The sequence below is a fragment of the Phaethon aethereus genome, assembly GCF_964289735.1.
Source record: "Phaethon aethereus genome assembly, chromosome: 14".
NCBI classification, from domain to species: Eukaryota; Metazoa; Chordata; class Aves; order Phaethontiformes; family Phaethontidae; genus Phaethon; species Phaethon aethereus.
Genome location: NC_138590.1, coordinates 20,877,833 through 20,938,780, shown reverse-complemented (window position 1 = coordinate 20,938,780; position 60,948 = coordinate 20,877,833). Strand labels below are relative to the sequence as shown.

General features: G+C 49.8%; 2 protein-coding genes across 2 annotated transcripts; both read left to right on the top strand.

Moving 5' to 3' along the window:
- Positions 1 to 11,681: 11,681 nt before the first annotated feature.
- On the top strand, positions 11,682 to 16,890 carry GRXCR2 (glutaredoxin and cysteine rich domain containing 2; the record flags this gene model as incomplete). The annotated part of the gene is made up of 3 exons (XM_082006094.1): positions 11,682 to 12,041; positions 14,650 to 14,865; positions 16,711 to 16,890. The coding sequence occupies exons 1-3, from the start codon at positions 11,697 to 11,699 to the stop codon at positions 16,888 to 16,890; spliced, it is 741 nt and encodes a 246-aa protein (XP_081862220.1). The 5' UTR covers positions 11,682 to 11,696.
- A 2,476-nt stretch (positions 16,891 to 19,366) lies between these two features.
- Positions 19,367 to 41,452, top strand: PRELID2 (PRELI domain containing 2; the record flags this gene model as incomplete). Its single annotated transcript, XM_082005974.1, has 6 exons — positions 19,367 to 19,522; positions 27,175 to 27,232; positions 29,294 to 29,367; positions 30,913 to 31,073; positions 35,847 to 35,952; positions 41,408 to 41,452. The coding sequence occupies exons 1-6, from the start codon at positions 19,448 to 19,450 to the stop codon at positions 41,450 to 41,452; spliced, it is 519 nt and encodes a 172-aa protein (XP_081862100.1). The 5' UTR covers positions 19,367 to 19,447.
- Positions 41,453 to 60,948: the final 19,496 nt, after the last annotated feature.

Sequence of the window (60,948 nt, the reverse complement as noted above, 5' to 3'; positions counted from 1 at the left end):
CCAGCCGTGCAGGAACTCGTCCACCCGCTCCTCCGAGGAGAAGGCTTGCTCTTACCAGCACACAGCACACGATGCGAAATGAACTCTGTCACTCCTGAGAGCATGGGGGGTTTGTGGCCGAGTTTCTTGCTGCCGACTCTCGAGGCTTGGCAAGACGTGCCGTGGCGAGAAGCGTTAGGTTTGTTTTCTCAGGGCTGTCACGGCCCGTGCCTCGTGAGAGCCTTGGTCTCTCCCACCACCTCGCACCTTCTCCGCTTGGTTTCTCTGGGAGAAAATCGGACAGATTTCTGTGTTTACCTGAGTGCGTGCAGCTCCTCCTCCCGCTTTAACCACCAGCTCGTGGCTGTGAGTTTCCAAAGCATACAGACACTGGTAAAAAAAGCATTGCCTTTTACCAGCTTTGGATTTCACATATTTTAACATTGTTGGCTATTGCCAGTTCAGGTCGTTACGAGACACTAACATACAAACAAGCTTTGCATTTAATACGTTCAGATCACAAAGAACTCCATGGAATTGGATATAATTACTCCCATTTAAAGAGGGGGAAAAACAGAGGTGGGGTGACTCTTCAAGCTCATAAAAGCAATCTGGCAGAGTGGGGAAGGGAGCTTGCATCAAATAACCTCTGCCATCAGCTCTGCCTCCCTCATGGCCTGACATACTGGGCTGCAGCCTTACAATACGAACACCAATTTCCTCGCTCTTCCTATGGCTGCCTGGGCAGTTACTAGAAGACAGCGCATCGTTACCAGAAACGGAAAACTCATTTCACACATATCATACAGTTTTTATATTGAAGGGCAATGAAAGATGGGAAAACTGCTTGTGAAAACCCTGCTGTTGCAAAGCAAACAAACACTTGGTCCATGCAGCCAAAGTCATTTTTAAGCACCTGCTCCATCAAAGCAAACAGGTTTTCTTTGGCCCACCAGAAGGACGACTCTCACGGAGCTCTGCGACCTTCAGTCTCCTGGATGAAACGATGGAGACGTTCGCGCATCTGCGTCTCCGCTCTTTCTAGGGAGGCATCTGGTGGGACTATTGCACCTGCGGGACGCCGCATCCTCCAGGCTGGCGGCCCTTACGGAGGCTGCGCAAGATGGCTCTCCAGCAGGACCGACATCCTGCATGGGTATGGCGATGGGCTCCTGAGAAGCCACCTCTGGCAGTGGTGCTGGGGCGGCTCTTGTTTCTGGGTCCCTCTGGGCTATCTTTTCGAAATAACAACGGGGAATAGCATGAGCAAGTGAGAGGAGCTTCCCTCCGTTACCCCTCGCCTCACGTTGCTCTGGAGCCATCCTCCTCACCCCATCCTTCATCTCACCACGCAAGCCAGTGCCCGGGTGGCCAACACTGTGGGCATCGGGGACCCCCCGCCCCCCGCGAGCGCCGCAGGGGCACCGGGCTGCGGTTAAACGAACGCTACAGCATGGTCATGGACGGGGAGGGTGTGTGCTGGGAGAGGGCGTGGGCGTGCAGCGCGTCTGGGGGGGCTGCCAAACGCCCCTGCTCCTCTGCATCTGGCGAGTGGATGCCACACGCCTCCTCCTCCGGGGAAGAGGGACCTTTCAGGCTATGTTTAGCTCCTGGAGGGCAGGCAGAGGGGGTGCCGCTTACAAGCTGCTACAAATTATAGATGGGAAGCTAGCAGCTTGTCCTCCCACCCACCCACAAACGCAACGCCCGCTGCTGCCGCTGAAGGGGGGCGAGCGGCAGGTTCTGCCTGTGCCTCCGGACCCCAAGGGCCAGGAGCCGCAGCGGTGCCCCCCCGGCTCGGGGCCTCTCGCTCTGCCACTCAGCTCCCCCGCGGACAGCACGCCATCGGCCGCAGCAAGCGGCTGCGCACGGTGGCGGCGGTGGGCTTTGTACCCGTGTCTAATGCTAATTTAGAGAAGCCTGCGCATTTAGTAAACACGCTGCATTTGCTTAAAGACATAATTAGGCCAGTGTGACTCTGCAGGGATGTGCACAGCATGGGGGGGACCTGCAGCCCGCGGAACAAAAGCCTCCCTAAAATTTTCCATCTCTCAACCCAACTACTGCTCCCCTCAGCTACGTCCCGCTTGGGCGGGCAGCCCGCGGCCGCTGCTCCCTGCTCCCGCCACCCTGCTCCGGAGGGGCACACCGCAGGGACCAACCCACCGGCAGCTGGGGAGTAAGTCTTTCTTTCACCTTTTTCCCTTTTGTGAGGTATGCATCAGCTGGTGGATACAAGCCACACACTGAGAAGCCATCTACGCTTATGTAAGGAGAGTGGCTTAGAGAGCTGTTTATTAATCTTACAGAGAGTCAAATGCTGCATTTTGCCCGTAACAACCTTGTACAGTCTTCCTGTTGGGTAACATGAAGGCTTCAGCCAATTCTGAAGTACCTGGAGCAGAGTGGTGCCTATCCAGAAATAGAGAAGCATTTTAAAATGAAATTTATTCACCGATTTTCCTAAGACAGATTGTTGTGTGTTTGTTGATGTGTCATTAGAAGCAGCCAGCGGTGGAGCCAGGCCGTGCAGCAGCGAGCGGACGGGCACCATCCTCGCTGTGCCCAGGGAGGTCACCCAGGCCTCCTCCTCCTCCTCTTCCTCCTCCTCCTCCTCCTGCTGCCGCCTGGTCTCTGCACTGAGGGCTGCGGCGGCAGCAGCAGCCAAAGAGGGGAATGGAGGCGAAAAGCGGCATCAGGCTCATGAGACTTCGGGCCAGGCGCAGAACAGGCCTTAGCACCTCCACGTTAGTGGCTGCGAGGCCGGAGCCTGGGCACCGGGCCCCGAGCGGGCGCAGCTGGTGGGCGGCGGGGCGGCACCGCCCCCCCTCCCGGGGACGGGCGCGCTGAACGCCGTCTGCGTGGGTGACGGGGCTCCGGCAGGAGGGACAAGAGCCACCGGGCAGGCTGCTGCGCGGCCTGGTGTTGGCGTTTCCTCCCAGGGAGGGAAGGGCACTGGGCAGCCCCTGCTCACGTAACCCCGCTTTGGACCTTTAGCTGCCTGTGGGGCCACGGCCCCCCCAGCAGACAGCGCCCTGGGTGCGCCGCACCACAGCCGGGCCGGGCTGACGGGGTCGCTCCTGCCACGGCGCTCTCTCTCTCCATTTTCTGGTACATTCCTCCTTTTTCCCCTACTGTGCAGTGAAGGACCACAGAACATCAAGCACTAAATCCTGCTCCACTGGGGTTTGCCCAGTAAGGGCAGAAACTGCAGGGATGCAATTTTCATTTTTTAAGACAAGAAACAAGGGTTTCCAAGTAGCAACAGACATGAGCACCAGCCTAACAGGCCTTTGAAAGCTGCTTTGAGCGCTTCTCAGCTGTTCCTCACACAGGTCTGACCACAGAAAACGTCAGGCTTCAGTTACCTAATTAAACACAGATGCAAATAACAACACCGCTTGCAAGGACACATCCTCTTTAAGTGTTCCCAGGTGCTTCTATAGCTCTGCGAGTGCCGCAGAGCAGGGCCGGTAGCCGAGCGGGCGCAGCACACCGGGTTATAAATGGTGCTGCTCAGACAGGGGTGGGGACAGGTGTGGTACAGGAAGGGGAGCATGGAGGAGGAGGGGGATAAGTATTTACAGACTGCTGCAAATGTACCTCTGCTTCGTGGAATTAAGGAACAATTGGCTCAGCTGTTTGCTGCTGCTTGGTTTGATCACGTAGTGATTTGGGGCTGGCAGTTAACAGCTCCTGCTTGCAGAGCAGTGTGCCGTGGGGAAGGTCTGGAGAGCAGGATCCAGGCCGCTTGAAGAGTGTAGAGGAACAGTGCAGTGGGCTTGGAGTCCTCATGGTAGAGTTCCTCCACGCTGGCAGGCCAGTTCCTGTGTCTGTAGGCACCTGGGAGTGTTATCTCAGCCATGGTACAGAGCAGTTCCTTACGTGCTTGCCTCTCACGCGCAGTGGTGTTTACCCGAGAACGCTCCGCTCCCCTTCCATGCTCCTCTTGCCAGCTGCAGCCAGCGTGTGTTCCTGGAGGCGCTCACCGGGCAGCGCCGTGGCCGTTGTCTTGCCGGTGCATGTGTGTTCCGCTGAGCGCCGGTTGCAGGCAGTGCTGTTGCTCTCGGGAGGAGCTGAGGGAGCTTTGCCTCCGTAGGTAAAATTCAACCCTTGGGAATTTCCCTCTTTGAAGCGCTTTTTCCTGGTTTTTGTTTCTTTGTGACTTCAAGATTTTTTTGCTTACTTAGGACTCTTACCTGCCCGTGTAAGAGTCTCTAGGGCTAAGGTGCGTGCTAAGTAAGCTGGCTTTCATCAGGGAGCCTGCACGCCGCTCCTGGAGGTGCTGGGTGTCCTCCACTCCCACTGACTTCAGCCTCCAGGAATGCACAGCGGGCCCTGCCTTGTGCGTGAGGCGAGACAGCAAAAGGAGACCTTCCTAGCTTGGTTTCCTAGGAAAATGGAGTCTTGTGGACTTGCAGTGTATGTGAAGGTTGCATATGTGTAGTTCTCTCTGTGCACACTCCTCACTTGAGAATCCAGTTCAGCGGAGAGTAAAGGCATCCAGAATTTTAAATATCATATGAGTTCCATGAAAAAAGGAGGCTGAGCACAAAAGAAGGAAACCCTGTTTGCCCCTTCATGAAGGGAGACAATGCAACATGATTTCACACCTTACTTCAAATCTAATTAGATGCTCATGACTCCCCAGAGGAGAGAGATGTTAAATATGCTGCAAACAAGAGAGAATGTTTGCATCTTAACAGACATCAGAGAATCCAACCACGAGCTAAATCCATATGAAATCAGGCTTTCTTTAGCTGCTATGTGCATACATCTACTAGTTTTTACCACGGTACCAATGGCCTCACTTCTGCCATGTCCCAGTCTGTTAGACCACATGGTGTGCGTTGACAACCGATTCCAGCCCTCTCTGTAACGAGAAGCTTGGACGCGGCACGAGAGGTGCTTAAGGAAGCCGCTGGTAGGTGATGCTCAGCAGGGCTGGTGCTGAAGGATCAGCGTCTGATTGCCGGCTGAGGCCCAGGCTCGTCAGCGAGTGAATGGACCCCCTCGGGGAGCGAACCAGCTCCCGTCAGCAGCGAGCGCTGAGCAAACCCAGCCCAGAGCAGAGCGGGCGCACCGGGGCTGCACCCACCAACCCTCCGCAGGAGCCGCGCGGGTCCCTTGGCTGCGGGGTTGGGGGTGCGCCCTGGCTGGGAGGGACGCCCCTGCTTTGGCCTCTGACTTTCGGCAGCATCCGTGCTTGCCCCTGTGTCTCACAGCAGGAGTGAAGTTGCCTGCCCAATGCTTCAAGGATTTTTATGTCAATCCCTGGTGGAGGATGAAGGTGGCTGTGGACTTCGGCGATGCTCAGGGTGGGTCAGACTGCTTACGGGTGCCAAATGGAGACAAAGCTTAGTGCCTCCTGATCTGAACATTAGAGCTCACGCTTGCGTCTGAGGCTGAGCAAATCTTGCAATGTTTTCTGTGATTTTGAAATTGTGTTGTTAGGGTAATTAGTTTCAGTGGTGTTTGCTCTGGTACCACCCATTGCAGTTCGTGTGTGTTGCTCTTTTGTGCCTATTTTCTGCTAATGATATTAAACAAATTTACTTCTATGAATATCTGTAGGAACAGGGAATACTGAACAGACTGCTTTGAGCAGGAGGTTGGGTTAGATACCTCTTGAGGTCACTCCCACCCTGGTTATGTGGCAATCCTAAATCAAATAATGAACGTTATACAGCTATCACTGAGCACCATGCAACCTGCGTATTCAGCCAAGTCTGGCTGGGGAAACTCATATTTAGAAAATTCTTCAGATTTTTAAAATCATTTATCTAAAAAGTGATGTGATGTTTAATGTCAGATAAAAGATTACAAATGTTATGGGCTGCTTGCAGACATAAACAGGAGACAGCTAGAAGCAGACCTTTGCCTGTCTTTTCTCATGTAGAACGGTAAGACACCCAGTATAAAACAATCTCAGCTAAGACTTTCTTGATGCTGCTGAATAGGAAAATACAGAGCGGTAATTTGCAGAATACTTTTATTTGCCAAGGCGTACTTCCAGCTGCAGATGCCAGTGTCCCCTGATACTATGGGTGGGCAGAGGCGTAAGGCAGCAGCCTTGCAGACCTCCCGTCCACGCCCCACACCTCTGCCTGCGTCCTCTGCAGCGTGTTTGCACTGCGTCAGTGCCGCCTCCCCGGCGCGGAGGTGGCCAGGCTGAACTGTGCCCGCTGCCGTGTGGGGACCACGTGAGGGCGGAACGATGCAGCCTGGAGCGCCGTGCTGCCGTTTGCAGTGGTGGCGAGTCTTCTACCAACTGATCTGGAGGCAAAAACCTGGGCCTAAGGAGGGCTTTGGGCAACTCTTTCAGGTGCAGACCTCGTCTGACCGAGGTGGCGATCCGGTGTGAGCACGGTCGGGTCCCGCTGCTGTCAGCCTGGTCGCCCATCCTGTCACTTCTGCTCCTCTGCAGGCCGCCCCACCAGCGAGGGAGTGCGGCCTGTCTACGAATGTCAGTCTGTGCTGGCAGAAAGTTTGCCTAAAAGGGAAGTTGCTTCTTTTTTTCTTTATTTTATGAGAAAAATAAGAGGATTTTTTTTTTTCTTCACCCCTGTCCCCTGTGGAAAGAGAGGTCAAGATCGGTTTCTGGCAAGTCTGGTTGATGACAACCAGTGACTGTAGTCGTTCTGCCTGCTGGGCGGCAAATCCTCGTGGCTGGCAGGTTAAAGGCAGCAAGTCCTTTAGAGCAGATGCTATTATCAGGGAGCTGCACTCAGTCTGTTCGATATATGGAAAACCTTCATTTTGTAATGAACGATGAGATCCCAGCACAGGCTGCCAGGCCCGCAGAGCGTGGTCGTGCTGCCTGCGGACACCCCTCTGGGAGTCCCGGGCGCTGCTCTTCCCGACGGTCACGCAGCCCGCCGGGAGACCTCCCCGCATTGCTGGCACCGTGCTGCGAGCAGCCCTCCGCCGGCAGCGGCGCGAGCCTCCCCGGGCTCCCCGTGGGCAGCGCGGCTGTGGCGAGCAGCACGTCCGGCTGCGGCTCCGGTGGGGCCGGGGCGCGGGAGGGCAGCGGCCCCTCCGAGGCAGCGGTGGCACGGACCCCCCAGCCGCCGGTGCAGGAGGGCTGACCTGTTCCCAGGGCACAGACATGTCTGAAACCTCCTGATGGTGATTCTGCAGCTTGGAGGAAAATGGAAAGTGGTGGAAGGGAGACTGAAAACCAGACTGAAGAGCAAACGCACAACTAACTGCCAAAAGGCAAAAAACCAGCTCTGGCTTGGACAAACCAGAGGTGTTCAAAAAATGTGTAGACATGGCACAATGGGCGTGGTGGTGTTGGGTTGACGGTTGGACTTGAAGATTTTAAAGGTCTTTTCCAACCTTAATGATTCTGTGATTCTGTGAAACCCTCTGTTCCTGTGCTGGGGCTCTGACTCTGACACTCCTTATGTTGTTTGTTCTTCTGCTTTCACAGGGACTTGTCTCAGTGCCTAAGCCATTAACTAACGGACTCACGAGACCCAGCAGACTAAAGGCTGAGAGGGGATGCAACTGCTCTCTCTGAATACGTTAGGAGGTAAAAATGATCAACAGAAGAGGCATTAAACTAAGGGACAGTGCTGGCACAAGTACAAATGAGTACCAATTGGCTGCGAATAGACTTAGGCTGGAAACTAGACTCTTCCTAATCCTGCAATGAGCTAGCATCTGTAACAGATAAAGCAGCACGGGCCAAAATGTCAGGATGTTCCCGACTGCCGAATTAGCTTATGGAAGGGGTGATGCAGTACTGTGGCAGCACGCAGGCCACGGCGAGCCGGGAGCCTGGTGTGGCGCAGACCCCAGTCCTTGGGGGGTTCAGTAGCTCGCCCCAGAAGAGATGGCTGGTGCAAGCCCTGCCCATGCTGGGGTGTGCTCTGACCGTGCTCCTCTTGTGAGGGACAGGTTGTCCCCTGCTGAAGGGAAACCCAGAAGAACCCCAAAAAGAGGAAAATTTCCTTCTTTTGCTAACAGTCAGTTATGGTTAATGTGGCATGTCTGATAGTTCCTCATACGTGCCACCACCTTTACCATGGCAATGCCACTATCTTCCCCACCATTGTCTTGCAACTATTAAGCAACTCCTTCCTTCCTTTCTTTCCTTTTCATGCATCTAAAAGGTGTCTAAATGCTGGTGAGCTTTTCCTAGCGCATATCCAAAACGTAACCATTTCCTCAGGTTAGCAGCTCCATTTGTGAGTCCATGCAGAATCTTTTCTCTCCTGCCTTTACTTGCTGGCCTCTTCAGCACACACAGAGCCCACTCCTTTAAATTATCAGCTAAAATTATCTTCTTGACCTGCTGATCTGAATCTCTCTGCTTGCTACTCCCACACTGAAGCAAGTTTAACACTTGTGTCTTTGCTTTCAAGCTTCTGCCTTGCTCCTTTGCTTCCTTCATATTTGACCTGCCCTCTTATCCATGACCTCTAGCCCTTCTTTGTGTCCCCCAATGCTGGCTCGGGCCCCTTGTTTGTCTCTTCTCCAGCAGTCACCCACAGACCTTACTTTAAGACGCTCTGTGTGCTTGGAATGACGGGAGCAGCGGGGCAGGACGGAAGCATTTGGGCACTGCTGACACCATAATGCTCTTCCCCGTCCCGATTCATTGCCTACCCCATGCTTTCATGAGAAGGAGGATTGTAGTGCTTGCTCTAAGGAAGCAAAACACAATAAAACATTTTTCAGCAAAACTTGCAGGTGGAAACTTGCCTTCAAAGCGTTACAGTCCAGTTCACTGCAGCTTTTCTTTCTGTCCTACTTTGTACATACCCTACTTTGTTGCCATAGATCTAAACCAACGCGTTACACTCCTTAGGGCAAGGACTGTCTCTCTGTTCTGCAAAGCCTCCAGCACACTTCCAACGATCACTTCACATTTCCTGATGTGGGGAGGAGAGGCCCCACTCGTGAAAGACAAATGTCATTAAAATACAGTGGAAAAGAGGCTGAAGTAAGACACAGTGGAGTGATGATCTAGATCATGAAACTTAATGGTTTCACGGTTGTATGTAAAATGTTATTGTTGTATTTTTAGTAAGACATGTGATACTGTGGGAAACAAGCCCACGCTGACAGATGAGAGCAGCGTGAATGCTGCTGTGCTGGCAAGGCTGTAGCAGGCGGCATCCAGCTCCTTGCAGCCCACCCATCCCTCACCCGCCGCTCCCCGGCGCCCAGCTTGCGGCCACGTGCCGCCCGCCCCCAGCACGCCTTAACGCTCCCCGGCCGGCGCGAGGCAGGTACGGCTTTGGCGATGGCCTCAAAACACCACCTGGGAAGTCCCTCTTTGGGGTGTTTAATGTGGAAAGGTTGGCCTGAGTTGTTCAGAACAGCTAGGAAATGTGGAAAGGCTGTTGAGAAGTCTTCTCCTTGCAAGATTGATCTGTACAGGGACGTAGAAAGAAGGGCACACACATGTGAGCGGGGAATCCCTCTGCAGCAAGCCTGAACAGCAGCCTCTGTGCGCCCACCTTGGGTTTACATGGGGAACGTGTGGCTGGCGGACTTTGAGCCTCTGCAGAAGGCTGAATTTCACCCTGACTGCAGCCCCTGTGCCGACAGCCGCACGCTGCTCGCACAAACAGCAAATCCAGCCGACAGTACTGCAGAGGATGGGATTGCTCTAGCGCGAAACCTACAGGGCCAGGGTAGATGTGTTGCGTTTTGACAGCACCTGTAAGTAACTGTAAGGATGGGAAGTTGCTTCGCTCGTCTCGCGAGTGCAGATCGTGGCAGTGGTGCTCGCGCTGTGTTCTCTCATTGCTGCTTTGAACTTCGTTTCCTGTTTGATTGTTCCCTTAATCAAAAGAAAATGAACTCCACTTAAGGTATCTTACAAAGTATGATTTGTGTCAAATTAAGACTGCTGGTGTAGCTTTGAAAAAGCAGTAATACCGAGGCCTGATTCACACAGGACTTACAAGAGAAAGGGGTGGATCAAGCTTCTTAAGTAAATGTGGTAAAGTCGAGTTTGATTCATGCAAATCAAGGTTTTCATGTAATGTGAGATCCTCCTGTTTGAGATAGTATGGGAGACTGACATGAACATTACAATAGTGTTTTGGAAATGGAAAAAAAGGGCGTATCTGTGGCTGTATGTTTACTCAGGCATGTTCATGCATGTTCTCTTGGCGGAATAGACATCTTCTACATGTACTTAAAATGAGGCTTCTGGCAGGCTAAGGAATCCGCAAGAGCAACGTCTGTCGCGACAGAAACTGCTTTCAGCACATGAAGACTGTTCAGCTGGTTGAAGGGTCTGTATTGGTTATTAGTATACAGCCTTCTAAACTGTTGTCTAGTATTTTATGAGCAAACTTTTAATAAATACAATAAATCAATCTATTGAGCATATTAAGCTTTAAAAGCTCTGATTTTTGGATTAAAAGAAGGTAGCCTTGGAAGGATTTAGGCAGAAAGCTTAGTTTAAATGCAGTTTCATTGAGTGGGACTTAAGATAGTGGAAACTTACTGAAATCTTGGAACCTGAAAGAAGAGAGATTTTAACTCCTGTTGTGCGTACTTGATACACGTAGGTACCAGGAGAGGTTTAAAACCCAGACACCAGTTACTCTGATGCATTTGGTACTGAAGACTTCATTTTTTCCCTCGAAAGGAAAGACAAGCCCAAAGTGCACAGCTGGGGATGGGTGCAGGGAACAAACCCCAACTTTTATGGAGTGGCAAAGCACACGCCGGTAAGGTATGGGTTTTGGGGCAATGGGTGGGGAGCTCTAACGCTGGCCTGTCACGGGGAGGTAACTTGGGTCACTGCTTGCTGCTGTCAGGACGGAGGGCTGCGTGAGCACCGAGGAATCGAAGTCCCCCAGTTAGACGCCGAGCGAGGCTGGAGACCTGCAAAGCGGAGACCTGCCCAACGCTGACATCCCTTCGCGTCCAGGATAACCCGCGGCCCCGTCCCCTCTGCTCTGCAGAGCTCTGCCAACTGGGAAAGAAAATGGCCAAACTGGAGCCGCTGCACTTTCTGTGCTCCTGGAGCACATGCAAGGGACGGCTGATGAGCAGAGGACTGGGCCTCCGGTGGCTCTTGGCAGGTGACTGTCCTTTTAAAAATGAAAAGCAAACCAGAATGGTCAAAAGGCCCTGAAAGCCAGCAAGAATTACAAATAGGGACTGAAAGCTAGAGAGACAGAAAATCTTAACTGGATATCCACCAACCTGTAGAGGAACACGTTTGGATTAAAATGAAATGGAGCTTTGTACTCTCAGGGTTTCAGAGCAAGAATTGAAGAGGAATTATTCACATTTGCTATTTGTGAAGCTGGATTGCTTTTTCTGTGAACTTGCCTTTTTGCCTTCTCACCTTGTCAGAAAATTGTGAAAAGCTGCTGGGATGGTGTATTTGGGGTAGTTCTTATCACAGCACGTAGCAGAAGCATTTCCATGGTTTCAGAACACGGGGAGAGTTTCCTATTTAATCCTAGCCTCCCGAAGTTAACCCCTTTCCTCTTGTGGTAAGCCAGCCTGTCCACCAGTCACCAACCTGCCTTATATTTCACTACCATTGATATTTTCTCTTTGTGCATATCTATCAATATTTAATACAGTGGTGTCAGTTTTGCTGTAAGATGAGAGTAACTACTAGTAAACCTTGAATTATGCATTGTGTGGCTGAGGGAAGCTGGGGAGAGTTTTCTTTTGGACCCAAAGCTCTTGGAGTTGATCTCCGGGACCTGCATCTTGAGATCCTAATAATGGATGAGCACCAGAAGAAACTCAATCAGTGGCATGAGGGAAGGCCCCGCAAAGTGAGGTTCAAAATATCGTCAGCTTACAGTGGTCGAGTGTTGAAACAAGTCTATGAAGATGGGCAGGAACTTGAGCCCCCAGCCAAAGAGCACTCTCGGCGTTTTCTCCGCCACAGCTTCGAGCCAGGCGACCGTTTCTGTGGGGCTGGGGAAATGCCAGAAAACAGGTTTTACTCGCCAGCCAAGCTGACTGCCCAACGGATCAGCATATTCAAAGAGGACAAGAAATACAGTCTCACCAGTAACTCGCCTCTCCTCAGCGACTATCAGTCGAGCGACACTCATTGCAAGGTAAGTAATGGCCAGCCCAGGGCTGTCAAATGGATTGGAAACAGACTTCAGACTGAAATATTTTTATAGCAATATGGCAACGGAGTCTCAAACTGGAACCTCATTCGTATAAAACTCAGCTTTGTCAATCCAGGATTTTAAAAGGGTGCTTGTAAATCTTCAGCCTTTATCCCACAAATTCTGTATTCTGCTTACTCTGCAAATGGCAGGAGCCGCATGTTTTACAGCAGCGCGGTCAGCAAGTGAACAGCATCTGCTAGCTGTGCTCCATCTTCTCTCCTCACTGGGTTGATCTGCATCTGTCCATTTTATAAAATAAGATATAACATTTCCATGTCTATCCATCTATATATGGTAATTCTAATGCATCTAATGCAGTCAAATGTAAGGTGGATATTATCTTAATTAGCTATATTTTAAACATTAAAGTTGCATGACTTGAGCTGGTAAAAAGGTTAGTGCCACCGGCAGCGTGCCAGTGAGCCTCCGAGCAAGGCATCCGCATCCTCTGGCAAGTCAGAATTACCCTTTGGCTACTTTGAAAATCCCAGCTTAGTTTCACTGGCTATCTTGTTAACATATAATTAATGCCACTGATATAGAACTGTCTTGTTAGTCCTAATAAAAAACCAGTACCAATGTAATATATGCTAAATTAATTAATATACAGGGATTATGTTCATTTTCTTACCCTGTCGAATTAGATTTATATATCTTTTGCTGCTATTTGGTTTTATCAAATCTAGATGCACCAACTAAACAATTCATACACCAACGATGGCATATCGGCACTATTGATAACACAGCCACGTCACACTGATATGCAAACTCTAAATGGAGTACGTTACATTGATATAATCAGCAGACTTGTAAAACTCGAGGTGAGTCTGCTCAAAGGAACGATGATAAAAAGGAAGACAGGGTGAGGTAGGCTGGCTGGCTGAATCGGTATCGGGCCTTTCCCTGGGGGACGGCTCACTCCAATCCAGCTCGGAACAACGAGCAGTTCGCGTCAGCGAAGAAGTCGGCCCGTTGTCCTGCCCTGCCTCGCACACCACCCCGGTCCTGCGGCGCCTGCTTGGTGCTGCTGCCCCAGCCGCTTGCAGGAAGGTCAAGAATTGCGTGTGTCTCCAGCGAGAGATGCGAGGTCATGCAAGTACGCCAGCTGCTGTCATATCCAGAAAGGATATAAGGAACGTCACTGAGACTGAAGTGCTTTAAAAAGCATGTAATACTTTTTATGGCCTTGGTTTGAATACATTAAAAGTCTACTAATTCTTGGTGCTAATCAAAGTTGCATGTAGGAAACCCAGATGGCTGACACTTGAACTATATTTAGTCGATACGCTGGGCATCTAGTTTAACTGAAAATATCAAACCATGATGAATCTCTCCTGCCTGAAGACAGAGCACGAGTGCGATCTTATCCATACCATTAATTTGTTCTGCGTTCTTGGGTAACGCTCATCTCTAGTCCTAGTTTCCCTAACCGTAAATACCTTGAGTAATCACGCTATCCAGTACCGGTTCTGTTTTGTATCAACGTGCATTTGGTATTTGGAGGCACGGTGTCTGCGTAACAAATATGAGGCTTTTAAAGCCTTCTGCAAATGGTAAGGATTTATGCTCGCCTGCCTCCCCCTCCGCGCATCTCCCCATAGAGAAGCAGGTGCCCAATTGCTGGGAGAAACATCATGCGCCTCACGTCAGCTGATGCGACTCTGGCAGGGTATTTTCTTAGGAGAACATCTCCTTTTGCATTGCTTCTTGCCACAGATACTTAAGCAGAGCGAAATATGGAGAGTGTGTAAAACAATAGGCTATAGTAACTGCCATATGATACTAGTGCAGAGGGAAAAAGGGACCAGGTAACAAAATGCTGCTTTCAGAGATATGTGTGACCATAACAATTTTAGTTTTGAAATCATTAGAAAAGAATATAAATTCAAGTGTGATGACAGATGGTTATTTAGACTGGCTCCTTGCTGTTAGGAACACAATTTAGCATTAAATAATGAGGTGGTTTTATCGTCTGACCCTTTTGCTGGCATTAATAAATTACAAAGAAAAGCTTTCTTTTAAATCTGAAAAACCCCATCAAAGGCTACAGAATAGGTCACCGTCATGGGGAATTTCTACTTCTGGCCATAAATATGAAAACCCCTCTCTACCTGCACCCCCTCCAACTACTCAACCTGCAAAGAAATGTAGGTCAGTCTCCAGTGCAGAGGCTGCTTTTCCGTATCTGCCAACACCGCTGCTCTGAGAACTGTGCTGCCTTTTTTTCTTGCATATGGGTTGGAATGAGAATTTACATCCCAGAAAGCTTTCCCCACCTGGAATGTGACATTAAAGTGAGGCTCCTAAGATTTGACCCACAGCCTTGGCCTGATCCCGTGGTCCATTAGGGCTGTCTCCCCGCTGCCGTTCTGCTCCCTGCTCAAATTTGTTCTGCTCCCTGCCCAGAGGTGGTGGTGGGCAGCCGGCTGGTGCTGCAGAGCCAGCTGAGCAGGCGACCGGGCAGAGGCGATGTTCTGGAAGCCCAGGGATCGTCAGCGTTTGCAGAGTGTGTTTATACAGGCGGGACACTGACAAGATCCTTCTACAGGCTTCCCCAATTCTAGATTTTGGCAAGATCATCATCTACACTAATAACCTGAAAATCATCCGTGCACCAATGGACGAGAGAGAGCTCATGAGAAGAATCATCCAGACTGAGGGAATAAACGACTGGGCCTTCATATACCGGGAAAGGAAAGAAAGATTTGGTGGTGGACATAAAAAAGATGTGGAAAAAAAGGTTGCCTGCAACCAGTATGTGCAGGTAAGAAAAAATGGAAAGAGTTTTTTTTTCCCCTAAGTCTTTTGGGTCATACAGCCCTAGTCAGACCATTCAGTATTCCCACCCAAGCCCCATCTATGTCTGCATCTGGCACTTAACTAAATTTGGATTAAAAGCATCACTTTGCTCTTTCCACTCGGGAGACAACCGATCTGCTGTGGCACTGCAGCCTGTGCTCTGGGGACAGCCGTTCTGTTTCCAGATGCTCATGTCTCCCACTTGACTCTTCCCCTGGAGATGACTGATGTTTATGTAGCTTGGCTTAGGTCCGTCCGTCGTCACTCTCTCCCAGTGGAATAAGGGCAGGCCGGAGTTCCTCCAGCCTGACGAGGCTAAACACAGCTGCTCTGTGGTTGAGACTGCCAGAGGCTAAAATTTTAATACAAGCTGAAATAAGATTGTGCCTTCCACTTGTTTTCTCACGGGTTAGTCTTTGTTGGTCAGAATCCCAATTAGTCTGACCATAATTTGATACCACAAAACATAATGTTGTCGTGCCGGGCAAATATGAAGCATTACAGTTTTGCAGATCTGAGACCGACCTGTGCTGAGTGCAGGTTACCTTGATCCTTCTGCAACCATGAGCCTTGCTTACAGCTCACCTGCACAAAGACCCCATGAAAACTGAAAACAGCCCTGAGAAACTAAGTCGGAATTTTGGCCTTTGTCAGTTTTGAAATAAACTTGATTTTCAGAAAAAGGGCTTTAACATAAAAGCCAAGATTCATTCCATCTACTGGCAGACACCTATCTGAGTCATCAAAAAATCACTTCTGGCCCTTGGGGGAATGTATGTCAAAAAGGACCTCCAAAAGGTAATTGATGGCCTTCCTCCAGTCGCCCTCACTGGAGGAACACACTTTGGAGCAAGACAATAGCTCCTGCAAGGCATTGTTCCAGAGAAATTTGTTAACCTTGGCAGAACTCGGCAAAGTACTCCAGTCCTCCTTGATGTCTGGCAACAAAAAGTAAAACCTGAAGGTCCTAAAACTATGATTTTTTTTTTTTTTTAAGAATAATTTCGGACTTTCTATACACTGGTATTACGAACATTCATTTAAAGATGACCAAACCACAGGAAGGTTATTCTTCTGAGAAGTCAACTAATTTGGACTATCAAATTCATAAGCAGGCACCGATGTGAAGTGTATCTGGCACCAACTCCCCATATCTTAGTTAAAATCTCCTTCCATAGTGCCATGTAAAGTGGAACTGCTGCACAGGGACGATGCAGGACTCTGAACCTGACATCAAAAGAATGAACCTACGCTGTGCTACATTCTTCCTGATGCAGATATTTAATAATTTCTGGGCTCTGTGGAAGCACTGAATTTTAAGAGGGAATTTGAAAGAGGCTGTCCGGCACCCTGGGAGAGAGTTGCAGGCACAAGGGACAGCTTGAAAGAAGCCATGCGTGTCGGCGATGAGGGATTCGGAGGGGAGAGGGCAAGGAGAAATGCTTGAGGAAATGAAATGTGGCTCAAAACTGAGCATGCAGAGCCGAGATGTTAGGAAACGATGGGAAGACGTGTGGAGCTATGCAGACCCTTGCAGGAGGAGAAAGATGAATTTAAAAGTGTTGTGTTGCAAGCCCAGTCACATTCGCTTCTACTTTTCTAGAAGTATCCAGAAATTGTCCCCAAATATACAGGAGCCTTTTCTTGAAGACCTTGCTGTAGAGAAGTGAGTAGTATTGGCAGAGTGGCATGTCAGGAGCAGCAATTACTTAAAAGACCAGAAGACAGAATTTCCCTCTTTCAAGTATGTTACTGACTTTAGTGTCTGATATCCAGCAGGAGATTTTTTTTCATCATCTGTCTCTTTCAGGAAGGAGATGCTGAAGACGGTTGCTCCCAGTGTAAAGGGTCAGGCTCTGCGCCTTGCTCACTGTGCCATGGAAGCAAGTTTTCAATGCTGGCAAACAGATTCAGAGAGTCCTACAGGGCCCTCCGATGTCCGGCTTGCAATGAAAGCGGCCTGCAGCCCTGCCAGATCTGTGCTGCCTGATCAGGACCGCCATCCCTGCAGCAGGCTGCAAGCACCACAGCAATATTTTGTCAAAAACTTTGAATTATTTAACCTTCAAGCAGCCTCGCTATCATGACAAGTTTTTAAAAGATGGGAAAGGAACGTTACACGTATCTCACTGTAAATGTGAATACCGCAGCTCTGCTACCGCCATGGCTCTTGTCTGCTACGTACCTGTCCGACTTCTGCACCGGCCCAGGCCCCGGTGCCTGCAGGGGTGAACGCATCCCCCATGCTCGGGGAAACTTTCTGCATTCAGAAGTTAAGCACCTGTGTAAATGTCTCTGGCATCTGGAACTCAGCCTAAATTTGCTGGCACTGCTCCTCAGTTTGGTATTTGGTGCCCGGCACAGCCAGGCCCCCGCCCACCAGGCGCCCCAGTAACACCATTACAAGCAGCAGAAGTAGGTGCAGTTTGGGCACGTCGGTAACATGTAAAGTCCGTTTGTACGACAACAGCAGAGCAGTGCCTCCCCGAGGTTTTAACGTCCTGAACGTTTTAAAATTGCTGTCTTTTGCAGTTAACTCTGTACTTGCCCTGCAGTGTCACAAGGGTTTCCCCAAGATTTTGCTGATTCTTACATCTGCTTTAATGGATGCAGTGATTCCTTTGGGGTCTGATTTATGGGAAGAAATTGAAAACCCTTCCCAAACCTGGAGCTATAAAAAAATGTACAATAATTTATTATTATAAATAAAAGTTATTAAGTTTTTAGCCTACTTATGAGGAAGTGCTGAACTAAAATTCCCCTGTATGATGCTCAACACTTTTCAGGATCAGGCTGGTGGTGAGCAAGACTTCTGTTGCTTAATATTAATCCCATGTTGTCATCTGTGGAAGGTAAACTCTAATTAGTTGCGGTGAAGCAATGATGTGGGAGGCTTTGCAGGCTGCACTGGTGGCACAGAACACAGGGGCTTCAGGAGGTTGAGGCGAACGGGGGAAATGGTATTTTTTCCCCAAAGCATTAATTTATTACATTTTATATTCACGAGTAATGTTAATGTGGCCTTAACTTGCATATTACCTCTGAGGCTCTGATGAGTTAAGAGACTGCTCACATGTACTTCATGCTGAGGTTGCAAGCCTAGACAGGGTAATTTATGGCCAAGTTTCTATTTTCCTATGGTAGGTTATAAGATTTCTCTGCAATACTTAGCTCTTATACTTCTGTATGTCTCCTACTGAAATTGTTCAGTGGGTACTGAGGCTTTATTTTTCAAAAAAAAGCATAAATCTATAGCAGATACTTGATTTGCTTCATTTATCGTATCAGGATCTGCAATACAAAAAAATGTAGTCCTTGGGGTATTCACTGAGGGCAGATGAGATCTCACAAATGAGAAATTGTTGTCAAGTGGATTTCTTCCCTCAACTTTGACCCGTTTGATCTCATAGTTTGTTGGGCTTGTTCGAAAGTTTGCCAGCTCAAGATAAGAAAAAAGCAACCAGCTGAAATTGTTGCCTGATAGTTTAATGTTTATAATAAAACTAGATGCAAATACACATTTATAAAATCTGTATTTATTGTTCTTTGGTAATTACGATGTTTCTCAACCACTGTTACTCCTCCTGGCTGCATCAGCTACTCCCATTCATCCCGCGACGTCACTGGGGCGATGCTTGCAGCGAGGAGCCGTGCCTTAGGACGGCTAGGGACTCCGTTTAGCCCCGAGTCCCGCAGGCCCCAGCGCGCGCCCGGCCCCACTGGAGTGGGGACTGCGGGACCTGTCCGTGCGTAGCATTAGGGCCGGGCTGTGAGCCGCACGGTCAGAGCTGGGTGGGTTTGCTCCCCCCACTTCAAATGAACTCAAGATTCTTTTTGGTAATACACTGACTTGATTTACCCAATAAAGGCTCTCTTACTTCACAGGAAAAAAGAGGTTTGATTTTCCCGAAAGCATCGTGGTGAGGCTGTCGTTGAGGCAATGGGTTACTTTTAAGACGTTGCTGCTTTTATTTCCGCTGCAGCCAGAGGCTCCCGTCCATCCCCACTGGGTTCACTCTGCCTGCGGTGCTCGGCACGGTGCGAAGGCATGAGGCATAACCACGGCCGCAGCCCACGCTGGCCGTCGCAGTCAGCGTTCCCTTGGCCAGCCCAGTTTTGTTACCAGCTTGAAGAGGCACAAACGTGCCCGGGGCCATCGCCCAGTGCTTGCGGCCGGGCCCAGGCCTGCTGTGAGGCGCCCGCGCCGCAGGACCAGGGCGGAGGCCGGGCGCGGAGCCGAAGCGCGCCCTTCCTTCGCGCCCGTGCTGGTGCTGCGCAGCGGGACGCCCCCGCGAGCCCAACGGTCCCGGGGCCCGGCTGCGGCCTGTGCCCCGCAGCCCCGTGCAGGGGCCCGGCCCAGCGGCTGCTGCGGGCCTGCGGAACGCCCCGCAGCCAGGCGGCCCCTCCAGCAGGGTAGCCCGGGCCGCCGGCCGCACACAAGATGGTGGCGTGGCGTGGCGGGGCGGGCCCGCGGCGGGCCCGCGGGGCGGGGCGGGGCGGGCCGGGCAGGAAGCGGGGCCGGGCCGGGCCCCGGGCCGGAGCTCGCCATGGGGGTGACGGTGGAGGTGCACCGCGTGTACCGGTACCCTTTCGAGCAGGTGGTGGCCAGCTACCTCCGCAAGGTAACCGGGCCGGTCAGCCTCCTCGCCCTGCCAGCGCTCTGCCGGCCGGGGCAGCAGCGCCTCACGGCGGCCGCGAGGCCCGGCCGCGGGCTGCGCTCGCTCCGGAGCCGTCCTGTTTAACTCTCGGTCCTGCGTTCAGTGCTGGCTGTGCCCCCGTTGGATCTTCAGCGGCCTTCCTCCGGCCCCACTTGCGTGGCGCCTGTGTGTAAAACCGTAAATATTGTCTGTGGGAGGGGAAGTCGGCGTGGGTAACGCGCCAGAGCGGGGCCGGGGAGCAGAAACCCGCCTTGCTGCCTTCGTCCCAGCGCCGCGGTGGCGGCCCGGCACAGGCAGCGGCAGCAGCGGAGCAGGGCTCGCCGTGCCGCTGCTGCGCAGGTCCCGCTCTGGGGCCTAGTGAGCGGGCGGGCCCTTCTTGCAGCTGGAAGCTTGGTTTTCCTCTTTATCTGAGCTTTTTTTATGCTTAGATGAAAACGTGCGTTTCTGTGCCCCAGGTGCTGGTTGCATGTAGGTCATGTATGCGTCTCCCTCGCGCTGGCCCATGGTGACTTCCAGCTGGGACGGTGCTGGGCCTGCTGCGGAGACAGGGTGCGCAGTGCCGTGGCCATGGGGAAAGCGGGTGGCCATTCTTCTTGGCCAGAAACAATCTAAGTGCATCTTGCAGAGTGTGGTGTGGTCAGAACGTGTGAGAGGGACTTTGATAAAGCCACCCGATCCTGCCTGCTGCCACAGGCTCTGCTCCACAGGTGGTGTGTGCCTGTCTGCACCGAGCTGTGGGGGACTCGCACAGCACAGCTGCCCTGTGGCGCGAGGGATGTGCGCAGCCAGGATGGCAGCCCTTGGGACTTCCAGGGACTCTGCATGGTGTTTGGGATCTGCTTGAAAGAAAGATCGGATCAGTAGGAATGAATTCTGATTTTCTGTCCTTACAGAAGCTAACCCCAGCATCGCTGCTCTGTGCAGTATGGCTTTTCGCCTAGCAGTGCAACAATCATTAGACTTTTAAATAGGCTTTAAAATTAAAATGTTTTGCAGTAGTGGAAGGCTGTGTTAATGACAGGTAAGTAGCGTTTCTGTGTTGCGTCTGCTCCTAGCAAAACAGCATCCTGCTAAATTTTCCTTCTGAGCACTGTTGTCTCTCAGACCCAAGCTCCAAGCTATGCATTAAAACTGTACTTTTTGTTGTCGTTTTCATTTGAACAGTAGTACAGAAATAGGGATGAATTCTAATCTTTGCTAGAAGCTGATGCCAGGCTTTTGCCCTCTAGCTGTGACTGGGTTTTGTGAACACCAAGGTGAAGAATAGAGCAGGCTCCATTATGTTTGTTTTGGCCATGTGTGTTTAAATGTTAATGATAGAAGTGAGCAACTGTGTAGCACAGGGCACAGAACCCCATGGGTTTGTGAATGTTCTCAGCAGGACAAGATGTTTAAACAAATGTTGACTTTGGGCTAAATTCATCCTTGATGCAACCAACTTAAAACACAAGGAAGGATTCTTTTTGTCTCCGCCAGCTGCCAGTTCTCCATCTCCTGTTAGCAGAGGTCCAGCTTTGACAAAGGCGGTGCCCAGAGGGACTCGGAGTGTCCCTGCTTGCAAGACATGCAGCCGGCTCTGGCACCCGGGCGGCGGCGCACCTGATGCGCAGCAGAGGTGGGCTGAACGCAGGGCTGTGTCCTGTGGCTGAACCTGCCCGGTGTTCTGCTGTGGTGCAGATGCCCAGGGCAGCCCTGGCCGGCATGGTGGTGGAGCAGAGTCCTGCGCGCTTGCTTGCAGCTGAGGCAGTCCCAACGCCTCTGATTCATCAGCGGCAGCATGAGGACCTGCGGTGTGCAGCCTTGCTCCTTCTGCTGCCATCCCGGATGCTGGGAGGCAGAGAATGCCGTTTGCTAAGTAACCTTTTATTAAAAATTGTCAGATCCTTAAAAACTGCGTTGGTTTTATGGGTTAGGGTAGGAGTGGAAGATGGTATGTTGTATTTCTATGGAGAAATAGCAAGTTTTTCCTGTTTGCTGAAAGCCTGTAAAGATGACGTTGGGCACATGATCTCGGTGGGGTCAGCCTCTCATCTTCAGTGTCCATCTTATGAGGAAATGACTGATGAGGTACATGAATCTCTAAAAGACATGGTGGCGTGTTTTTGTTTTAATTGACTGCCCTTTTTTTTTCCCTTGGTGTTCGATGACTCCGTACAAAATGGAATTGGATCCCTGCAGTGGTGTCATTCCCTGTACTGAAAACCAAACTGTCATGTATGTGAAATTCTTTTACAAAGGAAAACCCCAAAATTTCCTCACAAGCCGAAGCACCAGAACTTTGAAATAGAGGCAAAGATGCTTAGTCTGGAGTCATCATTTCTCTTCTGGTTCTGTTAACCGTCTACAGTTGTCCTTTTTTTGCCCTAGAATAGGATTGTGCAAAGATGCATTTAAGGTTTTCTTAAAAAAAGAAAAAAAAAGGCAAAAAAGCAGACTCTTTTTTTCTTATGCCCTGCTGCAGAAATCCTGAGCTATATTTTTGGCAAGCTTGGGCAGTCAAATTTGCTAACCATGTAGTTTAGACTGCCACACTATGGCTAACTAATGGATGTGCTCTGAAATACTTGTTTTAAAACATTGAACAAACTTGGAAAAGAGAAGGCAGGGCCACATTTTGCTGATATGCTTGAGTGTTTGGCAATTAGAGGTGAGAGGAGAAGCAGAGTTAGTGCTTTTCATTGTGAAAGATTTGAACCAGAGTTCAAATGGCAATTGTATTCTCCAGTATACTGCCATATGACTTGAGAAGGGCAGTTGGAGGTGAATAGTGAGGCTAATTATGACAGCCAGAAGCGCAGGGCAGAAAGGTTAAAATAATCCTCATTTGTATGTGGCAGCAAAGTGCATCCCGTGCTTTTAACCAGGAATTTGATATGATGGAAAAAATAATTGCCGTAGTTACTCATAAATGCCATAGTTAAAGTTGACTTTACTTTAAACTAAAGTTTAAAAGCTCCTGCTCTTGTTCTTTCTGTTGTGACTCTGCAAGTTGAACCTTTGAATGTTGCTATGTGGCAAAATAGGTTGGGAAGGTGCAACCAGACGTGCTCTCAAGGGAGACCGAAGCCAAAGTCGGGGTTCTTCAAGGGCATGTTTGTGCTAACACATCTTCTGGCTCACAAAAATCCCATGTCTTGCCTTTACTGGGGCGTTTTGTGTATTGGCTGCAGCTTATAGTCTCTGAGGATGGAGCACAGGAGTCAGTTGGACTGTGGAAGGTGTCAGTGTGGGTTGAAAGTCATCCACTTTCATTACATAGAATCAGTAAGAAATAGGTGGTAATCAGATGGACAGCCCGCTACATCAGATACTGGGGATTATATTCTTGTATGTTGGTTCAGATATATGCTAGAAAATATGCTGCCTTCGCCAAGTGTTTCTGGAGAAACGTGGTCCAAATCCTGGAGCTGGATCACAGGCGAGAAGCGCTGCAGGGCTCTTGGAGCCACTGCGTTGGAGCCCGTAGGAAAGCCAGGCTTTGTGGGGTGCGGAGCCGGGGGGAGTCTTGCCCTCTGCCCAGGAGCCTGAGCCTGCTAGAACCAACAGCAGTTTCTGCTGGGCTGGCCTTGAGGTCAGTGCAGGTGTCATTTTAAAGTGAGCCTCTGAACTGTAAATCAAACAGTTAAAGTATGACAAATTGATTTGTATTTGAAATAAATGTATCTGTATGTGAAAGGCTTTTGTATTTATCGATCTTTATCACAGCAAGTAATCTGTGCAATGGGTTTGCTAGACTTTTTTCTTTTTTTTTAATTTACCTTTACTCACAACCATCACACTTCCAAAGCAATAACGAAGTGGAGGAATCCGGAAAGGTTTAGCTGATTTTGCAGTGTCACTGCTTCATTTCCTTACGATTGAAAAAGAAAGAATCAGAATATTTATGAATTTAAATATTATTATTTTTTTGCAAGTCTTTGAAGCTGTCATTTTGATTTATGTGGGCTCCATTTGATCTTGCGTGTAAAACCAGCCCTTCATTGCTTTGAAATATTTCATTTTTATACAAATCATTATGTGTAACCTGCAGTGATTTTCTCTCTGCTGCTAAACACAGTGCTGCTCTTAGAGGCCTGCTATTTCCCTCGAATAACTTCTGAGAAACACGTCTGTGGTTAGGAACGGCTGCTTTTGATAAATGGTTGTACATATTCCAGTTGCGAAAGGCATGTGGGAGTCTTAATTCCCTGGATTCAGAACAATAGCTAATGCAATCAGTTCTGCTTGTTGTTATTTGTAGAAAACAATCAATACATTTGCAGGAAGACCGAATGAGAGCACAGGAATTCTTTATCTAATTTTAATTGTTGGGTTTTTGCAAGTGGAGAAGGGAGGGCTTCAATTCCGGTAGGAGGGGGAGAAATGAGGGGTAACCCCGTAACCGCTCAGGTACACCCGTTTCTGGGTACGGAGTTCTCAGTGCTTCCAAACTGCTCTTTACTGGTACCGTGCTTGCAGCTCCGCACCTGTATAAGGGGCTCTGACGTCTTCACGAAACGCTCACGACCAGCAGCCAGGGTAGAAAAAAGTAATTTCAAAGCTATGAATAGCTTAAAGGCAGAGTCAGCTTTGTGGCTTCCGCTGTCGCCGATTTGTTTGGAGCCCTCTCAGTGTGATGGAGGAGAAATGTCTTTAAAATAAGCGAATCAATCTGGAAAGAAGTTTGCTACAGGAACTCGTTGGGACTATTGAGTTTAAGAGAAGTATGCACGCTTCATCTGGAGAACTGTTTCTTTTTCGTACCAGGCAGCGTTCCGAGTGCGGCGTTGGGAGCTGTGCTGCGCCCAGTGCAGTCTGAGGCGTAGGAAGGGTGTCGGCGGCGCCCCGGAGCGCCTGAGGATGGCAGGGCCTGCGGGCTGTCCCCAGGAGGGAGCGGGGCGAGACTTGCTCCTGTGCCACGTAAGTGGACGGGCCTCGGGGGTCTCCTCTGCTCGTGCGCTCCCCGAATAAGGAGGGGGTCGTGTTGGTACCCTCCTGGTGGGACCCTTTGGCAGCTTGGCACAGGCCGGGGCTGAGGAGCCGGGGCTGGGGGTCCGGTGCTACCCGTGCTCCGCTCTGCCTCAGCCGGCGGACAGGCAGAGCGCCCGGCTGCCCTGCCCCGCTGCCCGTCCCGCTGCCAGCAGGGCCGGAGCTGCGCGTTTGCAGGCGGGGCCACAAGATGGCATTCCCTCCTCGCCGGGTGCCGCGGCGGTGGAGCGGCCTCGGGTGCTCGGGGGACGTCGCTCCAGCCCCGGCAGCTCTGAGCTTCGGGCTCTTGGCCTGCCTGTCCTGCTGCCCCACCTGCACGCGGGGACGCTGCCCCTCGACGTCCCAGCCAGATTCTGCTCAGCGGTCGCTGCCCATCGCTCAGCCTGCGGCCGAGTTCCCCCGCCAGCCCCGCACCCTCTCGGGCGCTGGTTTGTAGGCGCAGGCTGGGGGGACGGTAGCTGCGCCTTGCGAGCTCCCGGGACCGTGTCTCGGGAGCGGGTCGGCAGCCCACCCCTCTCAGCACCCCGAGTCCTCTCTGCCGGCGCAGGGGTGCCCTTTGCTGCGTGGCCAGCAGTTGTGTTCTCAGTGACCCATGTGCGGTGGGGACTGTGACGCTTGGGCATGACCGCGGGTTAGCAGCACAGCAGCAGCCGCCTCTCTTCAGGCAATTCCAAATTTTGGAAGTCCTTGCTCAGTCCTGCAGCCCGACACGAGGAGTCGGGGTGAGGATGCTGGAGTCAGCGTCATGTGTGACTGCTGGCAGGCATGGCAGCCTGCCCCGTGCCCTTGCTGAGCAGGAGCAGGGCAGGAGACCGCAGGGCAGGGCTGAAGCCCTGAGGCTAATGGGAGCCCTTCCGACAGGGATGGGACTCCTGTGCCTCGATGCCGGGGAGGAAGGCTCAGGGGTTGGGTTACTGCAGGGCTGCAATAACAGCCAGGCTGAGATCTCTTTGTTCTCTGCTGCTGTTAGCTTTGGCATCCCCAGGGAATGGAAACCTTGCAGGGAGGCTGTGGCTGGCTGGAAATGCTATTTTTGTGGCTGTTAGACTCTCCTAGCCATTACATCTGCTTGTAGACTTGTAATGTTATTTCTTTGACTGTGCTGTGTAGGAAATTGAGTCTATTTCTGTTTAAATACTGGGGTAATAGGGCCTGTTATTTAGTGAAAGATTTATGTAAATGGCTCTTTGTTTCACACGATTGGGCCTTACAGAGTGTAAATTACATCGATAATGTAATTATGCCACTACTGCCATTTCAAAGCAGCATGTTGTGGAGAAGCCTCCAATTTCTGTGCGGAAGACTTGAAAACCTTCTACTTTTAAAATCAACTTTCATTCTGCAGTAAGAAAAAACCAGCAGAGCTGGATTATAGAACAGTCTGTTCTGAAGTTTAGCTTAGGACCCAAGATTTCTTTTATATCAGAATTGTGGAACACCTGTTAACGCACATCATAATTGCATTACCTAAACTGAGTTAGCCTTAAAATGCAATTTCCCCACCTTTCCTAAAGTTTTGTGTTTTGTTTAATGTCAGTCTGGTGGTCAGTGTTTCTTCAGTCTGGCATTTGCATTAGCATAGAGGTTACAGTAACTTTTGAGTGTTATTTGAGTTCAATAAATTATCTTGCGCTTTACAGTTCATTATTCAGGTGAATGTTGATCGCTTTTTTGCAATGGAGAGTAAGGTCCTCATAGCCTTCTGTGTCTTGTTTCTAGCCAGAGGAGTTGTGTAAGTTCCAAAATAGACTATTCATCCTTAGAAGTCCTGTTCTTGTGCATACATTTCTTAAAGAGGATGTTGCCCTACAGGCAACCTATACTATTTTGGCATAATTCCTTTTCAATGTGGGTCTTGGAGCAAGAATCTCTTTCTTCCAGCCTTGTAATGACTCATCTGTACAGCCTAAGGAAAGTGAGGTTACCCTGAGCAGGAAGAGGCAGCAGCAATCCCTTACCCTTGCTGCAGGCCAGCCCCTGAGCGGAAGAGCGTGCCCTCTTGCCAGGGCGGACCTGCACTGCAGTCCAAAGTGACGTCCTGCTGTCAGGCTCTTCTAGCAGCTTTTGCAGGACAGTGAAATGTTACGTACCAGAGTCTGCATTCAGGTGATGCTGCAGTGTACCTTTCCAACTTTTTGCTTGAGGAAGTGGGTTGTGTGGCTGAACGTGCTTAGCAGCAGTGGTAAGGAGCAAGCTTGCTGCAGAAACTCGGGACGCTCCTGTTCTCTGCGGAGGGCAGCGCGGGGGGCTGTGGCCCATGGAGCTGCTGTGTTGCTGAAAGCTCTGCTTAGCCCTCGTTTGAAAAATGTCATACAGGTCAAGGGCTTGCGTCTTCATTTCTGTGGTGTGGAGGGTATGTGGAAGATGTCTGTATGCTGCAGCAAGAGCTAGCATCTCCCCTCAGGCAGTTTTTCTCGTAGCAGTATTGTGGGTTTTCTGTTTGTTTTCTAATCTTACTTACTAAACTATTCTTACTAAATTCTTCCTTTCCACTAACTTGAATGGAGACTGCAGATTGTTAATATCAGGCAGCTCGTACCTGTTGAGAGAAGCTGTGAAACTGCTTCTGACTTGACAGGTGACAGCTAGCAATTTTCTTTTACCCAGGTGAGAAGTGGTAATCTTTACTCTGTGCATTTTTCCCCCAGTATCCCAGTCCCATGGAGAAACATGTCACAGCTGTAGAAACAGTGGAAGAGAGAACAGGTAAGCTCCCTGACTTTTCTTACAGAGCTAATTAAAATTTTTCATAACCTTTAAAATTATGTAATAGTTTTATTTCAGTAGGAGCTGGGCACTGCAGACATGCCTGGGATTCCTGCATGCTGGACATTGTGTAAGCAAGACCAAGAAGATATTACTTGCCCCACCAAAAGTGTGTGTTTTAACTACATTAAGTATTTGAATTTTCAGCATATTCAGTGAGGCCACTAGACATGCTGCTCCTGGTTTCTCTGTAGCATGTTCTTTTGTTGTATGGTTCCTTGGTGTTTCTGTGATGGTTTCCATCTGCAATGCTCTACAGATCAGATGTAAGGCCCCTGGAAGGAGGCACAGTGAGCTGTGCGGATTGAGCCTTGGGCGCTCTACAGGCATCACACTACCTGGCTTTAGTGATCCCTGCCTTCAGAGGGATCACTTGCTTTTTCACTTCCCAGATGAGGAGGTAGTTCCAGGAATCAGAGACTTGCGCGGTGGCCTTGTAGGATGCTGACAGGCAGAAGGTCATCAAAGATCCTCAGTCTCCTGCTTTACCAGTCAGAATTCCTGAAATACTGAAAATCAGATGTTACCATTTCCCAGTCATATTGACAGGAAAATAAATCTGCTTGATTCAGAGTGCAGTTGTCAGATCAGCTCTGCTATTAGCGCAGAGTGCTAATTAGGCACTTAAAGTAACATGCCAGTGCAGAGGCTGTATTAACAGTTATGCCACCACATGGCAAACAAGTACCATAGGACTTCGCATGGAAATAACCACCTCTCTTCGTAATATGGGAACTGTGATCAAATACTCATTTGGGATAAAATAAGAACTTACAGACTAAATTTTTAGTCCAAACTCTTCAATCCCTAAAGTTTTAGTCCCTAAGTTCTTAATCATACATTTAGAGATGTCTTGTGTCTTGCAGCTCAGGTTTAATGGTGGCTCTTAATTCCTGGCTTATGCTGTCTTTCTAAGCAAGTTGTTAGTGAGGTTGCCCTGAGATTCAAGTTAGTGCTGCCGTTGCCACTTTCTTCAAATGCAGTAAACCACTCTTTCCGGAGAATGCTTTTCTGCTCTGTGTTGCATGGAGATGATTCATATTATTAATGTGATGTGTTTGTTGGAGTTCTGAAAACCACACTCCGTGAAGTTTTCATTTCACAGATCCCACCAAATGCAACTGTTCGAGAAGGTACTCTTTTTATCCTGGAAAAGTCTTTAACCTGGGCTGCCTGCCAGTTGGCTTCTCATTCGGTAGCGTTCTGTTCTTGATCTGGGTCATTAAATATTAAAAGACAAAGTGATTCTAAAAGCTATCTCCATTTTTTGGAGATACTAAATAACTGTAATTTGTTTCCTAATAGATAGTTTTGTCCTTGTCACTGAGTCCTCAATACAAAAATAAACATGTGATGAGACAAGACTGTTCTGTAAATGTCGTACACAGTGAGTTTGCCCAGAGAATGAGCCTGAGAATATAAACTGGGGTGGGGATAGAAATAAACTAAAGCTCAAGTCTGTATGTTGGTCTGGTAGCTCAGTTGCCTGAGCTTTTCTCTTGCCCCAGTTATCATCCACCCAGTGCCACTGGGAGCAGGGTTCTCCCGTGGGTCCTGCCAGACCCTCCCGGGCTGTGGGAGGGCGTCCGGCGTGCTCCCACGCAGCTTGGCACTGGCACTGCCTGCAGTGCTGTGCTGCCCAGGAGCACCAGTGTAAACGCCAGTAAAATGTACCATGTGCTGGATAAGGGGGGTCTGGATTGCAGTGATGGATGCAGATGCCCTCCTCCTGAGGCAGAGCACAAAATGCCCGTAGCAGTCTTATTTATAGCCCTGTGTCTGGCGAAGCAGCAGAAGTACTGGGTTATATGTTAAAAAAACAACACCCAACCCCCCCAAAAACAACCCAAAAACCACCCCCTTCAATGCTCTGTTAATTTGCCAGTATTTCTGGTTGCACATTTGCTGTGCTGTGAAGTCTTCCAACTACTTTGTTTTTATTAAAAAAATGGTATTATTTGCTGCTGTAAATCTTCGCTTCTGATTTTCTTTTATCATCAGATTTGTCTACGGGAGTTATTTACCGGAGGAGAATTGCAACGTGCCAGAATGTAATTCCTGAAATTTTAAGAAAGGTAACTGCTTAGAGAAATTTAGTCAAGTTGTAAAACCTTAATGCTTCACTGTGGTTTATCTTGTTTAAAAGGATCACATTTCCTAGTGCATTTTTTAAAATTAGAAAAGTTACTTTTAAAGAGAAGTTAAGAGAAAAAAATAAATCTCTAGGAACTTATTTTTATATTTAACTTGAAGGGACCAAATTGTAGCCTTGAGTGCACTAAGATGTAACTGGTAGTTGTGGTTGTTTTACACACAGTGTTGAGCTTTTAACTTTTGTACATGGAAAAAGTACATATTTTAAAGTATGTTACTTGGGCCACGGAGTGGAAGTACAGCCATTCTCCCCAGCCCAATGTAATAATCTTATTGCTGTCCATGCTCACAATTTTTGTGTGGTAGATGTTTTTTTTTATAAAAGCCCAGTCTTGTGGACCTCAGCAAGGTGGCAGCTAGTAATAAACACTGGGTAATTTTTTCTAAGCTGGCCTCAGGTATTTTGGATGTCGGATCCATGGCTCCTGAACACATTGGGTTGTAATCTCTCACAAAACCATTCTGTAAGTGAATTCAGAGGGAATTAAAATAATACTTAATGTGCCTGTAGCATGTTGTAAGTTAAATACAGCATTGTAGAGTCCCTATAAAGAAGATAAGACGAGACTGTACAAAACATAAGGACCTGGGTTGTGCAAACCCTTAGTGTCTCTCTCCTGTGTCTCTTTTAGTGACAGTTCTTTCTTCACAGTTTGTTATGGGAGGAGAATTAGCCTTAATTTATGATTTGTTTTTTTGCAGAGTATCTTGCAGCAGATAGTCCGTATACAGAAAAGTACATTTGCATTCATGCATGATTAAATAACTGTACTATTTCACAGCCTGCATGCTTAAAAGTATGCATGTACTCTTTTGTGGGTGCTGATGACTGTGTGTTTTTGCCTCTAAACGTGTGCTTGTCTCTTCCAAGCCTCACCTGCCAAGCAGAACGTATCATTGCCCTATACAGGCAGAATATAAATAAACAGACGGTGAGATTTTCATCCCTTCTTTGGCCCATGCTTGCTAGATCAAGGTCACTCAGGTTGACAAGTGTGCTCTTGGAGGAGGAGGCCTCCTGGGAGAGGGTGGCTGGAGAAGGGCACCAGCCGCTGCGCCTGGCAGCGGGAGCCTGCAGAGGTGCAAGCCTTTCTCCTGCCCTTGTGGTTTAGCTGGTGGGTTTGGCTGCCTTGCATGTAACTGTTTGGAAGTGGCTTCTTTTAACCTTCGTTGTCATAAATTAGCCATCAGCAGCAAGACAGGAAGCATGAAGTGATGCAGGTAAGTTGGCCTGGTCTTGGAAGTCCAGCTGGGGACTGAGCAACCTCCCTAAATCTTGGAGCGTTTGCACGGCCTTTAGTAGCTGCTGAGGAAGTTAAGTGTTCTCATTTGGGCTAACCACAGCTGCTGTGACCTCCTCCTGAATCCTTAATCTTATTCTCTGAGGGGAGTAATTTCAAAATACCAAGAAGTGATTCTACCCTTGCTTTGTTTTTTAAAAAAGCTATAATTCTTCTGTTTCCCAGGTCAGTGTCTTAAAAGTGCCTGACATCTACTTGGAAGAGGAATCTTGGCTTAATATGCAGAAAAGAAATATGGCTATGAAAACTCATTGTCTTACGTGGACGCAGTACGCATCTCTGAACGAGGAGTCTGTCTTCAGAGAGAGCTTGGAGAATCCAGACTGGTGAGTGCTGGCCTCTGGGTGTAGCAGTGCCCCTGTGCTGGCTCAGGGCTGCTACTGCAGGCCCATAGCCCTGAAAATGGGTTTTCTGTTGCCTTTTGAATGCTTTGAATGAGAGGGGTCTGAATAATAGTTTCTTTGGTATGTCTTGAATGCATTTGAAGCAGCAGCTGTACGTGTCCTGTAGCTTTCCTCTGGCTTGTTCAGATGCGAGGTTAGGCTCTCTGGCCAGAGCACAGATAATTGCTGGAGATTAATTTTGTGTGCTGCTTTGCAGTCATAGAAGGCTGTCCCGCTGTTCCTGCACAGCGGGCGTAGCCAGTGTTCGTTTTGCTCTCATGTCTACCAACAGGTGCTTGGACAGCAGTTTAAAAATTATCAGCTCTCTCCTGCTTGCCAGCCATTTGCATGGAACATACTTGCTCCCCAACAATTTTCTTTCTCCGGTGTTTGGCCCACTGTAAGAGATGTAAGCTGCCGTGGGACTTTGCCTGGGAGAACACAGACTTGTGTTTGTGCAGAGTGGAGCATAGAAATGTCTTTATGCACGTTTATGGCAGGATCAGAGTGGAATTTCTAATTCCCATAGCATTGAAATGAGCAAGTATGTGATACATGTGACTGTCTTTAAAAAAAGATTTATTTCTAGCTGATGTCAGCCCCATTAGTTCTTATTTTGTTATGGTGTCTCTTGTAATTAGTAGTTACTGTTGCTGCGTGATGTTCCCTGGGAAGCGTGGCAGAGTTGCCCAGTAAGGTCCATGTGACTTTGGAAAGCTCTAAGGATGTTTAAGAAAAAACCCACCAACTTCAGATGAAATTAAATCCCTTGTAGCTTAGGCATTTTTGAAAGCCCCATGCTGGGATGTTGCTGTTTGAGGGCACATTCCTCTGGCTTTTTAAACTGTGGGAGGTTTGGCTGGTTTTTTTTTTTGCCCTGAAAGTTTGCTGGAACCCTCTGTCCTTACTGAGGCTTCCTCTGCATCAGAGTTGCATTGCGACTCCAGATGTTGGTCCTGTTGGTACAGAAACTAGTGCAGCTGGTCACTTACACCCTGCTTTCGAGGCTTTTCAGTTGCAGTTTAGGAAGAACGCTGTCCTCAGCATGCCGCTTCTGCTCCTGCAGGCTTGTGCAGGGGAGTTGTCCGAGCTCGGTGTCACCACCACCCACTCGTACCTTAAAGCATACTGTGGCAATTGGGAAGGCAGAGAAGCAGAGCTGAAATCGGAGGTGTAGCTGGGCTGCCAGAGCGTGGTGGCAGCCTCAGCAGGTTCGCTTACAGAGGCTCTCAATGCCTGCCGGGGCGACGGTGCCTCTGGAGGTACCGTGGGCGCTGACGCAGGTTGGCAGCTGCAGTATGTAGCAGCAGGATCCTGTGGACCTCAGCCATGCTGCCCTGGCCAGGTAGGCTCAGGGGTACCTCAGTGTGCCTGTGCACACTGCTGTCACCTCTTTAGGAATCTCATGGAGGTAATCAGATTTAACAAATGCTGGCTGCAAAACAGGCGTGAAATTTCAGCTGCATGTAACCTAGGTACAGTGACATTTACATTTGAATAGATGAAGGAATTATGCAAAGGGAATAACATTAGCAGCACACTATTGCACTGGAGAGAAATAAGAACACACACTATGAGGAGACTCAAGTGATCCTGATTAGTGAGAAAATTGTACATTATGCCCCTAAAGAGAGAACAACATTATGAAAGCGATGGTAACCTGAGTGCAGGTGGAAACTTGTCTTTCTCCCCTACTAGGTGCTGCTGAGCAGATATCAATAGCAACCTCCTGAAACTTTTCAGGGCACTAAAAGTGTGAAGAGAATGAGAAAATTCTGCACCTCAGTTAGGCACTGTGAGTACATTGTAGCAGGCTGTTTGTTTAATCAGCTTTAACATGGCATTGTTAAGGATGCTGATAAGCGAAAGCAGAGTGCCGCTTTGCTGGCTTGCACCTCGATCAGCCGCAGAGCAGGTCGAGTGCCTTTGCCTCTCCCGCAACCTCCCAGTGTTGTGGTGGGCTCCATGTTGGGGCACTGCCTGCTTCCAACCCAGCGGGGAGCTGGTGGCTTGGGAGGTGTTGGGATGGTGGCTGCAGGCTGCCCTGCAGGTATTCCCTGGGGTGCTTTTCAGCACCCGCAGCACTGCTCTGTGCCTCTGCAAGGAGAGATCCTGCTGGTGGGGTTAGTGACAGGCCTGCTGCTGCGGAGAGCTGCAGCCTGGTCCCAGGCACGAGTGGTGGGGTGGTGCTGGTGAGAGTCCGGAATATTTCTACCCCCGTCAGATGAAGTTACAACTGCCTATGCTGACTTCAGCCCAGCTACTTTGTAGACCAATATGCTATAGAAAACCAAACCACAAATCCAGTCCCTGCAGGGACCTGTGGCTTAGACATTTAGACATTTAGCAGAACCTCATCCATAGGGTGTGGATTAGTTTACCCAGTTTGAGGTTGGCAGTTGCATCCTTTATTTAATAATTTTCAGCTAAAGAACCGCCAGTCAGGGCAGGGAGACTGTGACCTACCTGATGTCACTAATGGACCTGGGGCAATTAAAATGATGCTTGCTTAGTCCCAACCAGTCAATTTAACCACAGCGTAGTCCTTCCTCTTAATGTCAGGTGGTTATTTAGTCGTAAATAAATGTGAACCCAGTGATGCCAACTGCTGCATATTCTTGCAAAGTAAATTATTGTGTGTGCTTCCAAGCAGTGCATATAAATGTCTGAAAAGATCTAGCTGCAAACAAACATTTCCATAAATAAATCATAAACCATTGAAAAAGGCATGGTGAAGCATATCTGTATATTCAGAGGCCAGAAAGCACCTGTGTTATCCTCTTGGCTGAACTCCTTCATGACACTTTTTACTTGGTTTCCATGATTTAATTGCTGTTATAGACCAGCATCTCATCTTGATGTCTAAAATCCAAAAATGCCAGTTAGACCCCGTGGGCAAGTCCTGGCCGCAGGCAGAGCCACAGGCTGGGTGGGTCCAGACCCGAGTGGTGTTTGCCTGCAGAGGGTCTGGGGCGGCTCACCAGCGCTGCCCCGGTGCTTGCCGACACTGCCTGCAGGATGCAGCTTTGGAGGACTCTGGGGCTCGTGGCTTTCACTGCTTGTATATCAAACCAGTGTGAATCTTGTCAGCTGCTCCTCCACTTGCATGTGTACGTGCTTGGGTTAGTGACAATTTCTGGAGGGATTTGCTTGCGCTTATCCTAAAATCGTGCATTTTGTACGTTAGGTATGAGCTTGCTTTCCACCCAGCTGAGCTGGGCAGCATTCGTGTTGATGGGGAGGCCTTTGGGAAGAGTTGTCTGTGTGCAGTGCCAAACCGAAGGGGAAAGTATGTGGCCAAACTCCCCTGTAACTGCTTGGATTTGTGTGCAAGCTGTGTACTGGCAAATTTCCATGTGTCTGGGCAGGTTATACCTGTCTTTCTGCAGTGGAGAATCCCTGTGTAGCTTGAATTTTGTCTCCGGTGTTATTTGCCACCCCTGTGTGTTTTGGTTTGACTGCTTTCCCCAGCCCAAACAGGAGCATTTCTTTGCTGTTCCATTTTGTATCCCGCAATTGCCATCAGATTCCCTTTATTACCCAGGACCTTCCCTCATTTCGCACAGCCTGAGGGAGCTGAAGTCTCTCGCAGCGTGGTGGGCACAGGGTGAGAAGATGTCTCCCTGATGTGGAGAGATGAAGATACATGTGATGCATGAGCAGTGCTCACCAGCTGGAGATGGGAATGAAAAAGATCTCCTGCACAAAAGCTCGCTCTTTTGAAGAGCCTTGCACTGGGTGTAACTTTTAATTTAGTTTTGAAAGCCATGCAGGCTTTGGAAGCTCTCCCTGATGCTATCTGAACAAGAATATTGCTAGACTTTTTATACTAAAGACACTTTAATTGGACTCCCATCATGAAAACAATTAGACCAAATTTGCCGTACTTAACTAGTCAATAATTTAGTAGTTGGATCTCATTAATGGACTTCTCCCTGTGACTGTGTTGTAATGATGTGGCATTGCCAACTGTGTGCTACAGAAATCAATCAACGATCAATATTTTCCTCGAGCCTCCCTTTTTTTTTGTTCCCTACAATGATGAAATTGCAAAATGAATAAATAAAACCCAACCAGAGCAGCTGAGTTCAATGGTGGATTTTTACTGCTGATGTCCATCCTGTGGTTGGGGGGAACTTCTCATGTTCTCCAGCTCCTTCACTTGAACTCCACATGTTCGTCACCGTACCAAATTGCATTGACAGAAATAATAAATGGCCGTGGCCCACTGAGGGCATTGGTAGTGCCGGGTACGGCCGCATGCTGCGGGGATTGGCGTGGGGAGTCCTCTCTGCACTGTTACCACTGCCTCTGTCTGGCCTGGGTGGGATGGTGTCCTGAGGACTCTATAAACTCGCACAAGGGTATTTCACTGTTTCTGCAGTTGGCTTTCACGAGTCTGGAGATGGCTGTTGTGTCCTCTCCAGACCTCTCTTTGTGTTGCTGCTCTTCGGGCTTCTCCAGTAAGTGCATGTCCAGCAGAGTCCAGCGGCACCTTCAGCAGTGCTGGCTGCAGGAGGTGGTCATTACAAACCTCTTGTTACGCTGATGTTCCTGCATCTCGTTACGTTTGCCAGCCTTTGAGATTGCCATACAAAATATGTGAATGTAACTGATGAATTCCTTACTCGGGTATCAAATACGAACTTTGTAACGTAGAGTTTACATTTAATGTTTACTAAATAGACAAAAGGGTGTTGTGTTCCTGTTTCTTAGGACAGACTTCACACAAAAAGGCAGAATATCGGTTACGGGGGCAGGTTTGCTCAACTGTGTCTTGGAAGCTTTTGCTCAATCGTTTTTAAAACAAGGTGTGAAGAAGGTAAGTTTATTTATTGCTTGAATTTCTTCCTAGAATTATATTCTAAAATTTTTCAAATTGCCAGATCTTTTGGACTCAAAACTAAAACAGTATTTTAAGTCTGAATTCTTTACGTCTTTTAATTGTTGAAAAAATATTTGACCTTTTCTTTTGTCTACAGAGAATAAGCAGAACAAAAATGGATTTAGTTTTATTATGGTAATAGTTTTATTTCAAATACATTTTAAAACACGGCATGTATGACTATATCAGTTTCCGTAACTCATTCCTGATTTCCCCCAGGCATTGAAACAGTTCTTCTTCCTAATGTCTCATTGTGTCAGCTAATACTGTAATAATAATTTGCAATTCTATAGCACCTTTACACTGAAGTAGTCAAAAGGAGTCAACATGTGTGACATGGTATAAATTTTTCTCCAGTAACAATAGATTTACTTTTTTTTTTTGGCAGCTTGATGTATTTACGATAGCCACAGTCAATCTCCCTGTAGCGGTTCTGTATACTTCAATAGTTCTGTCTTTCAGTAAGAATTATGAAAGAGGATAAAAGCTATCCAGCTATCCTCCAGCAGAGCATCCCAAGGGAGTTAGTGTTCAAAGGCCTTTTGTTTCTGGGAGTCATGTCACATTGATAAACTAGGTTTAACAGCAACGTCTCCTGAAGCGTTCATTGGGAAATGAAGTTTCATGAAAGTCTTGTTCTCTGGAAGTTTGTGCCTTGAAGAGATTTACACGTGCTGAAAAAGGAGCAAGAGCTCTGGAAGGAATATTTAATTAAACCTTTTTAATGAGAAAGTAAGAGGGTTTTTTTGCCCCCTCCCCCCTTTTTTTTAATTCCTTCTTCCCCTCCCCACCCCCCCTCCAGTTTGTATCTTATTTCAGATAAATGAAAGCTTCATGGCATTTTCATGGCTGGGCTCATGAATCCTATGTGCTGCAAGACTCTAATGAACATATATTTACTACTATTTATCATTTTTTAGTTATCTAATGGAGAAATTTGTTTTTCAGATGAACTTAGAGGTCCGCCTGATCATGCCTTATGTCATTCTTTAATTATTCATGGGGACCGGTTGGTTAATACTATGGAAGTTTTGCTTTGTTTGGGGTTTTGTTTTTGTTTTTAAGTGGCCTTAGCAGTGTCCTGTCTTTCTCCCACTGAAGTCAGTGAGTGTTGGAGCATGGAGCCTGTGCAGCACTCGCAGTCCCTTTGGACACTCTCCTCTGCGGCGGTGCAGGGGCCAACAGCCCCAACCTTTTGTTTGTGCTGCCAAAGCTGATTTTGGAATCTGTGCCCCAAGAGCTGTAGATGGAGATGTATTTCAAACAGCACGACTATGTATTCATTTGCTTACTTTTAATAACTATAAGATCTTTCTGTTGTGGCTTCAAAAGAAAAAAAAAGACAGAAGTAGACAGCTATGCTAGTGTAAGCGATGACTGTGAGCAATGAAACACATCTTGCCACCTTACGACAGCGCAGAGCGGGTGGATAAAACAAACTAGCTCACAATATCTCTACAATGCTGCATTAGAAATCCTTTAGCAATTTTGGCTATGTCTGCAGATCTGTGAAAAAGAAAAATACAAGCTCACCAGATCTGGTATAAACGTACAGTCTCGCCGGGCTTTTCCCCCACCTCCACAACATCCCTCTCCCTAGGGCAGCAGCTGAATCTATGCATTTCATTTCTTCTGAGCTGTTAGATAGGATTCCTTTTGTGGCTTGGTCATAGAGTAGTTTTGAGGTACACTTTACCCCAATGTAATAAATGGCAATACAAAGATGATATTTAAACTTTTAAAATACATGTTGCACAAATTACAATGCTTGATAAATGTTCTGTGGGCTTCCATTTACTTCTTACCTTCCAATACCTGATCTGCATCCTTCCCAATGGCCTGACCAAAAAGGCATTGCTTTTCTTGCACCTGGTGTCACTGGTCGGAATATGTAAGGATGTTGCTTTCAAAGCCAAACCGTGATTCCTGCCTTATCTTCTTGGTCCTGACAGCAATGCACTTCTCTATCCATCTGTTTGGAGAGGCTCAGATGAGATAAGGGAGTAAGGAAGCAGTGTGAGGCAGCATGTGAGTGGCGGAGGAAGCGCAGTAGGGGATGAGCTACACGATGAGCAGGAGAAAATACTGTAGAAATATTAAATTTTGTGAATGACTACAATAAAGCTCATGTATTCACACAGTCAATATTAAATGTCTTTTATAGAAAGAGAGGGAAAAGTTACTATTCATGAAACTCTTGATGGACACCATGGGCAATGATCTTTTTAATCATTATTTTTGTAACTGAGATATGAGCCTATTCTGTGGGTAGGGTTTTTTTTAAATGCCTAACAGAGCGACAGTGACATTTTATGGCTCCTCATATTTGTCACATTTCTCTCATTTTATTGCAACTCTGATAAAAAATGTAGGAGATAAAGTTCTCCTGCCCTGCTTTTGTTTGTAGAAGTCATAGAGCATTTGGTGGAAATTACAGCATTTATGATTTTTTTTTTTCCTTACCTGTTCAGAAAAGGTATTAATGAATGATACGCACCCACATTATTGCCAATAAAACTTTCCTCCCAAATAATTCAAAAGTCTGAGCAGATATGCCAGTAAATCCCAGCTAGCAGCACGGCCCGTTCTGGGTCTCTTGGCGAGAGCCTGGCTTCCTTTGGAGAGGAGAAAGTATGCTCTGTAGTCTGCGAGCGAAGTCTGGGAGAAAAGTTTCCAGCCCAGGAGCTGTAGTGGTGGCCCCTAAAGTCAGCCTTTGTGTGTGTGAGTTTTTAAAATTTGTTTAAAAAAAGGCCTAATTAATTTGTACAGTGTGAAGCAGTGCAGACGACAAAGTTATGAGCAATTTTAAGGCCACACAATAAAGGATCATTTGACTTTTGTTATGCTGGTTGGCGTTTTATCCGTTGCCTCTTAAATGTTGCAACATTTCACTTGGTTTCTTTTTTAGATTCCTTTGCTTGACTTGAATATATAAGGAGACGGAAATTAAAGGCCGTGATGTTGTTTGTTAAATGATGGAGCTGAGCTCAAATAACAAATATTTAACTGAAAAACGTTTTGTCATGGTTAGAAAAAGAATGAAAGGTATTAGGTGCTCTTTTCAGAGGCAGCATAAAATTTTCTGCTAGTCTGTTGAAATGCTGCCCTGCTTTTGTACTGGCAATGGAAATGAAGTATGTACGGCAACATGCATTGCCTTCGTCGCATTCGAACGGGCCATTTGTACTTTTCCTGTACACCACCTAACCTCTTATTTAAAACTTGGAGTGTTCGGAAACGATGTGGAGGACGTTACAGACGTGATACATTCTCTCTGTCCCTGTCAGCTGGGAGTCTGGTCTGGCTTCTGGCGGATATGCAGACGCAAGCGTAGGCTGCCCAACACGTCTGTGGTGCTGGGAACTCCTCAGGCTGCCATTTGGCGTTCCCCTCCTTACCCTTACCCTTCTAACCCTCCTTACGCTGCTGGGTCGGCGTGCCTTCTCTGGTCTCGGGGTGCGGGCTGTGCTGGCAGCGGCACTCGCCGGAGGAGTCACCCGTAGCTGTTCCTGAACTGGAACCTGCTGGGCCCCGTCCCTTTGAGTGCTTTGGGGCGTTGCACCGGTGTGGGGAGGAGTATGTAGCCGCTTACGGCAGGATAGCTTCTCACAGTAGCAGAGTACCTCCATCTTTGAAAAATAAAACTATTCCATGGCTTGTCCGTCAGAGGAGCTTTTAAGCTGCAGCTGTAGAGGTGCGAAGTTTAATGGGTAGGCAGTGTTTGTTCTGCATTTCAAGTGCATCATTGCACTCTAAGCACTGTAAATTTAGCTCCTGTAAGCCTGATCTCCTGGGGCTGAGATTTAAGTATTTGAACTTTAGTTGAAAGGAATATATTGATTAAGCTTTGATTTAGTTGTTCCTTGCTGAAAAGATAGTGGGTAATGACTTGTACCTGCCCTTTCATATTTTATTCATTTAATGGAGTCCCCTCTCATTCCCCTTTTCTTCCTCAACACCATTTTGCCTAAAAGTCTGCAGTGCTATGAGGAGAAATAAAAGAAAAAGCAGTTGTAACGCTGTGAACATAATTGATTCAGTAAGTAACATTTTTAAATTCCCTAGGAAAACCTCTGAGCCTTCACTTATGTCAATTAGTGCTTCATTCTGTAAACAGTGGCATGTCCAATTTAGACTGATAGACTAAGGTAGTCAGCTTACTGCCTTCCACAAAGAATAGGCATGGAAAATGAACTGTTTTTCAGAGATATAAAATATCTTGTCCAATTTTTTTGAGAGATGTGAAAAGAAATTCTCTTGACCCATTTGTTAAAGTTAATTGTCTTCCCGGCCGTGGCTCAAACTGAGAAATCCTTTTTCTTTTATCTTGACAAACAGAGCGTGCTAGGGTAAGCCTTAGCACCACACAGGTTATAGCTAAGCTCCAAGCTTGCCTCAGTCCACAAGCTCTGACCAAACATTAGAGGTAGGGTTGGCAAATTAACTACAATTTTAGTACACAGACAGAGCCAGAAAGTGTGAGGGAGAGGAATGTTGTGGATTTTCTTACCTAAAGTGAGTGTTTTTTGCTTTTCACTAAATGTGAAGCTGCTTCTCTCTCACGTTGTACTGAACCTTGAACTTGAACTTTTCGAAGTAGAGAAGCATCTGGCTGTGAGGCAGCCTGTAGCCCTGACGTGGGAAGGGTGCCGGGTCGAAAGCTTTCCCTGTTTCTCAGGTGACTGCCCTGCTGGAAGCCGTTCCGTGCTCTGCACCCGCGCAGCCGTTGGACGGGGAGCGCCTAGGGCCGGTCTGCAGCGCACCCCCGAGCGAACAGACCCCCTGGGGTCAGCCTGCGCTTCGCTTTAGTAACAGTTCATTGCTTGGTACTTCCTCCTTCCTTCACAGATCAGTCCTGGAGAAGAAATACTCACTTTAATGATCCACTGATGGTATTTTTTACTTGATTTCAGTATTTCTTTCCTTCATTATAGAAGTAAACGTACTGGCTTTCTGGGGAGCTTGCATCCTCACGCACCCAACTGCTTGCAAAGAACACAAGTGGTGGGATTTCCTTTTTAAAGAGGGATATACCAAGGTGCAGGGATGAGAAGCGGCTTGGTCCAAGCAAAGCCAGGCAGAACTGGAATAAAATGTGTGACCCGATCAAGTGCCCTGGCTTCGTGTAGCCTTGACTCAGAAGAGCCTGGAAGCTGTTCAGGGTCCTTTGTCCCCTCGCGGTTTCCCCTGAGCAGGCTGTGCCGTAGAGCTCCTTGTGCCTCCTAGGCAGTGGGGAGAACCGCACTGAGTTAGTGCGGGACCATAAAATGCAGGTGTGTGTGTGTTTTTGTTTTTTTTTAAAGCTTCGTTGGGATGTTTTTGGGTGCCATTTTAATGTATGAAATACTTAAGTTGTGTCTAAAACTGGCATTTATGTGTGCTTTTTTTCCAGGGTATTAAAATAATGGAGACGCTTCTTCAGGAGCAGTGTGGATGAACGTGATCTTAATGAGCAGTTGTAAGTAAGTAAGTGCAACATCCATCTACAGTTAAGAAAAATTGTTCAGAGTTTGTGATACCTACTGCACATTGTGCTCCTGGTAGTTCTACATATAAATGTGGAGGTTTTGTCCATTATAAATAGCATGCATCTTCTGTGGAACTTTCAAGAAAAATAATTATCTCCTGCAGTGTTAGGCTTAATACTATTGCAGAGTTTCTGAATAGTATGTTGATTAAGACGACTTCTGTGTCCTCTATTTCATCCTCTCCTCTCTGCTGCTAATATATCATGAGTGCGATAGTCCTAGTAAAATAAGATATTGGTTCTGTCTACAGATTTTTACTTAAAAGTAGTATCTTCAGGGGTTATCTGTGGAGGGAAGATTTGGTCAACTCTTAAATTAACTTCAGAACAGGAACAAATGGCTATTGATTACCTCCTAATAAATGCTCTTCTAAACCCTATTTTCTCTGCTTTTACAGGAGAAAATGTGTAATGTGTGGAGCTTCCTTGGAACCACATATCTTCATTGCCATAGGAATTCCATGGCTATTGTCTGAACTTTACTGGTACCATTTTATTGAGGAAAGAGCATTTAATATGCACAGCTGGAAGAAAAGATGACCATAGACTGCAGATCTTTTACAAAAGATGGAGGAATCGTACTACTTAAGGGAATGCTGATCATGAAAATCATGGAGGAACAAGCGTAAGCGTGGAAACAGCATCTTCCTGTGAATTGGTGCTATAATCTCTAGATACTAAGAATTCTGTAAGGGAACATAGAGCAACAAAACAAAAATAGCCCTTGTTATGAAGATGCCCTTGCCTAGTCAGCCAGTTGCTTTATGTCTTACCAAGGGAGGTACAAGCACACCCCGTCTGCCGTTTATTTCACAGTGGGGTAGAGGCTTCGTTCTGCAAAAACGAAGCTCAGCTGGAGCAGCTGAGTAGGGTTACTGTTCCCCGCTTGAGTCACCCTATTTCAGTTCCGATTGCTGTGTTGGAAATACTTGGTTATTGTACCCCTGCCAGCATGATTACTTTCAGCTGTAAAGACATGCCTCAATACAAGTTTTGCATATATTCAAATTCTGTCAGAAAGTATTTCTCTCATACTGCTTCTGAGTAGAAAAAGAAGAAACCTGGAGGGTAATTGGTCAAATGCAGGTAAAGTTCCTGACAAAGGGTGTCTCATACACCTCTCCTCCTTTTGTTCCACACACCGCATCAGGACGGTTTTATTTTAAACTTCTAATTTAAAATTCAGATAAGCACAAGCCAGCTTTGATTCCCTTCCTTAGTTAGGCTAATACCACACTTTACAAATAGCCCCATTAAAACCAGTGTTTGCTCTTTGTGGAGATTGGAACCGCTTACTTGATTGCCACAAAGCAAAATGATCAGCTTCGCATTTTTCAGGGTGGGTTGTTTTTTATTTTGTCCAATGTGGTATAAGCTCGTGGCGGACTCTTCCTTAGGCTATGCCTGAGTGCTGCGGGCCTGCTTGTTTCAATATTTAATGGTCTCAACTATCCTCTTCTGAAGCTAAATGAGTGCGCTGCTAAAGAGCTGAGCCACAGCCTGTGGCTGCGTGCCAGCTCTCCAGTAGTGTAAATCGACGTACCCCTGCTGACGTGGCTGCTGCTGTAGGTTTACACTGTGGGGGATGCTAGCCCATACCTTGTGATGCAAGAGCCATGACATTTCCTTAGGAAACGACCATATTTTGTATTGGGACAGCAGAACAAAGTACTTTCCTTCATCTGCCTTTGGTTGGTAACCGATTCTTGTGAATTTGGGCTCTGAATGCTGAACAGTAAATATATATGAAATGTAATGGCCACGACTAAATACATTCATTAGCATATTTATTTTTATTGAGTTGCTGCTTTGCGTGCCTGAGGAAATTATCAAATTACTTCTATTTGAACTGCTGTGTACAATTTTAGGACTAGCATTTTTATTCTCGCATCACTGGATTTTGGAATTAGGATAGGAAGCATTTCCGTCCTCCCCCACCCCCAAAGCAGAAGTAGGCTTTGAATAATGGAAGTCCAGTACCAGCCTGTGAGTTTCCAGACCCTTCCTTGCCATGACGTACACACAGCTCTGCTCACCCAGAACCATGGCACACGTTTTATTACAGCAGGAAATCGAACAGTTGGCTCCGAGGAAACTAATTTCACTAGGAACAGGTTTCTGCTGTAGTAACCAGTGTCGGAATTGAATGGGCTGCTTTGGTTTGGTTTTAAAACTGAAACCCGGTGCTCTGAGGTGAGCTCAAGGGACTCGTGGGCAGTGATGCTGTGGGGCTGGTCACCCAGCAGCCTTCCCACCTGCCCCTTGAACACCCTGCAGGGCCGCGGGTGGGTACGCAGGCTGACCGACTGGGAGGCTGGCTTGCTGTATTTTTTGAAGAGCGCGGCATGCTAGGTGTGATCAGACGCATTTGTCCACGTGTTTCTGAACAGTGACATTTTTTTGATAGAAGGGAGTTTGTTTTCTCTTCCCCCCAATAAAAAACAAAAATTCCTGAATAAAAACCTCGCAATATTTGGCCCAAAACCAAAAACATAATGGGGCGAGTTGTAAAGTAATAATGCTTTATAAATGAAAAGTCAAAAAGGGAGAAAGCCAGGTGGTAAAATCCTGAAAAAAATTCGGGCTGGGGTGTGCTGTGGCGTAACGCAGCCAGTGGGTGCCAGGCTGCAAAGGGCTGGGGCGCAGGGGGCCGAGCAGCGTCCCGGAGGAGCAGCGGGGGAAGCACCGGGACCCGGAGCTCCCTGGGGAGCGACGAGCGGGGGGCCGGGGCCGGGCCCGGAGGTGGCAGTGGAGGGGGAGCGTGGGGATCGGGGAGCAGAGGGGAGCCGAAGGTGCGAAAGCGAAGCCTTACACAAAATCACCCTGCGAGAAAGGAGGCTGGATCGTGCGTTGTGCTGAGGAGCGGGGAGGAAAGCCGGACCTGGCGGGAGGAACCAGCACGGGGATAAAGAATCGGTGTGGCCGCGGTGCTGTTCTACACGGTGATAACGAAACGCTGTCTGCGGGCCGGGGGATGCTGCTGCCGCTGCCACGCTGCGGGGAGCCCAGTGCTGCGGCGCTTGTCTGAAAACATGTCTGGAAGTCTGCCCTCCCAGAGCTGTTGGTCGTTCCTGTGCTGACCGGCTGGCAGCTCCGAGTGTGCCAGTTAGTTAAAGCCGTGATAGTTCTGCTGTGTTCTAAACCCACCATTTAAAACTGTTCCCAACTTTTCGGCCTGTGTTGTATTTCCTGTGTTTATTTCTCATTTTGTGAGTGCTGTTTCATGTTTTCCTCACTAGTGGGACAAACATTTCAGTAAGAGTGGCAAGATTTAGAGCACTTACCTGCTTTAATATTAATCAGTTACCTGGAGCGATAATGGGGCCTCGGGGAAAACTCTGTTTCTCGCTGCCTGCGCAGCTGGAAGCGCGCTTGCCCTGTGGGAAAGGAACCCAGCGTAGAACTCACAGCCTCCCCAGCCGCGATGTTGAGCGCCCAACTGGGACGCTGGCGCGACGCGGCCCCGGGGCGCAGGGACGGGCAATGCCCAGGCCGGCGGTTTGCGTTTTCCCTTTCTCGAGGACGGAGATGGAGGAGCCCCGATGCCCTGCTGCAGCCCCTGCTCTGCTCACGCGGGGCGCGGCGCAGCGAGCGACCTGCAGCATGAGGGATGTCTTCTTGGGCGAACTCTCGGTGCGAGCTGAAGACCGCGTGCCCTCCTGCTCTGCTGCTGAACAGCTCCTTAAACCATGGAAAGGTTTAGAAGGTGGCACGTCATTAAAGCTCTTTTAGGGAATCCTGCTTAGGAGAAGAGCAAAGTGCGTGAGAAAACCAAAAGGTGAACTTGGTAAGGGGAGTGTGGGGCGGGGGTGAGAGCCCGCTCCGGCTCGGGGTGGAAGAGCGCGGCTGCGGCAGCGGTGTCGCCCGAGGGCGGGAGGGAAGGGGCAGAGGGAGGGGTGCGGCACGCTCACCTGCGGTGCTGAAGTCCAGGTTCTGCACGAAGCAGAAGGCGCGCAGGAGGGCAGCGGGATGCCGAGGCGCCCGGGCCCTCACAGCGCGCCGCGGAGCGCCCGGGTTGGCATCAGACCATCCAGCGTGTCCGAGCACGGGGCTGTGGGCACCCGGTGCCTCTCCCGGCCGCTCCGCTTGGCCCGTCTGCGCCGGGGCGGCTGCGCGAGCGGACGTTCACCTGCGGTCACGCTCCTGGGTTTTTAAAAAAAAACTTCCATGCTCATTTGCTCTTTCTCAGTGTCTTGCTTCATGGTTGTTTATGCAGTCAAAATCTTTTTGCTGAATTTGACTGAAGCTTTGTTGTTTTTTTTTCTGTGAATAAACCACTCACCTTAGCTACTGGCTGGAGACCTGGTTTGGCCGAGAGCCTAAACCCGCCGACACCGGCAGGCAAGGGCCAGGCAGAGGCAAGCGGCCAGTTAAACGCAGAACACTCCAAATCCATCTGATGCCATTATGCTTCACTTTGCATTAGCTGAAGAAACAAAGTGCTCAGGTAAATGGGCTTGGCAGACTGGCATTGGTCTTTTGTACTCTTTAGAAATCAAGTTTTAAAAGCGCTGAATACATGGTGGACAGTATTTTCCTTCCAAAAAAGGGTCCTATTACATTTTCAAAGGAAATAAAGAATGCCCATGATTGGATCCTTTCAAAGAGAAAATAATTTCATTTGCTCCCACAATCAATTAGGAAAGGCTTGTGAACAGGGACGTTGCCATCGGGAGGCAGGACGCAGTTCAGAGCAGAGCATTGAAAAAACTGTCACATTTGCTGTTGCCTTGTAAACAGAAAATGTTGTGAACGTTTCTGACATTTGAAGGGACATCACTGTAATCTTAGGTCACTAACACCGTCTTTGGGCGAAGAGACCGTACATTCCTGCTGATTTTTGTTGGCTAAGTGCCAGACGCCAGTCGTGTGAAATAGAAATTGTTCCAAATGTCAGGAGCCGGCTCTGCTTTGTGCAGGAATCAAACGTTCTGTCCTTCAAAGGCCTGGGCACGTTCCCAGGCGCGGAGCTGCTGGCGCTCACCGAGGCTCAGCCACGCACGCCCGCTGCCTCCAGCCGGGGAGCTCCCGGTGACCCGTGCGGGGAGGCAGGAGGAATCGCCTTCCTGTGGCTTTGGTATCTGTCCGTGTGCGGCTGCTACGTAAAGGCAGGTTCGCACGAGCGCTCACGGACCCGCAGGCTACAGCGGGATTTCTAGGAATGTGGGTTGGCGTTCGGTGCAGGAGGGCGGCACGAGGGAGCCTGCCGGGTGCCGCTGGGCTGCCGGCTCCTGGGGCCGCAGCAGCTGCAGAGCATCTTCTCTTCCTCCTCTTCCTCCTCCTCCTCCTCCTCCTCCTTCCTCCACCTCCCTGGGGTGCCAGTTCCTTGGGAAGCAGATGCTCCAGAGCGTCTGTAAAGCTGCAGAGGTTTAGTTTTGGGGTTCCGTTACCAACCCAGCCCCCGGACGGGAGGGCTCAGTGTCGCTCCCCTTGCCCCGGCCGGCGAACGGGCCGCCCCGGCCCGTGCCCTCGCCAGCTCTGCGGCCGGGCCCGGCGCGCTGGCCGCTGCTGGGGCTGGAGGGCGTGCGGCCGTGGCAGCCCCTTGCCCCGTCCCACCCCCTCGAGGCAGCAAAGCTTCCCTCGTGCTTTCGGGCTCCCATCCCCACAAAAACCTTCTCGGCTTCTCCACTGGCCCTTGTTCACGGTTTCTGCCCCAGTCCCTCTCGCTCAGGGCTGAGCCGGGCAGCCGTTCTCAGGCCGGTTCGGAGGCGATGTGCCTGCGACGACTGGGGCTCTTGGCACAAACGTTCTATTTTGGTGGCATATTCTCCAATTTCTCTGTAGAATTCCTTCACACCTATTTTGCAGTTTTGCTTCGCTTCTCATTTGTTTTAAACACCAGCGAGTGTCCAGCCAGAGGAGCAGACTGGACTCCCTTTGGCAGTCTCAGGCTTTTGCAAACGAGGCAGAGAGGCCGTTAAAGTGCCAGGGTTTTTTATGCTTTTCCCATTGATACCGTTTGGAAAGACCTTGCAATCCAATCGCTCTGCCTTGATTGATTCGTTCGCATTATCAGCCCTGAATTATTTGCAGAGGTAAATGACAAGGCTTTATTTTCTCATAGTGCTTTATCTTTTTACAAAATGCATCCAGCAAAGTTGCTAATGGAAAAGCTTTTAACCTCCCAAGGCGGAGGGTGATCCTCGTCCGTTCGGGTGAGCGTGTGACACGTGGAGCTGACTAATGCCACGGGCTGCAGAAAACGCTGCTGCCGCCTTTGCAGCCCTCCCTCGGGTTTCTGGGAGATTTAATAGACAGCCCAAGGTGACTGGCACAGCAGCGGGGATAAATTGTTTGCTTCAAAAATTAAAGAGAACAGAAAGGACAATTCTATTCCCCTGCTTCGGTGGCAGGGACGCTAAACCCGCACATCCCGGCTTCATGGATGGGTTTCCAGGAGCCTGGACAGCTGGAAGAACGGTGCTCGTTGTGCTCCACAACAAGATGAAAAACAAGCGATTCCCAGGAACGCAGGAGTAAATCCCGCTGCAGGGCGCGAGCAAAGTGAATTGTCTGGGCCGGTACCCCCAGCACAGTGTCACACCGACCATCCCCCCCTCGGCAGCTCTCTGCGCGGCGCGGCCGTGGCGTTCCCGATGGCAGGGGCTGAGGAGGGACCTGGGGAGCGCCGGCTTCGTTAGCAGGAGGAAAGCCAAACCGGTGTATTTGTAGGTACAGTAGCCAGAGCAGTGAGGGTGCAAAGAAGGGATGGTTGCCAGGCCCATGACATACGTTTTAAAAAAACCCCAAACAACCCAAGATCTCATTTTCAAAGTCCTGAAAAAAGCGTTTTGCTTGTCCCCAGCTCTGAGCCTTGCAGCTGCCGCGGCCGAGGGAGCAGAGCGTGCGGAGGCGACCGGTCGGACCCTCCTGGTACCTGAACCGCTCCCTGGCAAGTCCCTGCTGCAAGGTCAGGCTGGGCAGGATGCCCGTGCTGGGGACGGCCGAGCCCCCCGCGCAGCCCCCGCCCCTGCCCTGGGGTCCTCCCCGGCAGGGCTGCCCGGCTTGCAGCGCTGCTGCCGGTTCCTCCCGCTCGGCCGTCCTGCAACTGCCACCTTTGTCCGGCCACCTCCTCCTGTGGCAGGCTGCTGCAATTAAGTCACAAGATGAACTTTCGGTTTAAATTATAATCATCTCTACCTATTGCATTTCTTTCTGTCCTTCCCTCTCAGGGTGGGAATTATCCTGCGGGGGGGGAACAGATGCAGGGAGTATTAGGAGAATTAGGTCAAATGGTGGTATAGTGCCATGAGATGTCTCGGTTCTATTGTGGCGTGGTCTTACAAAACCAGGGCATTGAACAAAATGTACTTTTATAGAAGAGTTTTTTTCATGTTGTTATTTCTTTTTAAAGGTGAACAAACACCCTTACTGGTTTCTATCTTTATGTCGCATTGGGTTTTCCTATTCGGGCTCCATATGCTACCCGTAATGATCGCGATGGGCAGGATGCCCGCCGGTGCGGTGCGCCGGAGCACGGGTCTCTGGCCGCACAGCCGGGGTCCCACCGGGGGCAGTTTTGGCCGTTGCCAGGAGCGTCCCCTGCTCGTGCACGGCATTACGCTCTTTCACGGTTAAAAGCGACATTACCCTTGTGTTACCAGGCGGTCACGTCCCTGCTACCCTTGTACATCACAGCGGGCCAAAAGCCACTTTTGATCACCTGACCAAACGCTAACTCTTCTCTTCTTGCTGTTTGCTAGCAGCAAAGGGCTTTGAGGTGGGGGACGGCGGTCGGGAGCGCAGCCTGCTCCAGCCTCGGACACCCCAACATCCGGAGCGCGCGTGGCGCGATGCTGGCGGAGCTTTCCGGTAACGGCTCCGCCTCGTCCTCAGGCAAGCAGCGTAGCAGACGCGCCTGGGGGGAAAAGTCTACATATTGCTCTGGTTTGGCCCTCAAAGATGGCACTTTTCTAGAAATCCTGCCTATTCCCAACACCGTTCCCAGCAAGCTGGCTGTGTGTCACAGCTTTGAAGTCCTGCATTTGCTGTGAGCCCAAGCCCTGACACAAACCAGCGCTTTAATGACCCGACTGCTTATTTCTTCGGGCCAAAGGGAGCCGCAACGCGGTAACTCGTGCGAAACTTCTCCTTCCTGCCAGAGTGCCCGTGCTGGGGCATCGCCGGGCGCGCGTGCTGTGCTGGTGACACCTCTCATGGTGTTAAACGTTGTTGTTGTTTTATTTTTTAAGCTTACAGCACTTCTTCATGGTTAATGTGAAAAAAAGCAGGCTGGCTGAGCATTTGGGGTGAAAGAAGATAAAGAGCTTCTGCAAGTATTTATGCACAGAAAATCGATGACACAGTAACGAGTCTCGTTTACAAAGGAGCTGTACGTATGCGTGTGGTTGTAGCTCCTGCAGCTGGTTCACGAAGGGGCAGCTCCATGTGGCAGGCGGAGCTGGTTGAGGGGTCACCCACCGACACGCCCGGCCCGGGGCCGTGGCTTCCGGGCCGTTCCCCCCGGAACGCAGCCCGAGGGCTCCCCGGGGCAGCGCTTGGTGCTGGGTGGGTGCGTCGGCTTCAGGTGATGCTGATGGCTGTGACAGAGGCAGCGGGAGCGTCACCCCGCTGCCCACCTGTATTTAATCCTCTAAATTGGCTGGTGGGTTGTGGCTGGCTAATGGGCAGCAGGTGCCCCGTGCCCCTCCTGGGGCCTGATCCTGCTGCGGCAGGAGGGTGCTGTTGGTGGGGTCTCCGCTCGCTTGTCCCCCGCCTGCCCTGGGGGCTCCCGCCGCCGTCCCCGGTAGGAGTCTCTGCTTTTAGGCTTTTCATAGAGGAGCGGCGGCCGAACCTGGCGGCGGCCGTGCTTGCGAGTGGTCCTCGCCGGGCTCTGGAGGGACCCCGGAGGTGGAGGTTGCGGAGCCAAGCGGGGGTCCCGGGGGCTGGAGGAGGGGCGAGGGGTGGCAGAAGCAGGCGGTGGCACCGCTCTGGCCCTGGTGACGGCGGCCGTCGCAGCCTGGAGAGCGGCCACTTCCCCGGCCTGCGAGGGCGGCTGCCAGCCCCCCAAGCCGGGAGTCAGTCGGCCCCGAGCTTTTAAAGCCCTTTGTTGTGGGAGGCAATTTATGGCCGTTACGAATGACATCATGACTGACTGACTGACTTAGCAAAAATATGCGTGTGCACCCAGCATGTACGCACTAATACAGGTAATAAAGGAAAGCGTTACTCCGGAGAGGAGAAGACCTGAGTAGCCTGACTCCTGTTTCAGATAAAGCTGATTTAAAGCGACCCTCTGTATGACCTTTATAAGCCAACTTTACTTTCCTTCCTCTTATTTAGTTTTTGGCCTTCTTAATGCTTTTGAAAAAAGATTTTAAATATTTAATACTGGTCAGATAAAAGCTGTCGTGTAAAGGCTGTGAAGGCTCTGAGTCAGTGCACTCTAAATAAAACAAAATACTAGAATAAATCTCATTAACAAGTAAACATAATATATTTCAATCTGAAAACCTCATAAATTCCCCTCTACCTGTCAAGACTGAGGCTACAACTGCTTTGTTCTGCAGGCAGTGCGGAGACCCACGAGTCGCCCTTCACTACGAGGAAATGTAAAGTAAACCAGGGTTGTAATTAATAGCATCCCAGCACGACTGAAACTCTTCTATCAAGCAGAAAAGTGTGCTTAAATACAGGTAAGGTCTTGCTACATCAGCTGAGCTCGAACCACCAGGAGAGGGTACCGGGACCGTGTTCAAAAGCACAGCAGCAGGCTACTAACAATTGCCATTTAAAAAAACCAAACTTGCGGATTTTCTTTAAATTTGCCTTTAGTCTTGGCTCTAATGTAGTATTTTTGTCTCTGTTACGTTACAAAAAAGCCCCTGCCGGCACTTCCCTTGTTTTGCAAAAGGAAGGAAGCAGGGTCAGAGATGCAGACGCCATGAGCTCTCTGGAGGAGGCCGGGGGTGAAAGCACCAGCCCCCGCAGGGCCGTATTGCACCGCGTCCCGGGGAGCAGCGCCCGGCCGCCCGGCCCCCTCCTCTGCCCAAAGGCCGTTCCCCGCCGTGTCGCTGCCGGGGCCGGTCAGGGCGCCAGACCAGGCAGCCGCATCGTACCGCCGGGGCCGTGGCGCCCTGCACGTGGCTGGCCCTGCCGCGGCGAGGCCGGCGGCGGCGTCTCCCATCGCCATGCTCGGGCGAAGGGCAGGCAGGCGCCCGACGGGCCGGGGAGGGCCGGCGGCGGCTCGCGGTGAGGGCGCTCACCGGGACAGAGCGCGGGTCGGCGCCGCGGGGGTCGCGGTTCTCGGGCTCGTCTGTCTTCCTTGCATCGCCACCCTCCTTCCGAGCAGGCCTTGCCCGGTGCCGGAGGAAAAGCCGCCAAGACCTCAGCCGGACAAACGGCCTGCCCTGCGCCAGCCCAGCCGCTCCACCGGCACGCGGGGCCCTGCTCGGCACGCGGGGGCTCGGCCCGCTGTGGGAAGCATCGAGCTGTCTTTACGTGGTTTTCAAGGCCTCCCGTGGGGCAGGCAGTGCCCGCCATCGATACCCACCCGGCAGGCGGGGAGCCGCGAGCGCGGCACCTTTGCCCCGAGCAGAGGCCGCCCGGGAGCCGCGCTGCTGCCGCAGAGGTGCCGCGCAGACCGGCAGCCCCGGGCCGAGAGATGTATCTGCCCCCGGTTAGCCTGGGGCGGGACGCGCGCCCACCGTCTCCGCTGGGACAGCGAGCTCCCGCCGCGTTACCCTGTCAGCCGGTGCCGTCCCTCCCCAGGTGGGGAGGGGATTATGCCGGGGAGCGTTGCGGTGCGTGCCGGCTGTGGTGGGATGCTCCAGGACCAGGAAGGGCTCCTTGTGCACGCTGGCAGCCAGGAGCCGGATTTAATGTTTTAAGACAACCCTGAGCCCATTTTTCACCCACGGCATTAATTCATCCTCTCCAGTGTTCAGCTCTCTACTCGAAGGTGCAAATACCTGGAAATTCCATAGTGTACAGTGACCTACTTTACAGCATTTTTTTTTTGAAGTACTGGGAAAACTGCCAAAAAGTTAAGTCTTAATTTTCCTGAGGCTGGCCCATTAGCGTCCATCTGTCTTTACAAGAAAGCGAGTTTGCAGCTGACGCTTTGCTTCCCCAGGTGAGTTCAGACCCGCGCTGGCTCATCGCAGCCGTCGTGGTGCTGCGGAGATGCTCATGGAGGAAGTTTTTGTTAAGGAGCTGCAATTTTAAACTTCATCCCTCCTTCCTGAGGTGGTCCAGCCTGGACCCACCGAGAGCTATAAACGAGAATATTTGGTCAGTTTTTCTGAGAGGAGGTGATTTATGGGGATGCGCTTTTATAGGTAAAGAATCCCGGGTTTGAAATCGGCTAAAGAAAACACCCGGGAGCGCACACGAACTCCACGTGTCTTCCGCGGCAGGGCCAGCTCTGTGCGTCGCGGACAATTGTCGGAGCCACAGAGCCCGTTGCTTTGAGTAGGTCTGGTGGAGAGCTCTGAGAAAAAGGCAACGCAGGTACTGCTGGCTTGTCACAAACCGGTTTTGGGGAAAAGCTCAAACCTGTTGTTTTACCTGTGGTGGTCATGAGGGGGTCAGCCTGAGCGGTGACGGAAACCTGGGGGCTGCAGGGCCCGCGGGGCGGGCATGAGCCGTGCCGCGGTCCCTGCCCGGGCTGCGGCTCCTGCGCGCCGGCCTGGGCTCCGTGCGCTCAGCGGCTGCCGGCACGCTGCCAGCAGAGCCTCGACTTCTCCGTGATCTCAGATGGGACCCATGAAGTATGGGAACTACTTTAAGGAGATGAGGTGTCCTTTATACACATATAAAAAACCTATTTTTGTTTTCCCCTCTCTGTGCCCAGCTCTCACTGCCTGCTTGTGACCTTCTCGGACTCGCTGGGGTGCTGAGGTTTTCTGTATCCCCGGCGGCATTTGTCTTCCGGGAAAACTTCAGTTATAAAGATAACAACAGAGGGTTTGAGTCCCTATTTCCTGTCTGAACAACAACATTTTTGATGGGAGTGATGCACTTTGGAGAAATTTCAGTTGGCCAAAAATGAAGATTTCTTCCTGGTACATGAAACGTTAGAAGCAAACTGAGCACAAACCCTGTTATGATCCACTTCAGTGTCCTCAGGGAGCCAAGTGTCCCGCGAGTGGCCGCTAGCAGTGAAACGGGGGTACCGCTTACACTGCTCGGTCTGATACAATTCACAAGCAGGCAACGGACCGCCGGGGGAAAGAAGTTTGTGCATTTCCACTATCTCTTTGATTTGCTGTGGATAAATCATACTCCAGCGTCTGCTGGAGGAGTTAGGAGCTTTCCGTCAGTTTTGGTGGGAAGGGCTAGAAGAGATGCCCCAGTGTTCCACAGCAGGGAAATGCTGGTAATATTTTTTTCTTCCAATTTCCAGTTCTGGTGGAGACCATCCATCCCCTGCACCCCACAGCGGCCTCGGCTCCATGGGGCCTTTCCAGGTTTTCCACCTGTCAGTTTTAAACCAACTTCTGGTAACAGAAGTCAGAACTCTTCACGAGTGACTCATTAAAATGGCCGTAGGGCACCTTGGTGCCAGCGACCCTCTGGGTGCAGAGGATGACGCAGCAGAGCCTCGTGGGTTCCGCCGGCGCCGGGTGCCCGTCCCTGAAGGCAGCCATCAGCAGCTGGCTGCCGGCTCCTGGCCGGTCTTCCCCATTGTCCGCTGAAGTCTCGCTGACCCTTTAAAAGTAGAAATAAGTTGGGCTCCTCAGTCAAATTAATTTTTCGTAGGTGCACGTTGTTATTTGGCTTTAAAAGGAAGGAAAAGGATTATACTGAACATTGCAATTAATCTGGGTTGTTTTCTGTAGCCATCGTTGAATCCTGCTGGAAACATAAATGAGCGGCGGGTAAGAGGTTGCCGTGCTGGAGTTCCAATTAGAGTGCCTTCTGTTCAAGTTCATAGGCTGCAGGTAATTTATACCAAGTGCTTGCAGTGCTTTGGATGTTTTAGCTTGATGGGGAAGAAAAGGAGGTCAGCGTTCACCTGAAATATGCCTGTTATTAGCTGCACTTCTCAGTGTTTCTGCAAGGCATAATTTAAAAACAATTTTTCTGAATTGCACCATCTGGAGGAAGGAGAAAATCAATAATGTATTTACATGAGGTTCAGTAGCTCTACCCACCTCGATAGCGTCAGTGGATGCAGCTTCTATTGCTTTGCCATTTTCAGGTTATGGATCCAGGTAACGCGCCGGGCACGGCAGCTGCAGCCCATCCGGGGACGGGTGCGTGGGGAGACGCGCCCGGCCGCTGCTCTGCTGCTGCTCGGGCTCCTCATGCCCGCGGGCGATTCTCGGCCGGGCCGGCAGTACGCGAGTCGGCGAAGGGTGTACCTGGAGCGGACGACTGTACCAGATTCGCGTAGTGACAGCACCGTAGGCGTGTGTTGCTGCCGAAGGTGGAACAAAGCCCCCCATCCCCTTCAGCTCATGGCTGCAGCAACGGCTCCGTGGGGCAGACACCCCGCGGCACCAGCACAGCCCCGCGGCCACGCACGGGCCCACCCCCCCGTGTGGCTGCCCCACGGGGACGCGCCTCCCGCCCGGTTCGTGTTGTGGTGTCTGTTCTACCGGTGCTTTTAGTGGGAATCAACCTCCTGGATGAGACTTCTGCCCTGCGGACTGTAGGGAGGAACTGCTCTTTCTTCGTTTCCTAGGGCGAGTTCCACCGCCCTGCCATAACCAGAACGTCTCGGGCGGCCCAAGGGCGAGAGGATGCCGACCGCACGGGGTGCCGGCCACGCGAGCCCACGGCGTCGGCTCGGCTCAGCTCGCTCTCGTGCTGGACCAAAGCTTCAGCGCACGTTGCTGGTTGGCATTTTGGAAATGCTGTGAAATCTGGGGCTGTACCCCCATCTAAGCTAGGGTTGCAGGAAAGAAAAAGCAAAACCCGAAGCCCTGCCTGCTAGATCACTGTTACATGTGCTACCTCTTGGTGAAAAGGTGTGGGCCGGATAAAGGCTGTGCCAGGCAGGCATCTGCGGTCACTCAAGGCTCTTGCACCTCTAGTTTCCCATTGGTGTTTAACTCATAATCCAAGGTTCATTAACGTCCTAACTATAAAAGCATAAGCAAAATATCATGTGAATTAAAGCAGTAGTATTTCATGTGTCCTGGGTGCCTTCGGACCCTGGAGAAAGGTCTGATCGTATAGCTCGTGCTGGTGCCGATGCCGTAGTGGTATTCGGATGAGGTTTATCACTTCTGTTGTGTTACTGCAGTGAGATTCTCCTCTTGGAGTTTAAGATGCCACAAACAGAAAAAACATGTAGTTGCCTGGTAATGAAATTCTGCTGCACTTACGGCGACTGCTGGAGGAGCGGGATCCCCTCGTCGGCCGCGGAGCCGCAGCCGCCTGGCTGCGGACAGCAGGGCAGGGTTTCAACAAGCCGAGGAGAGCAGCGTCCCGTTCCAGCTGGGAGGGATGTCAATCTGCAACAGGGTACCGAACCGGTATCCCACGCTGACAGATACAGGTGGGGTTATAAAGTTGTGCGGTTGATATTTTTAATATACAGAATATCAGTAAGGTGGAGATCCACATTTGTTCTGATGAAATTTAATTTCAAGGCAGAGGGAACTGTCACTAGCTCTGGGCGGGTGGCTCACGGCTGATCCCCCAGGCGCTGACGCCTTCCTCCGAAACCGGCTCTAGCAGGAATGCGTGCGGGTCGTACCCTCCACGCTGCTAAAAACAAAGCAGCGCCTTCTGGGTCGAAAACGACTCGGCGGAAAAGCTGTGTGCAAGTTTGAGCACTGAAGAGCTGTAAATCCAGCCTGGGAGCAGTCTGATGCTGCTGATACGGAGACATGGGAGTTTTGCTGGTGGTTCTTAACGGGAGAAGATCCAGACCTCTCGGCAGAGCAAGCGTTTGCTGCTCGGCGCCGGTGGCGGCGGCGGCCGCCGCGGTTGGGCGCTGAGCCGGGGCAGCTGGGCGATCTGCCTGGCCCCGCGCAGAAGCAAAGCGAGTTACTGGGGTCATCAGGAAAGGAAGAAGAGGGGGGAAAATGGTTGCTTAGAGCCACAGTCTTTATTCCTGAGCAAGGATGGGCAGATGCTGGATTGACCTCGGGAAGGAGGGTAGCTGTCCCAGGCTGAGGACGCAGCAGGGGAGTGTGCAGTCTCAAAAAAGGAGCAGAAATAAGGGTTTTGAGTAAATATGAGCCAGTGCTGGGCTTGGTTGTACCAATTTGGTACTGGCTGAGTCCCTGAGCATCAGCATCTCAGTTTCTTCCAGTCATACAACAGGTAATTATTTACCCCCTTCTCAGCTTGCTGTGAGAAATAATTAGTTAGCCTGTGGCCGTGCTCTGAATGCAGCAGTTGCTGTTTAGTGCGTTTTTTTCAGACAAATGAGGTTCAAGAACTTCCGATCACATTGATAGGAAGAAGGAGCACTTCTCGCCTAATGAAATGAGGCCAAACCCCAGTAACATCAGTTGCTTGGAGATAGGGCTAAGCCTTGATTTGATGGCGGTGGAGAGCACTTGTGCGTGATTTTTTTGCACTCGAGAAATCAGGAGCCTGAGCAGCATCAGGTCTCTGATGTAACGGGTGGCAGCTCCCCGGCTGCGCGGTGGCCATCGCCGTCCTTGGCTGGAGGAGGCTGCGGGGTTTGCGGGGTGATCTGAAACGCCTTTTCCAGATGTCACCGAAATACCACTTTTGCTGTGTGGTTTGGGATTTCACTTTTGCTGGAACTGTAGATAAACGAAAGGCAACAAAGAAAGGATTTGAAAAAGGCCACATCCATCTTTCCCTTTTGCTGCCTCCCAGCGCGGCATCCAATACCCAGCTGGAAGACTGGTAAATATGAAACCTACAGCCATAATTATCTTTCTGAGAGCGAGTCTGTAAGCTGATAAGTTGGTGGTGAATTGCACCTTAAAAGCAAGCCGGGACAAAACAGCTTATTCTTAAACTCTGCCCTCCCCAACCTGAAAACAACAACAACCGCTCGTGCAGAGTGAGTAAATGCATTCACCTTTTGCACGGCGCTCACATAAATGTACTATAAATTGCTGGCGTTTTGTACCGCCGGGGAGAGGAAGGAAAATGCAGCTGTTTCCTTAGCAGGTGGATTACTTCCTCTGGTTAAAAAAAAATACGCAAATTTCTTGACAAGCTATTTGTTGCCATGTTTTCTGATCAGAATAAAATCCCAAACAGCACCAGGAAGACAGGAGCCGTGCCTCCACGCCGCGTGGCGAGGGCCAGCTCGGTCCCTGTGTCGCCGTCCAGGCGATGCCGCCGAGCTCCTGGCTGGCAGCCCTGCTCCTCGCCGGGGAAATCCCGTGTCGGCGAAGACGCGCCGCTAACGCCGCGCGCTCAGAAGCCACGCATCTTGCCTCCTTAAACCCCGTTTTGTGAGCAGCTATCAGTACTATGGGAGTCTCTGAATTGTGTGAGCCTAAGGGTTGTATCTAGTTCGTGTTTTCAAGCCTTATCCTGCAAGAGGAAGGAACCTCGTGCCTTTGCGTCTGACATTACCCGAAGACCCCACAAACCGGAGCTAACGCAAAGCCCTTCTGTTGGTTCTTCTTCTTGCTGCTGTTGACTGTAATGGCAGTAACTGCAGCGTCTGAATCATGTTTTCACTTCCAGGCCTCTTGCTGCACGGCCGGGGTCAATGAGCTTCCTGTTGGCTTGTTGAGTTCTCCCCCCGGCCTCCAGCTCCGCGTGGAGCATCGTGTCGCCGAGCCAGCGCGCAGGATTTGCAGAGCAGAGCGGCTTTTCTGCCCTTTGTGTGTGTGAACGGCAAACGATAAATTGAGACCCTGGTGAAAACCAGCTCCTCAGCATGTGGTTCCTCAGCCATTTCTGGTGCCTGCGGTGGGGGGTGTCCGCTCTGTGGGTGCGCGCCGGTATGACGCCGTCTGCCACGTGCGCCGTATCGAGCGGGCGGCAGACCCCTGTGACACAGCTGCTGCCGCGAGAACAGGGCCCTTCCCCTTTTCTCCGGGACGCGGGCAGAGACAAGCACGACCGTTAGCGGGGGACAGACAGAGGTCAGGGGCAAGTAATGGGACAACATGGCTGAAGGCGGAGCGACGGTTAGCGGCTTTCCCCCGGCGCGGTCGTCCTGCGCTCTCGCTTGGAGAAGCTCCGTCGTGCCTCGGCGTCGCTCCTGCGAGCGGGCATCGTCTGCAACTCCTGAACTACTTCTCTCCGGAGGCATGAGAAAATTCTGCTGTTCCGAGTAGGACCTTTTTTTTTTTTGCAATTTTATCTTATGGTGGTTCTGCACTTGTTGCTGCTTTAGACTGTAATGAACTCTTTATTTTGTTCTTTTGGGAAGAATTCCCATTGCCTTGAAATTATTACTTTTTTTTTCTTTATTGGAAGATTACTCTGCTTTTTAATATTACTGTAACTGAGGGCCTGGAAGATCATGAATTAAATAGCAATTCTTCTATCTTCAGTTTTCCATTTTCCTTCCATAAAACCCCTCGCCAATGACCAGGGCTCAGAGCTTACCCTGTAAGAACAGGCTTTGTGAAAGCAAGGCTGGGAGCTGGGGGGTGTTTCCAGCAGTAGCGGGTGATCGTTCAAAATCCCATTAAGCATACGATTTCAGAGAGGGCTCGGAGTGCGTGAGCAAGGAACGTGTGTGGGATAGATGCTCCTTTGTTTCACTTGCAGGAAAATGTCTCCAAGAAAGAACGACCTGGTCTGCTCAGTGTTGCCTGAGGATCAGCTGATTGAATTTCATTGACCAGGTTAATATTGAGCCCTTGTGCAATTACCGGGAACGAACGGAAAATTATTTCTTTTTGCCTTGCTTTTGTGATGTGGAAGAGGGGTTTATATTTCAAACGATCTTTTAATTTGTCCAAGTAGGCTCTTGAAAAAGGCCCTGTAATTTAGGGCAGGCTGGAGAAGTGCAATTTTTGAGGTCATTCTCAAAGTAAGAAAGACTTTGATTTTTTAGGTTTGGTTTTTTTTTAAAAATTTTATTTTAAATGTGGAGCTGTTACTAAAGAAGCCCTCAATCTATCTTCATTACAGAACAAGCTTGAATTAAATCTGCATGGGCTCTCTGTGACCAAAGCGGTCTACCTGCACAGCTCGGGGAGCAGGATCAGGATAGCTGGTGGCGTTATAGTTCTGTTTTGGGGTTTCTTCAGTCTTGGTTTTAGGGCTGTTAAAAATATAATGGGCCTCTTACAGGTCCAGGTTGGTTTTGAAAATGGGAATACTCCCTGCCTTCAAGTCTCAGCTGCTATAAAATGGTCTGCAGGCAGTCTGGAATCTGCAGAGGGCAAGGATTTGCTGTGTGGGGCAGGCTGTGGCAAGGACAGACGGTACCGAGCAGGGAAGGGGGAAAGTATTATTGAAAGTCCCATTTCTGGTTACTTCTAGCTCATGCGTGCTTTGAAAGAGGGTCTCAAACAGGGTCAGAAAACTGGTATTTCTGGCATTAAATTTAAATGCTGAATTTAAGTGAAAGTTTTAAAATGTAAGCTCACTCAAAATGTTTTCTTTCTGTGCTGAATCTGTGTCATATATTGAAAATAATAACAAATGTGGAAATTGGAAACTAATGCTAAAATGCCTTGTTTTGGCAGTGTTTAATGAAATGTTGTCAACTGGTTATTTAAAAGCGGTTTTAACACAGTAACATTTTCCAGTGGAAGACAGGTTTGGTGTGAACTCTGTAAAAGTTTTCCCTTAGCCAGGCTGGCAGGCGGGCAGGGAGCGTCTTCTCCTGCACAGGAGCCGGAGGCTGGGGAGGCTGCGGATCGCGGGAGGCTGCGGATCACGGCAGCCAGAGGCTGGGGAGGCTGCGGATCTGGGGAGGCTCGGGAGGCTGCGGATCGCAGCAACTGTGTCCGCACCGGCCTGCCTGAGCAAAGAGGGAACGTTTGTTTCCTACGGAGACGGAACGAAACCAGTCGGTGACTTTTTTTATGCCCATTAAGTGAACATGAGGCACTAATTGGAATATACCTAAACAAACAGTTGAAGATGTCCCTGCTCCCTGCAGGGGGGTGGACTAGGTGACCTTTAAAGGTCCCTTCCAACCCAAACCATTCTGTGATTCTATGAAATCAGGTTTTCTTTTCCAGCTGCCCGATTTGGCGATCTGGTCTGTCCCTTTGCTGCTCCTGCCCCAGTTTCCGAGCGGCTCTCGTGTCCCTGGGCAGCTCCTTCCCGCTTTGGCCCCGTCTCCAAACTCTGTCTCCTGCCCTTCTGGACATGAATAAACCTCCATCCACATCGCCTGCCACGGGGTGGGCAAATAGGGAATTAATCCATTGCTCTTTCTTATAAAGCAAGAATAAGGAATGCAAGAATAAGTTGACTTTTAAAATCTTGGTTTTCTGCTTTGATCGTAATGTTTGTGGCATATCTGCGCGTGCCACACCGCTGATCTGACGTCTGTCTCCCGGCCGTTGGGATGGCCCAGGGCCGGGCAGAGCGGGGCAAGC